Below are 72,089 nucleotides of genomic sequence, written 5' to 3'. Positions count from 1 at the left end.
ATTAGGTGGCCATGGTGATGCCTACGCGTGGCTCTTGCCCGATGGTACGCGGCCCTTTCCCGACCATGTAACATGGCTAATATTTGGAAGGGATAAGAACCTCCCCCTGTGGGCCCTATGGTGTGTCGAAAAAAAAAGAAAAAAAAAGAGAGCATGCTGATGAGTTGGGGAACACAATATCCTTGCAATAAAGGGAACCAAGAGGAATTAGAGTTGTCTAATTTCCTAAATTCACTCTCTAGGAATATTGACTACAAATTTTATCCAAGAGGAATTAGAGTTGTCTAATTTCCTAAATATTTAGAGAGTCAATATTTAGGTCACATTATCTCTAAAGATGGCACCCATATGGATCCAACAGTTACAGATAATAAAAGGATGGCCTAATCCAAGGAATCTATAGAAAGTATGAAGCTGCATAGGTATGTGTGCATACTTTAGATGCTTCATAGAAAAAATTCTCGCTAATAGCAGGCCCATTACATGACTTAACAAAAAAAAAAGAACGTTAAGTATTCATGGACTGCAAAAGTGCAAGAAGCTCTTGAGAAGATTATCTCTCAACGTGTGCTCACATCACTAGATCTCTCAAAGCCATTTGAGGTCCAATGTGATACTTGTGGTGATTTCCTTGGAGCTATTTTGCTTCAAGAAGGGGCATGCCATAGCATATGAGAGTCAAATACTCAACTTCGATAAGTGAGTATTAGACAAATACGAAAAGAGCTACTAGCTATTCTATATGTCCTAAACATGTGGAAACACTATCTCTTGGGGACTCCATTCATCCTACAAATGGATCACAAAACTTCACGACACAAACCAAGCTCTCCGACAAACAAATGAGGTGGGCAAATTTTCTTTTTCAATTTAAAGTTCATATTGCTCACATGGCTAACAAGCACAATCAAGTGATCAATGCACTTTCACAACAACCAAGGCTAAATGTGCTGTGTATAGAAACTCACAATGATCTATCTTTTATGATAGATGAGTATGCTAGTGACTAAAACTTTAAGTACGTAATTACAGCCTTTGCAATAGGGAAGAAAAAATAGAACCATCCACCTTGAAGGATGGTGATCTTCCAAACGGAAATATGCTATGTGTTATTCACCCTTACAATAAGAAAATCATGTATGATTCCCATACTTCTCCTTATGCGGGGCAAAGAGGGAATCCATAATCTACTCTTCAAGGAGTAGAAATGTATTTCTATTGGTCTACCATGAAAAGTAAATATACGAGAGTATGTTTCAAAATGCGGGATATACCAAAAGTTGAAATTTGATCAAGGGAAGCAACTTGGATTGTTTCAGTCGAAAAGCTTACCAAGAAAACACACTCTATGCCTGTCAAAAAGACTATTAAGGCACATCAAATGGCAACCCTCTTCAGATCTCAAATTTTCAAGCATCATGGCTTTCCAACACCCATAGTGTCGGACAAAGATCTTAGAATGACCAATAAGTTCTTGAAGGGTGTCTTCAAGAATCTAAGAAGTAGATTAAATTTCTCTTTCGGCCTATCATCCACAAACGGATGACCAAAGTGAAATAAATAATCTAACGATTCTTGATATACTAAAAGCATATGTCATGGAAGTAGATCAATGTTCTTGATGATAGAAGTACCTACCTCTTATAAAGTATGCGTACAATGATATTGTACATACTTTTATGGGGAAAGTACCTTTTGAGGTTAAAGAAGGAATATCCAAAAGTCCCTTACTACTTAAAGTACATGGGAAGATCTTCACTGCTGATGAATATAGCCGAGACCTACAGGAATCTGTTCCAAAGATTAAAGGGGTTATATCCATCCCACAAGAAAGGAAAAAGGGGCTGCTGCTAATAAGCACAGAAGAGCCTTAGCCTTTAAGGAAAATGATTGGGTCTTGCTAAAGTTTCTCAAGGCTCATTTGAGGCATACTACGGACAAGAGTCCTATGGACCACCAAGAGTATGATGCTAAACTAGTAAAAAGATACTATGGTCCTTAAAATTATTAAGCCAGTCAATGAGATGGCTTATCAAATGAAGTTGCCCAACCATTGGCTCATGCACAATGTTTTCCATGAGAACCTACATAAGCCTTACAAAGGAGCACCATCAAAAGAAGCAATAGTTGCAGACCCTCCAAAAATCAAAGATCAAGAAGAAGTACTTCAATCTAAGTCCATCCTATGACATGAAGACAAGCTATTAGGAAACGGTAAGATACGATATCTTATTAAGTTAAAGAATTATCGTTTTAAAGATGCTAAATGGATGCAAGGAACCTAGCTTAAGGATAATATGAACCTTGTCAATGCTTATAATGCTGCACTAGAGTAAGCATATAAAAATGCATTTTAAATGAAAAATGTTTTTGTCTTAGAAGACTAGGTCTCTTTTTATTATGCACAAATTTAAATAGTATGCATGCTTAGAATCATGTTTGTGGTGACGACGTCTCCCAAACACCAAGTAAAACTTGTCACTCTAGTTTGGAAGTATGATATGGACTAAAGAGCAGACATGCTTACGGTAGCTACGTCTCCCAAGCACCAAATGGACTAGTCATCCATCTTGGAATGATATCGTAGGGTAAAAAGGGATCCTCTACCCGCTAAGAAACATGGACTAATGACTAGACTTTATCTTCTCTACCTCATAGTCGAGGACAACTATGATTTCAAGAGAGAGGTATTGTCATAAAATATAATATCTAGCTTTACCAAATGATTTTCTCATATTAAACTGATCATTTAATATGGGAGAATGAACGGCAACAAGAGTTAGTATAGAGACATGTGCTTCTATACCTATCTCAACACGGGACCAAAAGGAGAAGCTTCCTATGCATAAAAGTCCCAAAGTCATGGGAGTCTTTGACTTAACCTTCCACTCACCCAAAGGGCACCCCTTTTCTCAAAGGGCACATGGGACACATGTCAGAGTCTCCCTATGCTTAACCACATGGTGTGCTTGAATGCTATTGGTTGGTCTAAAGAGGGGTCCAATGAGCTTCTAGCTCCATCCAACAAATATCTAGATATTTTCAAGGTCTTTATCTCTCTAAGGGGTAAGGAGGACACTTGTCCAAAGACTACCCATGTACTTGAATGCATGCTGCATGTGATTGGCTAGGGGAGAGACGGGTCCAATGAGCTTGAAATATGTGTAAAAGCTACAACTCGCCCCAAGCAAGCAAGGCGGGTGCTGGGGGGATACACACACACACACACACACACACACACACACACACACACACACACACACACACACACTCATTTTAGGATTCATTCTCACTTGCTGAAAGTTGAGGAACTCCACCTCCTCCAAGCTTGTGAGAAGTGAGATCTTACACCAACACTCTTGGCTATGGAATGCAAATCCAGCCAAGAGCCGTGCTTCAATGCTTAAGCTTGCCACCTTCTCCATCTTTGTTACTATGCTATTATGTATGCTAGCAAGAAGAGTGATGATAAGTGAGGAACTATTTATTTTTCCTATGGAATGTTTCTTCTTCCTCTTCCCTACCCTCATTCCCCGCTAGCTCTCTCCACCTTCGAAGGTGTTTAAGGCCTTGGGACTAAGGCTTGGGATAGTTAATGCTTTCTATAAAGTTTATGTTATGTTTGTGATGCATGAAGCTTTCCATCTTCATTGCATCACCTAGGTCACAAGGAACACAAAGATTGTATTGTACCAAGTCTCTCTTGATGGGAGAAACTATAATACAAATGCCTATCAGAGAGGGGACCGGCTCCGTATGAATTCGGTCCTCAGCTATTGTGTCTAAACTCTCTCTCTTGCAAAAGTATTGTTCATGCCAAGTTAACTAAGTACCATGTTTATGTTGCTACCATCAATTTAGTTCACCCGCTATGCTCACAAAGTAATCTCATAAAAGTGCTTTGTAAGAACTAGGGAACTAGGCTTTGAGATCCTCCTCCCAACCTCCCTTTATATAGGCGGGCTCCTAGTCCCTTGCCCTAGACGGATCCCCTGTCCACACTGCCTAGCTCGGCCCTTGGCCGTAGTCCGTGACTAACCTAGTTCTTAGGGTACACTACCCTTGTCCTGACATTACTTCCCCCTTAAGGAAGAGTTTTCATCCTCAAAAACACAAGTAGTATTATAGTTTTAAGGATACCGATGTTTTCTTTATTGACGTCCCATAAGTGAGCCAGTTGTCTGTAGGACCGATAGTTGGTGCACTAAGGAGGTTCAATGAAACCAAGAGCAACATCTTGATTTTCAACATTGTTGTCCGGTTGCAACCATTTGGGTCGGAATGGTAACTCCATTTATAACTCACTTGAGTACTATAAAGGAGTAGCCACAACTAAGAGTCACTGGGGTCTAATTGGTAACTCCATTTATAACTCACTTGAATAATGTAAAGGAGAAACCGTAACGAAGAGTTTCCGAAAGGCATAACCATGTTCAGATCTTCTGAAGGTACTGGAATAATTCAAGGAAACCTTGGCGCAACTGTCCCTGAAGCTGAGAGCCAGATTTCCTACTCGCGTGAGTATCTTAAAATCCTTCATAGCTACGAAGAAGTATAGTAGGGTGTGTCCTTATGGCATACTTTTGAACATATTGGAACACATAGAACTACAGGTTCTTCCCTAATGAAGGTTACCTGCTAACATACTTTGTCAGCACCTGTGGTAAGTCCTTCACGTATGAAATTATTGACACAATCTCCAACCCCACCACAAGAGGTGTTCGAAGTCGAAAATCGTCCTTAAGAAAATTCTAGAATAGGGAGAAAATCATCTATTTAGAAATGCATTGTGTTAACGTATGCTCTTAGAAGATCCTTTAGCACAAGATTACTCTTTGTAATCTGTCTATCCCCTTGGATAACTGACAGTACGGAGGTGTGTTTGCCTCACGGTTTACAGACAGTCGTCCCAGATGACTGGTAAACGGGAAATCACTGTAGTGTACAACCATCGTGGTTAACTTGAGAAAATCTGCAAATGCCCAAGCCGAGCCATGACCTCTGTTGGTGATTAGTAAACCCAAAATTTATCTCATAGAGATAGTGCACATGAAGTGCAGAATGCTTCATAAGAAACAACCTTAGGAATATGCATGCCGTTCGAAATCAGCCTTTGCTAAACAGTAGTAACACCTAGTGTGCATGCATTTAACAAAAACTAACCCGAACCTGTATATCCATACTAGTCCTTGCCAATACTTATGGCCAAAAGGTGATGCGCCTAGCACACATTAAAAGGAACTAGTGTGACCGGAGGCCTTCGGCCGCCACTCTCTCTTTCTCTCTCCCCCCCTGCGTGCGCACTGTCCTCACTGTAGCCGGATAAAGGAAATTGCGACACGTGGCACTGGAAACCAGTCTCCTTAATATATAGTATAGATGTAAATAGTTCTGAAAAGAAACTAAATACTTTTAGTTGCAATCTTTTGGAAGCCTTGCTGAAACATTGTCGTGCTGTGACACGTACATAGTGGGAACGCATGCTACAAGAGTTATCTTGTAACTTTTTAGATACATAGTTATATTTTCTATAATGTACATATGCATATTTAAGTATAATAATATTCTTTCTATCTCATCCTATTATTTATCTCAAGTGTAACCTATTCTTACTTTACCATCAGAAAATACTATGGAAAAAGCGTCAATAGCTCTGCCTCTTTGACTTGGGGCAAAAGCATTGATTCTTTATTTCTACTATCTCATTATCATCTCACACCCTAGCTAGATCCTATATCTAGGGTAAAATCCAATATATATATATATTCTATGTATTTTTCATATTTTTCTTTTTAAATAGCTACTAGGAGGGAATCAAATCCTAGTGGGACACTAGGTGGCATGATTTCAAAGATACACTTATTTTAATGCATTATTGCAATCATGATTACAAAACTTTGTCAATGAGCAATGTCATGCTTTCATATGGCATGAGGTGTCCTTTGGAATCAAATGAAAGTCTAGGCTAAGGGGACCACAGGAAGACTTTTGCTGCCAGAAATGGACCCTATTTTGATGATTTTTTAACACAAGGTTCCAATCCGAATTGGAAAATGATTTTAAAATGAAAATCGTAGCTAATGAGCTGAATGTTTTGCCCATATTTTTACTTTTTTATTTGGAGCCATGGTTGAGGATATATGATCAAAATACTGGACCCCAGTTTGCCCACATCATGCAGGGACAACTCATTTCCAACTTTTCCAGTTTCTATTCACAGTGGCTCTTCTCTTCTTGTGTAAACCCTTGGGGGTTCCCTTCACCTATAAAAGGAGACCTCTTCTTCCTTGAAAAGAACTTAAGCATTTAAGCCATTGATGAGAGGAATTCATGAGGGAGTGAGTAGTAATGCCATAGCCATTAGCAGAAGCCTAAGCCTATACTTTCTCCTGGAAGAAGACTAGCCATTCTTGCAACAAGCTAACCTTGGAAGATCAACTCTAATCAAAGAAGGTCTTGCACTTTGTGTATCAATCAAAGTGGAAATATCCACTCTTCTTCTCTCTCCCATCAATAATGGTGCCGAAGGGTTTGTCAAGTAAGATGTGTTCTACATTGATGTTTTCTTGATTTCTTGTTGTTTTCATTTTCATCTCTAATCCAACATATATATATATATATATATGTATATGTATCTAATCTCATCTCCTTAACCAAACCTATCTCTCTCATTCTTAGTAATTCATCCTCTCTATAAATTTTAGGTTCTCTTTGCTACAGGTACATCTCTCCCCGCAGTATCCTTATTGCCTACGAGCAAGAATAGGGCTTGGGAGGGAAACTTCTCATCTCTTCACTTCTCTCATATCTACATTTCTCACATACTATCCTAGATGAATAATCCACATGATGATAATTTCTATCGCTTTCACTCTGTACGATCTATTAAAATTAACGTATGGATTAGCCATAAAATACACTTTCAACAACGTATAGTGTTTCTCTTTGGCCTAGAAAGGCTCAATGAAATACTTCTATCACCGGATCCCATCATACTACCTCTCATAGACTATATTTTTTCTTTTGATGTACGCGTAGTTATCTTGCTATGAACCAAGAGGATTTGTACACACAATTAATCCCAATCACTAGAAAAAATATATATATTATGGTAAGCACAAAACTACAATTCCAAAGAACAATTCGTAGCCTATTTGGTCAGACAAGATTGAATGCCATTAAATCATCTATTAACCCTTTCATACTACCCATGATACAATATGACCATAGCCTTGATGTTTTCATCTTTGTGTTGTTTTGACACTCTCTTTGTGTTCTTTCTTTGTGTGTGTGAGTGCAAGAGAGAAAGAGTGGGGCTTCTTTGATTGCACTTCCTTCCAAACCCTAGTATTCATAGCATCTATGGTTTAACTCCTTCATATAGTTTTTGTTGAGTTCTCTCACAAACTCTCACAGCCATAAGCCCGATGCTTTTCCGACAAGACTGTAAATTTCTCGACAACGTCTGAATCACAGTAGAAGGTGAAACATTGATCACTTCTAGTTACAGACAATGAAACTTTTTCATTAAAAACTTATAGCTTTGCTATATGTATAAACAAACATCTGTAATGTTGTTTAGTAGTACTTGTACCTTAACAAGTCATTATAAGTATCCGACAATTTCTGGCCACGAAATTGCTCCTGATACGTCGTGCTAAAAATGGTCTAGAAAACAGATGTGACCAGCACTGAGGGAGGATGTCGCAACACATAATTGAAATAATGGCACTAGTGTCAGTCCAGAGACTCATAATCTCCACATGTGTAATATGTCTCATATAAGGATGTGTGAAAAGGACCATCCTTCAAGTACAAGACGTACTTGTGTGGAGAGGTAACTGTAAACACTCGACGACGGGAGTGAGAGGGACCCTCATTAGTCTTGCTTCACTGGCTAAACCGAACTCCTTGAGTTCCTAGACCATGTTGTATCCCATGTGACAACATGTGTCAAATTGAACCCTACAAGTAGGTTCGTAACTACATAAGGCAGAAAGACAGCTTGGACACTTGGCCCAAAATACTTTGTGCCGACATGCCCTTGGCATGGGTCTGTAATATTCAAGCGTACTTAGACGTCTTGAAACACCAAGCAAAGCATAGTAAACATGCAATTGACACCAAGTCAGTACACTTACCTGTATGCAAATGCAATAATATACTGTACACTTACATGTATGCAAAATGCAATAACATAATGTACACTTACCTGGATGCAATTGGAAAGGAGCATGTCCCCTACCTAAAAATCAAACAGTATTGCACTGGGAACCCTGGTTGTTGCCTTTACAACCCAAGCCCTTGAATTAGAATCTACGTAGTCAATCCCTTGATAAGACTTCTTTGTAGAAACTGCTCAACTAGGAGGTAACGGTAACTAACATAGTTAACCGTTGTGAGCGGGATGAAAACACACACAGCGCCTCTATAAGGACCCAACACACACTCTTGGGAAGATACACACACACACTATGGGGCACCACTCGGCTTACACAACACACCTGGCCGAGACAGGGAACACACCTCTGGAGTGAGAGGAAAGAGACTATCCACTTGCCCACTCCACACAGACACACACACACACACACACACACACACACACACACCCAAAAAACTCAGCTCAAAAGAGGATAATTTCTGATGTTTAGATACAAATGAGCTTGGGCCAACACCAATGGGGCAAACAACTCACACAATATGGGTAAAAGATACCAGATACAATCACAAACTAGAGCAGAAACTTCACTCATAGGAGAAAATTACACAGAAAAACAGTAGGAAAAGAGTGAGGAATTTGGCAAAATGGACAGCGCCATCGTGTCCGGAACGGCCCAAAACCCTAGTCTACAATGTCAAAGTGCTCAAATCCGACCTCGGATGAGCAGTTTACGGCCAAAACAGGCTCCAAAAACCCAAAAAACACACCTACGGCTGTTCCTCCTCTCTTCTCCATGTTTTTTCTGGTCTTCTCTCATTTTTTTCAGTTCCCACACTTAGCTTTATTACTTGGGCACCCTTGGCCTTTTAGATGACCTCAAACGGACCCCGAACAGGCCAAAAACTGACCTCGCAGTGCATAGTTGTCACCTTTTTGCATCATTCGCACACCTGGCACTCAGCTTTTTTCCAATAATGCATCTCGCCACCACGTGAGGTGGCCCCAAAAAGTGGTCCTAATAATGACCTTTCTGCGTAACTCTCACAAGAAAACACCCACGTTGTGTCCGTACTCATCCACGTGCAAGTATTGACCCCGTTCGGCCTCGTGACGCCACTAGATGCCATCGGACGCACCTGCTTACCTCATGTCGTCGGCCCGCGGATAGATTCCTCGAGAAGTTTTAAGTGCTACCAACTCCTCATTATTGTAGAAAAAACACACTAGTACTGGTAATAGTGAAAATCGATGCACTATGTACATGGTGTCCTACCTGTACACATGTGGGCCCCACGCAACCACCTGGCTCTGGAAAATGGGCAATCCTTTATTCGATGCACCATGCATGTGTATGTACATATGCGCAATCCCTTGCTCCAAAAAACTCCTGACATAATTTGCCCACCCCCTAGCCTGCTAGAGCATTCATGCTCAGCAGTAGCAGCACTAGTAGATGCTCATTCCACCTGGATCAAAAGGCCAAAGGCATATTCACAAGAAGCATCATAACACCACACCTACATTTGTCAACAATCAACCAAAATGCACCATAGGCATATCCATCTAACACATCCGCCTTGTCTGGAGTTCCAAAAGCATAAATATTGCATGCCACATTCAACCCAACCGATAGAGACAACTCAAGTGACTCATCACCTGGCATCTTGGCTTCACTAGCCATAGCAACAACCTGCAAATCATGCACCCAAGTAGCTAAAATCATTGTGTGAAGGTAAATTTGTTGGTATCCAAAGCACAAAAGTATCCCCGCAGCACACATATCCCTAGCATAGGCATCCACATAGCTGAGATTGGACTCATATATGCCAAGCCCCTTCTCATCATCATAAGCATACACATCATCACACATAACTTTATCCTCATCATAATCATGGCTAGCACCACTATCCATAGGTTCTAGCATGGGTTCATCAGTGTCCAAGAATACAGATCCCTGCTCTAAACCACAATCATGCTCACAAATCGGTTCAATCACTGCACGTACATCAAAATATGGCTTCAAAACACGCTCCACATCCCACAAAACAAAATGGCTCTCAAGCTTGCCCTCTTCCCTAATTTCCAAGGAACTAGTATCCAAAGATACGTGCTCATCATCAATAACCTCAACCTCACACTCACACCCAGAATCACAAGGTACACAAGTAGCCAATGCATCCTCTTCAAGACTTTTCAATCCTGTATCCAAAGCGTTACTCACCTCTTTAGGCTCTTCCATAAACCTGTCAACCTGCAAGACCTCTTTACGCTTCACAATAGACCTTGGGAAGAAACGAGAAACATCATAGGATAGGCTACTTTTCACCTGCTTAGGCTTAACTTCATCTTCCATGCCAAATCCATCTTGCACATGCATACTTGTACTAATACCATGTTCCTCAAGACGTTTAAACCTCCATTCCTTGTGCTTTGCAATGCATACCGCATCTTCAAAAGACTCGGGCGTCTTCAACTCAACCTCGAACCGCAACCAAGGTGACAAACCATCAAGAAAAAAACTTTTCTTCAATGAATAAGGGGGGGTCTCATCCTTAAGAGAAACACACCAACGAGTCCATAAATCTGTAAAACCTTGTACATAGGCATCAACACCTTGACAAGAGCCTTGCTTAAGAGCATTGAGTTCATTCCATATTGCATTTGCATCTTCCACAACCTGGAAATGCTCTAAAAAAGCTTCTATAAACTTGTCAAGACTCAAACCATAAGAAGAAGCCACTGCTTCTTTAGCTTCCAAATCCATGAACCAAACACGGGCCTCATCTTTCAAAAGCAATCCAAATAGCCTCAAAATCTTGTCCTCATCACACATATTGTTGCTTATGCATGCCACCTCTACTTGCTCCAGAAAGTCTTCCGCATCTTCACCACTTCTTCCATGAAATTCCGGATAAGAGAAAGCCATGGCTACCCAAGTTACAATGCTTTGAGAACCCCTTCGAACACAGGTGCAAGAACCCAAGACTTTTGACTAACTCAATTCTCAGAAACTTCAATGAAGCTCAACTTTAGATAAGGACAAACACATGCACATCAAATGAGTTTTCATAGTTGATCATCGGAATTACAACAGGCAAAGGACATTCCAATATCTCCCTTAATCTTCTTGGCCCGAACATGAAGACTATGCGCTGCTGGAAAAAAATCTTCCTAGACACATGAACATTTATCTGGATTCTTTGAGTTAAATGAAATGGAGTGAATTGACGGCCATTTTGATCATCCATTAAAGCCAACCATGCAGCTCCCAAGAAAGCACACCTGTCTTATCCTCTGATTTTGCCAAAATTTCAGCAGCATAACAGCATAAATAGCTCAAAAGACCAAAAAACCAGCCATCATAACTTGGAAAAATTTTGACAGAGTTTCCCCAGGAATAGAGCAGTGTGAACCCAAAATATAGACCATATATGTATGCATAAACTATCAACAATAGAACCCGAGCATCAAATAGGAATCGCTAGTACATAGCCTATGGTGAGGTCACGAAAAGGGTGCTCCAGCTACCTGTATCACCGAAAGGATCTCTACATTTGAGAATCCCCCAGCTCAATAAAAACCTCACGCTATCGACCCTCACACGAAGGCTAATGGAAATCGCGTATAGTCAAGTCTCAGAAATGACTATCTTCCAGACCAAGTTTCAGAAATGGCTGGGACTGCTAAATAAAACCATATATGGCTCCACAAAGGTGTACCATGGCAGTTTCCACAAGTAACGTACAATCCAACAGAAAATGCGCTCAAACAGGCGCCAAGTGATACATACCCACAACAACTGCAAGTGACATCACTGCTAGTATATCACTGTACTCTAGCTACCTGTACCTGTGTGAATCACCTGTACCTGTATCTGTCCCTGTCCTTGTAAACTTTAACCTATAACCTGTAACCTGTAATCTGCAACCTGCAACCTATAATCCCGAAGCTCGAAGCTCGAAGCTTGAAGCAGAAGGTACTCGAAGAAGATCCTCCGTGGGGGCGCCAAAAGAATGTGAGCGGGATGAAAACACACACAGCGCCTCTATAAGGACCCGACACATACTCTTGGGAAGATACACACCCACACTATGGGGCACCACTCGGCTTACACAACACACCTGGCCGAGACAGGAAACACACCTCTGGAGTGAGAGGAAAGAGACTATCCACTTGCCCACTCCACACACACACACACACACACACACACACACACACACACACACCCAAAAAACTCAGCTCAAAAGAGGAGAATTTCTGATGTTTAGATACAAATGAGCTTGGGCCAACACCAATGGGGCAAACAACTCACACAATATGGGTAAAAGATACCAAATACAATCACAAACTAGAGCAGAAACTTCGCTCATAGGAGAAACTTACATAGAAAAAAAGCAGGAAAAGAGTGAGGAATTTGGCAAAATGGACAGCGCCATCGTGTCCGGAACGTCCCAAAACCCTAGTCTACAATGTCAAAGTGCTCAAATCCGACCTCGGATGAGCAGTTTACGGCCAAAACAGGCTCCAAAAACCCAAAAAACACACCTGCGGCTGTTCCTCCTCTCTTCTCCACGTTTTTTCTGGTCTTCTCTGAGTTTTTTCAGTTCCCACACTTAGCTTTATTACTTGGGCACCCTTGGCCTTTCAGATGACCTCAAACGGACCCCGAACAGGCCAAAAACTGACCTCGCAGTGCATAGTTGTCACCTTTTTGCATCATTCGCACACCTGGCACTCAGCTTTTTTCCAATAATGCATTTTGCCACCACGTGAAGTGGCCCCAAAAATTGGTCCTAATGATGACCTTTCTGCGTAACTCTCACAAGAAAACACCCACGTTGTGTCCGTACTCATCCACGTGCAAGTATTGACCCCGTTCGGCCTCGTGACGCCACTAGATGCCATCTGACGCACCTGCTTACCTCATGTCGTCGGCCCGCGGATAGCTTCCTCAATAAGTTTTAAGTGCTACCAACTCCTCGTTATTGTAGAAAAAACACACTAGTACCTGGCTCTGGAAAATGGGCAATCCTTTATTCGATGCACCATGCATGTGTATGCACATATGCGCAATCCCTTGCTCCAAAAAACTCCTGACACCGTGTACCGATTGAGTGGAATCAACTTAAAAAGTGTGTGTGTCTGCTACCGCGTGGTAGATTGCGGAATACTTTCGTTGAAAGGAGAACTGGGAGAGATCAACCATGATCCTCAATGAAGATCAAACTGTGATCCTTAATGCCTATAGGGTGATGTAGCAATCATTTGCTGGGTTTTACCTCAAAACCGTATGTCCATAGACACTGCGTAGTGCTATAGAGAGAGCATGAGACCCACACCAGTGAACTACCGATCCCTTACAACCATGTTGTCACCCCTGATTGCTGCGTTAAGATTGGCAAAAAACGCACATGAGCGTTTGTACTGAAAACATGTAGTGCAAAAATGACACCCCAAATATGCGTAATGACATCTGTAATGACAAGACGCTTGCTTTTCAATAAACATCAATGTGTACTCCACCGGGTAGAACTGTTCGATCTTGAGAACAATCATCCAAGGAATACCAACAAGTGGATATTATCCTAGATTTAGCAATGGCCGTAGCCAGCGTGCGTGGCTCCTAGCCCGTATGGCAATGAGTGTTCAATCGGTAAACCGATGAAAATAAATGTGAATGGCACCTTGCCCAATTTGTAGTTGAGAATTGTAGAGCATCTTGGCTCTGGAGGACTCAGTAGTCAAATATGAAACAAACTTCGTAAAATTTTTTCATTTGGTTCGTTTAGAGAAAGAGATCAAGAACGAACAGAAGAGCATGCTAGGCTGAGGAAATTTCCTTTATTGCTAGTGTGTGTGTGCCCATAATGTGTGCTCTTAGACATCTTATGCCTGACTGCCAGCTTATCGTATAAGCATGCAACCATCTGACTGTATGGTGTTCGCATCGCGAGAGGGAGCACAAGTCACAGCGTGACCATCTACCGTGTATGGGTTGTGAATCCATTAGAAGTTTTCAGGTTGTTTTGTGTGCTCTTAGACATCTTATGCCTGACTGCCAGCTTATCGCATAAGCATGCAACCATCTGACTGTATGGTGTTCGCATCGCGAGAGGGAACACAAGTCACAGCGTGACCATCTACCGTGTATGGGTTGTGAATCCATTAGAAGTTTTCAGGTTGTTTTGTGTGCCTTGATAGCAACCAAAAATTATGGGAAATGCATAACTAATAGTGTCCTTGACAGAGTGATTTGTGAGAGCGTATTTTATACCATCTGGGTAGCATGCCTTGCATACAAAAATGGAAGCCCGTGGCTACAGTGACAATCGTTGAAGTCAACACCCTAAGTGCCTTGCACCGGTTAGATTGGTAGGGATTTGATGAGATGATATCCTGAATAATGTAGGTGCCCCAAACTTGGTTGCCAACTTCTCTTGTGGCCGAGGTAATCGGAGTAGGAATTAGAAGCCTTGTGTCATGTGAAATGGGCCAAGCATTTGGCTTTTCATAATACTGTCCAAAGTAAATGCAAAATGTAAGTTCTAGGACACGTGTATCATATACACCCTTATTCAGTGATCTTGCATGCATCTCAGAATGTTTTCGGCAGATCGTATAGCCGAGATGATGTGACTGGTCGTACAAAAAATGACTATGGCAGAAAAAACAATTGTGCGTAACAGTACCCAATTCAAAAAAACGTACAATACGCTGAAAATCCATATTGAAGTATGAGAGAAATGGCTAAGATAACATGTTGAAAAGCCATATAACTACTGTGCCATGCACCAAAACTGGAGTTTATGTCAAATCGAGAACTCATGCATCACGCATAAGTTGTCCGACATGCGAGCACTGCTTTTTTTGATGTGTTCCTAAGCAAATAAAGCATAATTTTTGACTTTTGGCACATTGAAAGTCGGATGGTGATAGGAGCTTCTTGACCACGTTGGTCGTGCCCCGATTTGTTCCGACACCCGACTTATTTTGGACATGTTGGACCTCTTTGGTCATAACTGGTAAATTGGCAACCCCTTGGGTTGCTGGCAAGTGAAGAGCCAATTCTGGTAGCATTTTGTAAATTAGTTGTGTAAGATTTTCGACTTGTGTAACCAAGATTTGAACCCTGATAGCGAGCTTGCGAAATCGGGCATCAAAAGTTTTCTATGCGCTGGTTCTTAGAGGGGATTGAGCCCGGTTGCACCATTTTGCTGTACTTACTACTTTATTGATTGGGATAGGCTATACATTGCATTGCCTACAATCACATAGGTGGTTGGCTGGTGGTGATGTTCTCTGTCCAATTGCGAAATGATTTAGTATGGTTTGAGGTGTTGGACCCTATTGTGTACCATTGCAGGACTTGGTCTGTACTATATTCAGTTAGGATGTATTCACTGGGACGGATGATGCTCCGTTTATAAGCTTTGAGTGTTGAGGTGAAACTAACACTGTAAAGCATGACATATATTTTTTACAAAAACTTCATGGTTTGTCTCATAAACCTGGCTTTTTATCAGGGTTCCTTGTTACTTGGCTGGCTAAAAAGAGAAATATGATTTAAGTGATAGTGGAATGATTCAGAGTCCACTTTACCATAATGGACGTTTGACCTGAAAATCAATTTTAATATGAGCTTGTTACTCTATTAGAACTTTAAATGGAATTTTTGGAGAAAAACTTCTTATATAAACTTCATTTGATTGGGTTTTTTAGGAATTTATAAAACTGATGAATTTCTTAAAAAAAGGGGGGAATTTTGACACTTGGATTAGAAGGGGTGATGGCCTTCTAGTCCAAATGATATTCTTTTTACTTTAAACTCTGTGATTTTTTAAGAAAAAGAAAAGTGATAACATCTTTACTTAAATTCTATGAACTAAGCTTGTATAGGTTTTAGAAAACGTTTGTAAGATGGACTTGGATAACAACTGGTAGTATAGTCCATTGATACCTTGTTAAACACATCCAAGGCTAATTGAATTGTTTTCTTGTTTGGATGGATGCAGGTAAGGACTCTATCTTATCTTGGAAGGTTTTTTTGACTTTGGAAAGCTGTCCTACACTGGATTACACACTCACTTACTATTGGGAAGTTCATCTGTTACTTGTGTATTGGAATGAGACCTCATTCTTACAAACATTGTGCAAAAAATAATTCTAAGACTGAGTTGTTTTTGTACTTATCTTTTTGTGTTTCTAAAGCCAGTTGTATTTTGAATGTAAAAAGTTCAATTATATCATATTATTTATGGTAAATCAGCCCCCCCCCCCCCACACACACACACAAAATAAATCACACTGCAAAGAAGAACCAAGATACAAATTTAATTACACACAAACATTAATGACAAAGGCAATGGAGGTAATTTTTTTGGAAATGTGACCTTGTAGGTTCAAAATAATAGTGTCCACAATGGAGCTCAATATATTAACTTTGTTCTATGTATTGAGTTAATTTTACAAATAATGAATAAACTCCATTTCCATGCAAGAAGCAAGGAAATGAAGTTTCTTTGCAATGGCAGAAAAGAAAGAGACAAGGTGATAGTCTTCTTCATGAAAAAAGAAGTCTTTTGAGTGCAATACAAGCCAAGTACACTTAGTATGGGAATCAACCATGTTTTTCTTGAATTGAACACCATTGATTAATCTGAATACTTGACGATTTTCATGCCAAGAAAAATCCATATCATAAGCCCAACTCATCAGCATGTAGCACCAATAAGTATAAGCTATGTGTGGCCATAACAATAATGACAAAGGCCTCCAAAAATTTCTGTATAGGACAATCATAAACATCCAAATGAGTAGATGTAGACAAGTTTACATTCATTTTAATCAAACAATAAATGACTTTATTCTTACCAAAGTTGTGCCAAGATTTCCAATATGGATTTGCTTGCATGCCAACCTATACAATTGCAATCAATCACAAATGAGACAGGCGGGTGGTATCTCTTCTATACTAGCAAAATTATAGGAAACTATGCTTCAAATCTTGACCATAACAAGGCTATAAAATATCAATATCTCAAAAACTAAATATCTTGACAATCACAAGCTAATATATATGAACAGACTCATACTTCTCTTCCAAAATCACATCTAGTTTCTTTACAAGACATCACTTTACCAAAAATTAACCAGGTATCTCTTCAAGTTTCTTGTTTTGATTGACTTCATTGTCTTTTATCTCTTTTTAGATGATCTATTTGCAAGTATGGTTGTACTTCTAGATTTAGAAGTGTTTTTTCTCTTAAAAAGTAAATTATCCAATAAGTTTGAAGCCACTCAAATATTTTCATATGGATGAGATGGATGACCATGCAAGTCCATTTACCATAAATGTCTGTTGAATATGGAGAAATCTTTTCTTGAGTGAATGCTGGGTTTGAGCAGATGCACATGCAAATTAAAATTTAAGAATTCTTTAGCACTAGATGTTCATATGCATCCCCTATGTTGATTTGCATGTTCATATGACTTCTTCGCTCCATGTCTCAAACCTACCTAACAAGCTTCAAGATTTGAAAAATAGAGAGAGTTTGTAGGTTTTTTGGAAAGATTTTGGCAAACTTTGATGTAGTTGTGATATAGTTATATGAATTTTTGTACATATATCTGCCAATAATCAATAATTTTATGAATTTTAAGCCACCAAAACTTGTTGTGTCAAGATCGAATGGTTCTCTTTGGATATTAAATTGACAATAAATCATTGAACAATGCTAGGAGAGATTCATTTTAGGCCTATATCAATTTCATTTTGAACTTTTCACATTTTTGTGCATTTTGAACTTTTTTTCTACAATTTTTTCCTATAAAGACTTCATTAGATAAGGCTTGATATCATATGTTTTGAACAAGCTTCTTTTTCTTGATTGAATCTTAGTAGCAAAATCCTTTGTGAAATGTATCAACTTGAAAAAAACTATGTATTTTTAAGCCCTCTAAATCCAAACTTAAAGTCAAAACGAGGAATACTTGTTGATTTCCTTATAGCAAATTAGTGTGTCTAAGCTTTGTTTCTTTTGTATGCAAAAATCACAATTGTGAGTAGATTATATTAACACAACCAAAAAAATTACAATTTCGTGCCATGCTCGAGATCATCCATGACACCTATACCGAGACATAGCTAGATCAACTGACAAGGGAGCCACCCCAAAGAAAGGAAGGAGTCCACCTCTTCACCCAAGCATGTTAGTCAAGGTCTTCTTCCATTCATAAAAACTCGTTTGCTTCCCAATGGCGAGATGATCGCCCCCCTGCTTTCTTGGATTATCTTTGCGAATTTAGCTGTTATAATGATGTTCTCAAAGATGCGGCAGTTTCTTGCCTTCCATACATTTCTAAAGTAGCAAAATCTCACTACTGGTTTTATAATAAGAAGCGCTTGACTTTTATATACTTTCCCTCCCAAGAAGAGATCATTCTCTTAGAAACCAATTTTCCAGGTTTTTGAACCCATTTGCAGATTTTTCCTGTGAGGCCACTAACTATTGGGCATTCCTTGAAAAGATGAGCGAGGTCTTCCCAAGCCAATCTGTATTGCGGGCAACGATCCGGAATAATGCCCCTTGTGAGAACCTTCACGCCAATAGGTAAGGCTCCCCACAATACCTTCCAAAAAAATACCGTCATCCTATGCGGCCAATGCAATTGCTCTCTTCAAAACTGTTTCCCATCTTGATTCTGACCATTGCTTGTCCCATAATTTTTTGAGTGGAAAGAACTAGTCCTTGGAATACATAAGTGAGAAGTATACTCCCTTGGTTTGTAATTTTAAAAAGTGTCTATTCTTTGGCCACTGCCAGGCTTTCCACTCAAGTATGAAATCACAATCTGACATATACCACTTGTTTAGTTGTTCTAGGGCTTTGCTAATTAGCAAGTCTTCAGTCCCGTTTAGGTTAAACTGACTATCTAGTTGGTATGTACTTTTCCAGTAAAAATGATTGTAGTCCCAAAGCTGGCCAATATGCTTTATACCTTTATTATTGATTTGTCTGGAAATTTCCCTCCAGAAAGGGTCATAGAAATGCTTACAATCCTAGAGAGCGAAGATGACCAATGAGTCATGGATTTGTGGAAGTATCTTGCTAGCTCTCCCCATCCCAAAAACTCCTTTTCATTGTTGCATTTTTGAAAGAGCTTGCTTTGTCAATCCTCCAAGTTTAAGGATGGCCCAATGAGGGAAGAAAAGCATATCATGTACCTCCAACCCTTTCCACATGCCACCTTTTATGATTTAGAGTTTCCATCATAGACTTTGCCATATTGGCCTAGGCCTGCTGGTCTTGCTTTGTTAATGTTACCACCAACTTAGCACATTGGGCCTTCGCATGGATGCTAGGGTTGAAAATGCCTAGACCACCTTGCTCTACTGGTCTTGCAACTGTCTCCCAACTATCCCATTGCCAACACGTAGAGTCTTTCGTATTGGTTTTCCATAGAAATCTCTTTACAGGTTTCAAGAATTCTTTCCAATTGCATTTGGCAGGCTTAAGAAGCGGACTGTTGAAGGTCATATACGGGAGAATAAAAGATTTGATGACTTTAATTCTACTCGAGAAGGAGAGAAGCACAAATTCCCACCTTCGCATCTTGGTCCCCACTTTCTTCATAAATCATAGGAATCTTTGATTGTGGGTGATATCCACCCCTAAAGGGGCTCCCAAGTGCCGAAAGATCTCACCTTTTGATACAATCTCCTCGGTCCACAAAGATGGATCAAATGCATCGTTCTCAGAGAGAGAGATCAATCTTGACTTTTCGATGTTACACTTGGACCCTGAGGCAAGGGCGTATGTTTGCACAATTTCCAATGCCTTCATGATGACTTGAGGGCACGCTTTGAGGAAAAGTAGGGGGTCATCTGCAAAAAGCTTAGCCAGCAGTTGGTCAGTAGGAAGAGTCAGTCCTTGAATCTCCCCTTTAGTAGCACTATCTTTGAGTAGTGTTACCAGAGGATGTTAATCAATGTCAAATAATAGAGGGGCAAGAGGGAAGCTGCTTAATGGATCTTTTAACCTCAAAGTAATTCTATGAAACCATAGACTAGAAGAGAGTTTCCCAGTGACATATACTCTTTGCCACATGTTTTAAGCTATTTTGGTCTTTAATTGTACTTACCTAAAGGCCCCCCCAGTGGGTTGAGCCAATTCCTCTTTCGTGGGGGAGTGCCGTATATCATCATACAAGATTTTTGTAAGCGCCAAGGAACTTGAGGCATCTTGGGGGGTTCACTAAAAATTATGTACAATAGCACGTGAGTTCAACACAAATTATAGACAATACACATACATAAGCGTGTTTTCAATTAAAAAGCGAGAATTTTGGTACATAAGGGGTCTTTTTATTAAGAGAAGTGGCACATAAGGGGTCTCTATATACATCAAAAAATGTAAAATAGGGGTTTTTATAAATGTCTCTTGAGCACACATACCATTCAAGATCTGTATATAGTGACCCCCCCCCCCCCCGTCCCTTCCTTTTGGCGCGAGGGAGGCATGCTTATCTCCTTCTAGCCATCTCCTCATATATGCCCATAATCCTGTCTTAGGAGCCCCCGCACATAGGCCATGTGCCACCCTTGGTCCTACAACTACCCTCTCTTCTTCCTCTGAAGGAGATTTTTCATCCTCAAAAACATCAATGAGACAATTGTTGATAAGAATATCAATGTTTTAATATTCTAGCCCACATCAAGTCAATTGATCCACTTGGATTAAAATCGAATTTGGTACTCATATGTGGAATTGTTTGTTTGTAGTAGAAACTCGATTGAATTATTAAATCAAACATCCTCGTAAGAAACTGATCCTCTGGCCAAATGAAACCTTTGCTTGGAACAATAAAGCCTTCCTCAAGTGTGGGAGATGCTCTAGTTGCAAAAAACTTATTTCTCTCTCTTCTCAAAAAGCAATTCCTTTCAAAAACTGAAATGCTTACTAATGTAGATCAATTTAGAATTGTAACTTATCTATGATACATAACAAAAAGTTGGTGCCTTGTGTCTATGTCCATGGTGCATTTAATCTCCACATGTGGAGTGAATCTCAAAATGGTGTTGTTCTTAATAAAAGAAGAGGAAGTTGATCTTACATCCCTTCGCTTAAAACTTGGTGCCTTTACAACTGCATGTTTCCTCTAGTCAGAGTAATTAAACATGATGGTATATATGATCAAAGCTAACTTCAACCTACACACTTGTAGTGTCATGTTATAGTGATGCTAGTAAAATAACTCAAAATTAGCCACAAAATGTATACTTATTGATAGCCTCATATATATCAAAATATTCTAAAAGAGAAGAAATAATGCAAAACAATGAACTAAAAACACATTTACTAGACACTCTTAGTATCTTCATATTGAACTTTCACACTTGGTAGATGTCATAGAGCATCCTTGATGTTGCACTCACTACAACATAACATCAAGATATCGACGCAGTATATATCGACTGTCGTACCTTTCCACGCGGATATCGACGTACTTTCATCCCGTCGATATATGCAACGGAATATTCGTCGATATGCGCGTGAAAATACGCGTGGCAAGACATACTTTTCCACACGTATATCGATAGATATTACCACGAGTATATCGACGCACATTTCGACACAAAAAAATTGGGGGGAAAAAAAGGGAAACCCGCACGCAGGGGCCATTTTCTCCTGTGACGCGCGCGTTCATATCTTGGCCGAAACCTGCTGCACAGATATTATGAAACCCCCCCCCCCCCCCCCCCCCCCCCCCCCAAAACCCCCCTCTCTCTCTCTCTCTCTCTCTCGCTACATCGTGTGTGTGTGTGTGTGGGAAAGAGATAGAGAGAGAGAGAGAGAGAGAGAGAGAGAGAGAGAGAGAGAGAGAGAAGTGTGTGTGTGTGTGTGTGTAGGAAAGAGCGTGAGAGAGAGAAATGTGTGTGTGTGTAGGTAATCAAAGAGAGAGAGAGAAACGTGTGTGTGTGTGTAAGAAACTAAAGAAAGAGAGAGAGAGAGAGAAATGTGTGTGTGTGTGTGTGTAGAAAATCAAAGAGAGAAAGAGAGAGAGAAATGTGTGTGTGTGTAAATAAGAAATTAAAAAGCTAGAGAGAGAGAGAGAGAGAGAGAGAGAGAGAGAGAGAGAGAGAGAGAGAGAGAGAGAGAGAGAGAATTAATGTATGCGTAGGAAATTAAAATTAAAGAGAGAAATGAAATGAAATGTTATATTAATGTCTTCAAAAGGCCAAAGTGACCTATGAGACCAGAAAGTTACAATGTGGTGGATCTGATACAAAGTCAGAGTAACAAGATGACAAAATAAAATATTATGGAATCCTAAACTGCTGGGTGTGGACTAGGCAGCTAAAACAGCTAGCTGGGATAGGTAGATCATAGGAGATCCACCATCGGTCTCGCTGGCGGATCTCATCAATCTCCTCCATGGTCAGTAGTCTGACCGGGCATTGTGCATGTCGAGCCAAAGTGACTTGGATCCTCTGATGCAGCCTTTGTCGATGTTGTGTAGTCCTCCGCAGTCGTAGGCGTCTGGATCTCCCTAGCTCAGTCGCTCGTTCGATCAGTAGAGAGATAGGAAAGTAGAGAGAGAGAGAGAGAGAGAGAGAGAGAGAGAGAGAGAGAGAGAGAGAGAGAGAGAGAGAGGAAAATAGAAGGAGAGAAAGAGATAGGGAATAGAGAGAGAGAGAGAGAGAGAGAGAGAGAGTGATATATATATATATATATATATATATATATATATATATATATATATATATATATATATATATATATATATAGAGAGAGAGAGAGAGAGAGAGAGAGAGAGAGAGAGAGAGAGAGCGAGAGAGAGATAGGGAAGTGGAGATCGAGACAGAGAGAGAGATAGGGAAATAGGAAAATAGAGAGAGAAAGAGAGATAGCGAGAGCGAGATCGAGAGAGAAAGAACGAGAGATAGGGTACGTAGACAGAGAGAGAGAGAGAGAGTGATATATATATATATATATATATATATATATATATATATATATATATATATATATATATATATATAGAGAGAGAGAGAGAGAGAGAGAGAGAGAGAGAGAGAGAGTAGATAGAGAAAGAGAGAGAAAGAGTTAGGTTGGCTGACCAATTGTGTGAAAGGGATAGAAACTCTCTCTATCTCTCTCTCTCCCTCTAGAAGAAACTATGGAACTAAAAGAGGCAAAGGGGTTTTGCCCACTACATGCATTGCTATGTATACCTGGGAGTGCACGTATGTGTACCCATATAGGATTTGACCAATAAAGACGATATTTTGACCCGGTGGTCCTGATCTCCGTACACCTCTAGACCAAGGTGTACGGAGATTGGGCAAGACTAGAGAATGCGAGGTAGTTTACATTGTGATGAGTATATATATTAAAACAACATTCATAATCATTGTAGATGGCAACGTCATCAACTAACATGGAGGAAAAGATTGCATGCTCGTGCACGCTCTTCAAGTATCAAATCCTGCGCAAGCGTAGGATATGTAATGAGCATGTTCACAAGTACGGAGAGTTTGCTAGAGAAACCGTACAGAATCTATGATACGACTCCTATGGAATGGGCATTGATTTTCGCGACATAGCACCTACATCTGAGAGAGAGAAAAAGGATTATGCGTGAAGGTCCAACCAATATAGGCCAAGGATGGAAGCAAAAAAGGGCTTACAGACTAAAGACAACGGCATGGAGGAGATGCTGGATGCCTTCTTCCAGACAAGCGAGGAGAACGCTAACGAAGCAACACCAGAAGCCGTGCGCCTATCTCCTGAAGACATGTTGAGAAAATTGGCACGTCAACCAATCTATGAAGGCGCCAAAATATCTGTGCTTCGTACTTGTGTGGCGTTTTTGAATCTTCGGTCAGTGTACGGGTGGTCAGATGCAAGCGCCACTGCTTTGTTTAGGTACACAATTTACAAAAGAGATTTTCCGATTGCAACGGTGATGTGCTTGGAGAGGCTTTTAATTTAATGTGGCTTAAACAGGTTGTTGCGGGAGCAACTTCTCCCGGCTGGCAATGAAATGCCCCCCTCCAGGCCAAACGCAAAGCAACTATTGACCTCAGTTGGCTTGGACTACAACAAGATTCATGCATGTCCAAATGATTGCATTCTTTTTCGCAATAAATTCGTAGATTGTCTTTCGTGTCCTAAGTGCGGAGCAATGCGCTACAAACAAGATGCGGTTGGCGAGACAGTGCCAGCCAAAGTGTTGCAGCATTTCCCTATTATTCCTAGGATAAAAAGCATGTTTCGTTGTGGTTCCATTGCAAAGTTGATGCGGTGGCATTCTACGAATAGATCCACTGACGCAACATTTAGGGTGCCCGCTGATTCAAAGGCTTGGAAGCACATTGAAGATACCTGGCCACATTTTAAGAGTGAACCACGCAATTTGCGTTTGGGCATGACAATGGATGGAGTCAATCCATTTGGCTCGAGAAGCTCGTCATGGAGAACTTGGCCTGTGTGCCTTATCAATTACAACCTCTCGCCATGGCTTGCCAGCAAGAAGGGTCATTTGATATTAAGATTGATTGTACCTGGTAAGTTCAAGGCAAAAAACATGGATGTTTATCTAGCTCCACTAGTTGACGAGCTCCAGGAGTTATGGCATGGAATCGACATAGCAGATGCGGTTGAACCAGTAGGACAACAACATGCAAGGATCCATGGACTTCTTATGTGGAATATGCATGATTGGATAGGATACGAAGAAGCTTCTGATTTACTAAATTCTCGCTATTCACAAGCACTTTGCTTTGGCCTGATTCATGCTTTAATATATGCAGGGCTAACAATCTCGGGATACAATGCATGTCCAATTTGCTGGTAGTCTTTGGATGTGCGCTATTCTGCCTCTCTTCGAAAGACAATTTATCAAGGCCACCACCATTATCTTCCAGATGGCCATCACTTGCGCGAAGGTCAGCTTGGTCGCGTCGAATGTCGTCCTATGCATGTACAAGAGTGGCGACGCCGATGGGAGCAACATGAGGAGAAACCTGTTCCAGGAATGAAACGTGTTAGGAAATAAGACGTAGCTAAATAGATAATTGAGTAGATTAATTAATGGAGAGAGATGAAGTTACATACACGAGATTATAGAGTATAGAGAGAGAGAGAGTACACACGATATACATGGTTCACCCAATGTGAGCTACGTCCACGGGAAAACAACGACTCAATGGCTTTAGTACTTCAAAACAAGAAGTAGTTTACAAAGGGATTATACCCTTAATGGAGATCCTGCCTTGCTTCACTCTCACCACCTCACACTCACCTTGTTGCATCAACTTCACACTATGAAATGTGTGTAGAAATGGCCTCCTTTTATAGGCCAAAAGGGCTGCCCTCTCTCATGAGAGGCAGCCATGTGTAGCCGCCCTTGTGTAGCTAAGTCCAAACCGGACCCTCCAATCCACCCATGTGTGGCCGCCCTTGAAAAGACAAGTCCGCTTTTGAATTCGGCCACCGGCCATTGACTTCCGACCACCATCCACCTGCCCATTGGCCAACCGACGATTGTTTTCCGACCACTTTCTGGCCACCGTCCGGCCATAATATTTCGGCGAGGGAAAAAAAAGGTCTCGGGGGCTTCCGTCCCCGAGGTTCCTAAAGTTGCCCTTGATTTTTGGCCGTGAAAATTTTGGTTTCCGACGAGTGATTTTCCTTCATGCACGATGGCTTCTCCTCATAATGGGGGCCTTACAAATGTGAGCTTTTACCACAGAAAATTACAAAGGTAAATCAGGCTCCATACTTAACAATTTCCCACTTGGAGACTGATCTCCAAACCAAACCTGTGTGACTGCTTTCCATTCTGGCTTCTTATCCTTGAATGCCGATTGAAGATGAGCAAAAGCTCAACTTCTCCTTATTGACCACCTTTGTAAACATGTCTGCAGGATTTTCACTTGTATGTACCTTTCCTAGCTTTAGCTGTCCCTCTTCCAAAAGAGTGCGTATGAAGTGATATCTCACCTCAATGTGCTTTGTCCTTGAATGAAAGGCTGAGTTCTTCGCAAGATGGATAGCACTTTGGCTATCACTGTACAAGACACAATTGTCTTGTTTGAATCCAAGCTCTTCTAAGAATCTGTGAAGCCACAGAATTTGTTTGCTTGCCTCCGTCATTGATACATACTTTGCTTCCGTCGTAGAAAGTGAAACCACTTTCTGCAGCTTTGAAGCCCAGCTTATTTCTGTGCCTCCAACCGTGAATACATAGTCAGTAGTGCTCCTTCGAGTATCTTTGTCACCTGCCATATCTGCATCAGCATACCCTTCTAGAAAAATATCAGTTCCTCCAAAATACAAAGCATTTGTTGTTGTCCCTTTTAGATACCTAAGTATCCACTTCACAGCTTGCCAATGCTCTTTACCTGGGTTGTCCATGAACCTACTCACAACTCCCACTGCATGTGCAATGTATGGCCTTGTCCAGACCATAGCATACATTAGAGAACCTACCGCTGCAGCATATGAAACTTTAGACATATAGGCTATCTCCTCTTGTGTCTTTGGACACATATCCTTCGTTAGTTTAAAATGACCAGCCAAAGGTGTAGAAACTGGTTTTGCATTTTGCATTGCAAACCTTTCTAGTACTTTCTTGATGTAATCTTCTTGAGATAGCTTTATTGTGTTATTCGTCCTGTCCCTTGATATTTTCATACCAAGTATCCTCTTTGCAGCACCTAAATATTTCATTGAAAAAGATTTAGACAGCTCATCTTTTAGGTCTTTGATGTCCTGCATGTTAGCACTTGCAATCAACATGTCATCAACATACAACATTAGGATGATGAATTTCCCATCTCCCAAATTCTTCGTGTAGACGCAGTGATCCGAGTTGCATCTTGTGAATCCATGATCCAATATCCATCGATCAAACTTCAAGTACCATTGTCTTGATGCTTGCTTTAAACCATACAAGCTCTTCTTTAATCTGCAAACCATTTTCTCCTTACCTTTTAATTCATACCCCTTTGGTTGAAGCATGTAGATTTCCTCCTCTAAGTCATCGTGAGGGAATGCCGTATTTACATCCATTTGCTCGAGATTTACATCATGAGCAGCCACAAGGCTTAAGACAAGCCTAATTGAGTTCATTTTTACAACAGGAGAAAATATTTCATTGAAGTCAATACCTTTCTTTTGAGAAAACCCTTTTACCACAAGCCTAAACTTGTACCTTTTCTTCCCACCTTCTTCTTCCTTTAGCTTGTACACCCATTTGTTTTGAAGTACCGACTTACCTTTAGGCAACTCAACCAACTCCCATGTTTGGTTGCAATGTAGTGAGTCCATCTCCACTTGCATGCTCTTCGTCCATTATTCTTTGGATTCATGTTGCATAGCTTCTTCGTATGATTCTGGCTCTCCAGAATCTGAGATCAAGAGATGGTTGAAGGAAGGAACAAACCTTTCTGGAGGTCTACTTGCTCTTGTAGATCTTCGGAGAATAGGTTGAGGCTCGTCATTTGGTTGACGTTGTTGCACATTGTCACCGTTTGCAGTCCTTGAGTCTTCACCGTCCTCAAGCTCCATGTACTCATCACCTGTTTCTTTTGTTTGTTTTCTTTCCAAGTAATCTTTGTACATATTTTGTTCGTTAAAAATTACATCCCTACTCCTTAAGAGTTTACCATCTTCAGGATTCCATATGCGATACCCAAAGTCACCTTCTCCATAGCCAATGAAGAAACACTTTTTGGACTTTGCATCTAGCTTTGATCTTAGGCTTCTATCTATGTGCATGAAAGCCTCACACCCAAACACTTTGAGAAATGCATAATTCACCGGTTTACCTGTCCATGTATCTTTTGGAACTCCCCCATCCAATTCCGTTGAGGGTGACCGATTGATTCAGTACACAAACGTACTTACAGCTTCCGCCCAAAACTCAAGCGGTAGGCCTGCATGTAGCTGCATGCTTCGTGCTCGCTCCATGATTGTCCTATTCATCCTTTTTGAAATCCCATTTTGTTGAGGTATCCTTGGGGTTGTCCTTTGTCTCTGAATGCCATTGCTAGCACAAAAGCTTTCAAAAGCTTGGTTGCAATATTCACATCCATTGTTGGATCTGAGGCATTTAACCAGCTTGGTACCTGTTTCATTCTCGACAAAGGCTTTCCACCTTTGAAATATGGAAAATACATCGGATTTATTCTTCATGACATAAACCCATGTTTTTCTAGTCGCATCGTCTATGAATGTTACATAGTACAATGAGCCACCAAGTGATGGTGGACTTGCAGGACCCCAAACATCAGAATTAACCAACTCAAGTTTTTTATTTTTTCTTTCATTTCCTGATTTTTAAAATTTTACCCTCTTTTGTTTACCATAAACACAATCTTCACAGAACTCTAAGTCCACTTCTTTCAAACCTGGTAGAAGCTTCTTTGTTTGAAGGATTTGCATTCCTTTGGCACTCATATGCCCCAGCCGATAGTGCCACACCACACTGTCAACTTCTGTAGTTGCTGCACAAGCTGAAGGTTGTGTGCTCATAGTACACAAGTAAAATGTACCGACCTTTTCTCCCTTGGAAACCACCAAAGATCCCTTTGAGATCTTCCACAGTTTGTTTCCGAATGCAATGTTGTGACCTTCATCGTCCCATTGTCCTGTAGAGATCAAATTTTTCCGAAGAGAAGGAACATGCCTAACATCTTTAAGCTTCCATTCATTTCCGTTAGTAGTTTTGACAGAAACTGTATCTTTGCCGACAATCTCACAAGATTCATCATCTCCCAAGTATACATATTCAAAATTACCTTTGGTGTAGTCTTGGAAATATTGCTTGTGTGGTGTTGCATGGAATGAAGCCCCGGAATCTACTATCCAAGAATTAGACACATTGCCTAATGAGAGAATTAGAGCATCTTGCTCTACTTTACCTGTCACATTGGCCTCCGATGTTGGCTTGTTGTCTTGAGACTCAATCTCCTTCTTCTTCTTGGACCAACAATCCTTCTTGACGTGGCCCTTTTTGACGCAGTTCCAACATTCAAGAACTGACTTTGTGCGTGACTTGCTCCGCCTTGAGCGATCACGACCCTTTTGGTTTTTGAACCTCTCCTTAGGCCTTCCTCTTGTTTCCACTGACAGTGCAGCACTTGATGATTCTCCTATGCTTCTCCTTCACATTTCCTCGCTTAGGAGAACACCCACAACATCATCAAACTTAAGAGTATTTGTGCCAGAAATAGAATTACTTACAGCCATCACAAGGCTGTCCCAGCTATCCGGTAGAGATGATAGTATAAGGAGAGCTCGCACTTCAGCATCGAAATTGATTTTCACCAATCGAAGTTGACTTATGTTTGTGTTAAAGTCATTTAGGTGTTCTGCAACTGAACCATTCTCTGCCATCTTTAGATTGAACAAGCCCTTCATAAGAAATACCTTATTGGATGCCGATGGTTTCTCGTAGAAGTCGTCAAGTGACTTTATCAAGTCCTCCGTGGTCTTCATCTCCAAAACATTGAAGGCCACCGTTGATGCCAAGCTTAACCGGATTGTTCCTAGGGCCTTTTGATCAAGGACAATCCATGCTTCATCTTCCATCGTTGCGGGCTTCTTTGCAAGACCGCTAGTGGCAAATAGAGGTCCTTCTGGTAGAGATAGTCTTCAATCTGCATCTTCCAATGTTGGTAGTTTTTGCCATTGAACTTCTCAATCTTGAGCTTCCCTTCCTCCGCCATAACTCCCACTCAATTCAAGGAATCCTTTCCTTGAGATAATTTAGCTACGAGAAAACCTTGCTCTGATACCAGTTGTTAGGAAATAGGACGTAGCTAAATAGATAATTGAGTAGATTACTTAATGGAGAGTGACAAAGTTACATACACGAGATTATAGAGTAGAGAGAGAGAGAGAGAGAGAGAGAGAGAGAGAGAGAGAGAGAGAGAGAGAGAGAGAGAGAGTACACACGATATACGTGGTTCACCCAATGTGGGCTACGTCCACGGGAAAGCAGCCACTCAATGGCTTTAGTACTTCAAAACAAGAAGTAGTTTACAAGGGATTATACCCTTAATGGAGCTCCCGCCTTGCTTCACTCTCACCACCTCACACTCACCTTGTTGCATCAACTTCACACTATGAAATGTGTGTAGAAATGGCCTCCTTTTATAGGCCAAAAGGGTTTCCCTCTCTCATGAGAGGCACCCATGTGTAGCCGCCCTTGTGTAGATAAGTCCAAATCGAACCCTCCAATCCGCCCATGTGTGGCCGCCCTTGAGAAGACAAGTCCGCTTTTGAATTCAGCCATCGGCCACCGGCCATTGACTTCCAACCACCGGGTGACCGACGATTGTTTTCCGACCACTTTCTGGCCGCCGTCCGGCCATAATATTCCGACGAGGGAAAAAATTTGCCCATGATTTTCGGCCGTGAAAATTTTGGTTTCCGACAAGTGATTTTCCTTCACGCACGATGGCTTCTCCTCATAATGGGGGCCTTACAAATGTGCGCTTTTACCACATAAAATTACAAAGGTAAATCAGGCTCCATACTTAACAAAACGTTTGTCCATTCTCCATACATTGTCGTACTGGGGTGATCTACTAATTAACCATTTGCTGGATCCAATGCATATATTCAAGAATGTGAGAGAGCTCCTCTGGAAGACAATCATGGGAATGAAAGACAATCGAGCTTCACGAGATGATTTGCAGCCAGTTAGAAAGATGCCAGAGCTGTGGCCTTTCACCAATGCAGCTGGCCAAACAAAACTTCCGAGAGCGCCATGGGTATTGCTAAAAAGCGAAGAGCGACAAGTTAAAAGGGTGATTTCAGAGTTCAGGACACCAACAGGATATATGCGATGTCTCAAGACAGCATTCACCCGTGACGATCAATTGTCAAGACTGAAATCGCACGACTGGCATAAGTTCTTGCAATTTATTCTTCCAATTGCGATCAAGGGGTGTTTAACGGAGGAAGTGCGGACCTGCATATACAAGATTTCAGAGCTAGTGCGATGGATCTCTTCCAAGGAGATACAGGAGGAATCTATTGCAGTCGCAAGGGCTAACTCCATTGAAGAAGTTTGCATGATTGAGAAGTATCTACCTACGAGCTGCCTAACTATCCAAATGCACTTACTCGTCCATGTAGTAGATGAGGTTGCAGTGGCAGGTACAGTCCACAGCCGTTGGATGTTCTTTCTATAGCGGTTCATGAAAACACTTAAGGGTTTTGTTTGCCAAAAAGCGCGTCCAAAGGGGAGCATGACAGAAGGATGGATGGTGCAAGAGTCTCTTGTTTTGATGACCGAATTTCTATCCGTTTCTGACCCATAAATGCCTTGACTGTAGAGTGATGAGGAGGATGCAAGACTGGTGGGAGAGGACCCGCAAGGGCAAGGAGTGCCAAAGAAAATGAACAACGCCATGCGAGAAAAGATCATGAAGTTATGTATACTAAATTCAGAGCTGATGCAAAAATGGCTTGAAAGGTACGAAGAAGAGAAAGAGAGACGCAATAGGGAGCGACACGATTTCAGGCGAAGCCGAATGACTAGAAGCTTATCCTTACCAGACTATCTTGCTCCTCTACCTGAATTCCCTACAATGGCATGGTTGGACAAGACAGTGAGAGCAGCTCGACAGATCGAAAAACCCATATCTCTAGAAGAGGAAGAGCTGGCTATTAGATGTGACTGGAAGGATCATACATACATGGCACTGTGGTCGCATGGAAAGCATTTCAGAACACAACAAATTGATAGCAGAAGAAACATGTTTGACAGTGGGGTAATGGTTAGTTTCATGCAAAAGAGCAGGGCCAGTGCCAGAGACACGAATGAGAGCACTAGTAACCAAGATTACTGTGGTCTGGTGTCAGATATCCTGAAAGTCAGCTTCAGGCGGTTTGAGATGTTTTTGTTGGATGTGAAGTGGTTCAAGGTGATTACTTCTGGTCGCAATGCAATGGTACGCAGAGATGGAAACAAGCTTGTGCAAATAGATTCTACAAAGGTTTGGACAGATGCGAGCGACACATTTGCTCTCCCCGAACATTGCGAGCAAGTGGTCTTTGTACCGGACCCTCGAGATAGACAATGGTGGTTTGTGGTTCAGGTTGTCCAAGAAATAAACAAGTATTTGAAGGGCAAGAGCTCCTAGAGGAAAGTCGATCAGACGACACAGATACTACTGTGACATTAGATCAGATGGATGAAGGTATGGCAGAGGAAGCTGACAGATATACGAGGGATGACGCAGACGAGGCAGAATTGATTCTTGCAGGCGAAGATGCAATGGATGAAGACAATCTTCCAGAACGAGTTGGGGCAAAGTTATGTCTGCAATTAGAGATAGACGATGATACGGTGCAAGATCTTATCGATCATGGCTCACTCGTCAAGGCCTAGGCCTGTAAGTGTTTGTGTGAAGACGTTGATTTAAAATTAAGCTTAAAGTTAATTTAAACAAAGGTGTTCTGACGCTTTATTTTACTTTCTTTGCGCAGGACTTTAGTATGGCATACCAATTTCCAGATCCCGCTTCTATGAGTGCAGATGCATTTATGGGCTTCGTCACACAGATGACGCCTAGTCAGATGACAGAGGCGTCTCACTACTGGGTAGCCAGAGGCACGAGTACTACGCCTCCGAGCTTCACATCCGAGGGTCCGACGCCTATGGGGGGGGGGGACGCCTACGGGTACGACGCCTGCGAGGTCTCCCATCACGACCGCTTTGACACGAGCTAGGGGTGCGGCAAAGTCGGGTACGTCCTCATCTCCGCAGCACAGACGCACTCGCCAATCTCGACGATCGTCAGGTGGAGGTGGTGGTTACTGTGGAGGACGGTGCACTGATGCTTCGACCCCTCCTCGCTCACGACCCCCGTCCTACCCAGGCACACCTCTTGGCACACCTCAAACACCTTCGGGGGCATACGATCCTAGTGCCTCCAAGCTCTATATTGTACGGGCAGATGGTTTTGTTGACATGGATAGAGTCGGGACGGAGATGAGACAGTGGATTCTCCAGCTCACGGAGCTGTAGTTTTCGACCAACATTTTGACGCCTTGGCCTGACCGGGATGAGGACAAAATCAGTTATATAGTGGAGACCATCATGAGAGAGTCTCAGCCTGCTTCGGGTTCAAAGGCTGTTCCGAGGAGCTGGATCAAGGGTGTTGCACGGGACACCGTGAAACATCGACAAGATGCAGCTCGGCAGGCTTTCAGGATCGGCTCGCCGAAGCCTTCGGACATCCCACACGAGACGTGGCAGCAAATCAGGGAGGATAAGCGAACAGTGGACACGCGATTCAGACAGCAGCGTCAGGTTGCGCAGATACGACAGATGACCAGGGGGACATCTCATCTTGGCAGCGGAGGCTTCGACACCTTCCGCTATGAGTTTGTGAGTTTCCAATCCAATCCTGGCTATGGCATTTTTTAAACGTGATGAATCATGTATTCTTATTACTTTGATTTTTGTATAAACGCAGAATCTTGCGATGCATTGAGCCTCGACACTCCAGGAAGAGACAGATGAATATCGCAGTGGTATCTATGAAGTACTGAATGATCTTGATGCTTCAGGAGAGCCTGTAGACTGGGAGGCCTTAGAGTTTCGCTGATCGATTGAAGTGAGACGTTAATATGTGTGAGTTGTTTTAATTAAATAAGTATATGTGAAGTAATATCAATTAATTTTGTGACTTGTCGTATGTGCAGGTTGTGACGCCTAGTCATCAATGGATATCATATATATGCTTTGTGAGACACAAACACGCTTCTGTGTCTATTTTTTGTATAGACATATATGGTTATAGTTATTGTTAAGACATGGTTATGGTTATTTTTTTTCTTATGGTTATGGTTATTGTCATTGTATAGACATGGTTATTTCTCATATTCTTGTATAGTCATGGTTATGGTTATTGTTTTGTTTATGGTTATGTTTAACTTTCTGGTTATGCTTATGGTTATTGTTTTGTTTATGTTTATAGTTATGATTATTTGCATTATGGTTTTGATCAATATGGTTATGGTCGGTTATGGTTTTAATTTGGTTATGGTTTTGCACAAATTAAGTTCGTTATGGTTATGGTTTTAAGTTGGTTCTGATTTTGCACAAAGTTCATTTCATTTCTTTCATTGGCCTTAAATCTCATGTGAGATCCTACATGGATAGCATGTAGGAGGCGTATACATGATATGGTTTTTTTTGAAAAGTTTATGTTAAAAAGAAGGGAACTCTGTCGAAATTTCTGCGGGAGCACGGTTGATTTTAGTGCTGCTCGCTTTCTTGGGCAGAGGACACACAGTCTGGCTGTGGGCTATGTCCATCTTTTCACTGGGCACATGCCAGGCTACCTGTCCTCTGTCCAAGATTTTTTTTTTCTGTTATGGTCGTCGCAATCTGCGTCGCTAAGCCCATCGAAATATGCGTCGAAAATAGTACCTTTCGATGGATAAATCGACACATATAGCGACATTTTTGTAGGGACGCATATATCGACAGTTTTTTCGACGGGGTGCGTCGAAACCTATGTCGAAGGCCCCCTTTTTTGTTGTAGTGACTTAGAGAACAATTGGATAAGTTGACCATCACTCTCAATCTTTTGACTTTCTTAGACCAGTTTAGTCCATAACTGCTACAAAATCAAACAAAATAAATGCCAACTTGATTGGCCCACTATGATCCATTCGCAAGGATTCATAACATAAATGAGTCATTGCTCGTTAATAGGGGCAAAATAAATTCCTTGAAGGAAACATCCATATTCAAAACATGACTAAAATATGTATAGGCAAAATAAATGCCAATCAAAAACCTTGTGTGCACCCTTACGGATAATTACATAAGCTCGTGTAGAAAGTCATAACTAAAACCTGCATACTTATGGAGCGTTATGCAACCTTGACATATTAATTATAATTGACTTTGTCAATTATCTAACAAATAAGTGGTTGCCATCTGATTGATGATGTTCTTGACAATGTGTCCTACGCTGTAATAAAAGCATAAAAGAAGCCCTCTTGAGTGGGGTCATTTCACCATATTGTCACACGGTGCATGAGATTTCCATGCCTGACTTTGCTCTAAGGCCTTGAAAATAGATGCCTGATAGGCCATCATTATTAGTGGTACTCATAAAGTAGTTGGTCACTTTTCTTGAAAGTGACTGAACGACATTTTCTCAACAAACATTTTCTAGTAACTTACACTTATCAAACCTTTTGACAAAGCAACTTCAACCTCTCCACCTACTGGTGGATAAGATCCTGGAAGTGTATAAAAATTATTCTACATTGGTCCAAAATGGGTAGAGTAGGTCCCCTGTGTTGTATTGCTTCTTGATTGGTTATGCACATAGTATATTTGTAAGTATTTATGTCCATAACATATCTTCAAGTATGAATGCGTATACCATGTAAACATTGTGCACAAATATCTTGACATATAGCCTTGCTAGATCATTGAATCACAAACCTCGTCTTACTTGCCATTATAGCCCACAAATCAGGTTGTTTACCAAGTTATGATTCTCTAAAAAATAAAGGCAAAAGATGCATTGAAAGAAGAACTTTACAATTTCCAAAAGTTTGTCATCCTTTAGCATCCTTCTTTGCCAAATTTTCCAAAAGCTTGAAGCAAATGAACAAGTATGCCAAGCAACAATGCACTAGTCAAAGATATTGTGTATGCTCATATGCTCCCTGATGGTCCTTGACTTGATCGTATGATTATTGCAAAAACAATGCTAAAATTATGATTCGTTACCAATCAAGATCTTTGCATCTTCCAATTTTGCAAAGCCATTTGATCAAAGCTATAGCACTGTCACTAGCCTTGTATGCCTTCTTGTAAGTGGAAAAAGACCCCTCATAAGGGGTCGCCACTTTGCTCACCCAACAACAATCCTAAGTTGGGAGCCCATCGTATGGAAAGGGGAAAAATTCCATGTCTATGGCATTAAAGCTTTGCTGAGAGTTACAGTAGAGAAGAAGGAACTAACACTACCTATATATTGTGGTCGTCTTTGGAGTGTGAGCCAATGGCAAGATGTCTAAGCAGATCAAGGTGCACACTTTTGGTGCTATATGTAGTGAAAACATGCCAGGTCCCATGGGCCCTCCCTCTCATGCGAGCAGTTGATTCCTCGAGCTCTTCGAGCTTGCCATGGAAGGTGGTTACTCCACCACCCTTCTTTCCCCAAATTGAACTTGCTAAGATACCAATATAAGAACCAAGGAATTGAGGCATGTTCATCTCCACCCAACCATCTCCTCTTATAGACTCGTAGCCCATGTTTAGGAGGCCTTGAAGTACTCATGCTTAGCCGGTCGTGCAAGGGCCATACCCACCCTTGGGTCCTACGCTTTTGCTTACAATTTTTATTCAAAAGACCCATATGACCACAAAAATGATAGCACGGAACAATAATGCAAGCCAATCAATGCTATATTTCTCCTAAGGAGAGGGAATCATTGGAGTGATAAAAGGTAAAGGCACAAGAAGTAGATATGATATGATGCCTCAAAGGACTCAAAATCACAATCATAAAATTGAGTCAATCTGATGGCACAAGCCTTACCATCAGATTATAAGCCTGGCCACTTTGATTGTAGATTTGCAATGTCAACATGCTATACTTTTGTTTGAAGAAGCACTAGCTATTGTCAAAATCTCATAGCAAAGGGGTTCATGGTATCAAACTTTTGAATCAAAAACCTCGATTGAGTCATTCTTTATAACTGAATACAATACTGAGCAAAAAAAATTCACTTACCCAAAAGCAATTATGAGTAGTACCCAAGCAATTATGGCAGATGTGCTGCTTCCCGTAGCATTCTCACGACTCTTGCCTCTAACCAAACTAAGTGCAATAATAATGGAAGCTACCCCGACCGCTCCAGCAATTAGTGAGAATAGCACAAGAGGTTCAGTTGCTGAGTTCCCATCAGTAGCTGCCAAGAAATCATGTGAAGCCTATGTTAGATCTGTTTACCAATAGTGATTTCATCTATTTCATGTTTCTAGAAAGTAAATTTTTCTTATAAAGCTTCCAATGCCAAATAATTAAAGATGTGTATATGCTATGGCATTTTAGCATTTCACTTACACAAGAAGTTTTGGACAAATTCTCACAATAATTCCCACATTGTGACTTACCTCAACATCATGAACTTCTGTGAGGGAGGCACTGCATACCTAGCTAGGTATGCGGTGCCTCTCGAGGAGAACCTCATGATGTTATTCATTACAAGATAAACAATGGAAAAGACTCCGTTTTCCTACGTGAGAAAATTTCTAAATCTTCTTGTGCATGTTAAGGATGTGAGAAACTATTATACACAATGGAATAAACTATTTCATGTATGTCTACCGCCGTCTACCTCAGAAAAAGAAATGATAACCTTAAGGGTTGGGCTGGCTCCACCATACGGGGGGGAGGGGGAGAAATGCTTACGTCGACCATCGATGAAACTGTCGAGAGCCCAGCCGGATATTCCTAGCACCACCATGAAGAGGGCGAAATTCAGAATGAGAAGCGGAATGAGAAGGTCCGGAAACCTCCCGCGAGCCATGGCGCTGTCGTCGATCTTAATTGGCCGCAACGCAACAACGTACAGATTATATACTGTAACTTGCTGGTCTCGCGTTGCGTGTGGTGATGGTGGTGGTGGTGCTCATAATCCTGAGCTATAAGCCGTATATCATTAGCTTGTCGTTGGCCGGCATGCACTTCGTAGGCTACCTCGGCCTCACCAGCTTTGCTGTCTGCCGGCAACGCGTGTTCCCATCTCTTTTTTTATTATTGTTGAATTTGTACTCATACTTACGATAAAGTAGGGAGGGCCAACCATTTTATGGAAAGAATCTTGAGAAGATGCGGGCTAAGGAAAGTGAGAGAGGGGGGAGCAGGCAGCACTGAGCAGGCTACCAATTTGGGATGTCTCCCTCTCGCGCACCGAATCAATCTCTCTCTCTCTCTCTCTCTCTCTCTCTCTCTCTCTCTCTCTCCAGTCACAAACTAGAGGTGCAGGACCACAGGTGACTGGTGTTGCCTGAAAGGGTGGGCCCATGGCAAAGACATTATCCACTGTGGTAGGCACAATCAAACATGCCACAAAGATTCTCAAAGCCACGGCTAGCCCGCGCAAGTAGGACTCATCACATAGTCGACTGTGACGTCTCTCAAGAGCTGCGCACATGCAGCTAAAAGACAACCGCCGGAGCGGGAGGGGAACCTGACGTGGCAAGCCGCTGCGGCAAATGCATAATAGTAGGGCTTTGCACATAGTTGGACGCTACGGTTCGAGTTTTAAGGGGGAAGCTTGAGGCTGGGAGAGCGATTACCTCGCAGAGAGGAAGCTGTGTGCGCAAAGAGGCCCGGGCGGCAGCTTCCTTATTTTCAGGTGGCACTGCACTCAGAGTACATGTGCGCACCCTCTCAAGCAGAAAGTGACCGCTCTCTCACTGCTTCTCCCTGTGCAAAACACCAACATCGGTGAACCCCATACTTCTCGGAATCACTGTCTTCTTCACTTTTCGCATTGCATGTGCGTAGGCTTTGAGAGCGATGCTTTTACACACATTCAAAAGAAGAGAGAGAAAGAGACTTATTTATTGTCGGAGAGAGAGAGAGACAGAGAGATTTTGTTGGCAATCAGTTGATTGAGAGGAGTTTCTCTCCAGGATTCTACCTTTTACACATAGACGTACCATAGGGTGTCTTCACCCTAGGGAAGCTGCGTCATGTATGAAAAGGCCACAAGGGACTAATTACTGGAGAACTCTCTAGGGACACTACTCTTTTCTATGCTAAAGAACAACAACATTTTTGCACTCCCAAGGGTCACATAAGAAAGGATTCTCCTTTGAATGAACAAATAAAGAGCGTTTCTACTATGCTACCTGCAATGAACAAATAAAGAGTGATTCCACTATATGAGCTCCATCTAACTCAGCCCTTAGACTTGACACTATGAAAGTGTCTTAAATCATGTATCTCATTGATTCATGACCAAATATCCTCCAAGATTAGGAATATTAACTTGAGTGATTCCACCTACAAATTTTGGCACACCGTACCCATCTTCTGATCTTGTTAGTTTCAAATTTGATTAGACAAGGTTTCTCTCAAAAAATTATTGCTTGGAGGAAAGCTACTTCGATAAGTGGACCATGCAGATATCGGATATTATGTTTTGTAAGAGACTTTTAATGCTTCTGCTTCAAATAACAAGAAGCCCAAAGTAACAATTATCAACATCTACTTAGGAACCTTTGCACACACACATATATATTTGTAGAAGAGTCCATTGTTTAGCCTTCATGTTAAACCATATGCATATTTCATGTAATGCACGAGTCCCAACCAAAATGCATGCTTAAGCATTCAATACCCAAGGTGTTAAATGAAACATACACTTGCTGACAACATATCTTAAATATTTATGTCATCCTAATAGCAAGTATTCAATAACTTTTAATGCAAAACGTACTAGTTTTTTTTGCAATGTTGTCTACATTTGCACATTTACTCATACCAACAATTTGAGAAACCACGGAAAGCATCATTTTGTTCAAGACTTTTAATGAAGGCAATGTATCACTATAAGAGGAAAAGTCCAGAACCGCCAACATTGCCACGCATTAACAAAGTAAAATAGAAAGAGAAAAAATCACTATAAGAGGAAAATTGTAGAACCGGTAGCATTGCTGTGGATTAACAAAGGAAAATAGAAAGAGAAAATATTGCGTTGATAGATCGCTTTTGGTGTGTACAAAGTAGCATTTATATGCATGGTCATATGTACAAAAAGATGTAAATACATGCATTTGGGATTTTTATAAAGTGGTTTCAAGTTCAAAAAAGGATGCAACGTGTACACATTGTGAATAGTCAGGTTCGCGCGCTAGCAGTCGGACACATGTACATGCCCAGATAGGGTATCGGGGCCTTGGATATGGTTCTAGGTGGCTTATTTTGGCTCTAGAGAATGTGTGTGAGCTTTCTAGAATGTAAATAATGCAAGCAACAAGTGTGGGTACTTTCATCCCGCTCAAGAAGTTTGGGACATGCAAGAACTGTCTATTTACGGTGCCTGATCTGCGATGATGTGTGCACCGCCCTAGAAGTTGTCAAGAATAGAGTGTGAGGCTGTTGCAAAGTTCTTTGGGTATGGAGGATCAAGAGTATAAAATTTGGTGAATTTTGGAGTCCATTTTGGGTTTTTCCCGCAAAAAATGCCCGTTGGAGGTCAAAATTGACCAAAATTGGGCAAAAAAGGGTCAAAAAATGGTCAAAAAAGGTATGAAATGGCTTCAAATTGCCACAACACTCATTGTGCCGTGATGGTCCAGGCTGAGGGAGGACTTCTCAAGAGCAATATCAACACTTTCACCCCTCTCTGTGTGGGAGGGAGCAGGGTTCCTACAAGTGGTCTAGTGCAGTCCCGTCGCGTTCGCGTCCTGTTTTCGAGTGTGTGGAGGAGTGAATGAGATCTTTCTCTCTTCAATTTTGCACTTGGGAGAGTCTATGGAAGTTCTGAGGTTTCCATGGATGTGTGTGTGCAAGGAATTGAGGGAAGAAGGTACGGATTTCTGCAAGACTATGTGACCCTGTATCGGTGCCATTAGGGTTGGCGCTACTCCAAAGAGTCCAACAGAGTGGAGTTTGGTGAAGGCTTTTCCATGGTTTGAGAGTGGACTTTTGTGGCTGGAGTTTTTTGGGTTTTTGATGGTTTTTCTTGTATATTTTGGTCACCATCAAGCGTGATTTCAAGTGTTGATCACCTCGACTCACCTTGTAGTGTCTACGGGCAAGCAAGGGCTTGTAGGTCTAGGCGTTTGGAGTTTGAATTGAGCTTGTGGGTAGGATTTTCAGGGAGATTTTGAGTGGTGGTGAGTGAGGTGAGGAATTTAAGTAGATTACTTGTGTTGCGTTCAGTTGTCTGGGTGTGTGAGTGTGCGTACGGCATTCTTTGGCGATCCTGATGGGGACGCGAAAATTTGCCGGTTGTGGAGCCAGGCGAAGCGGTTTTTCTGTGAATTTTGAGCTTCATTGAAGAAAAGTAGTGGTTTGTTTGAGGTGCAAGAATTCAACTTTTGTGGAGTTACTCACGCAAGGGAGAAGAGACTCTGAAGAGATGGCTTACAGTCGGCCAGTGTTCACAGGGAAGGAGGATGTGAAGGATTGGATTGCGGACTTTGAGTGGCATACGCTTGGTATGCACATTGTGAATGACCATGCAAAGCTTCATGTATTTCCTCTTGTGCTCAAAGGAAAAGCTTGCGAGTGGTTTGAAGGTTTAGAGGAAGACAAAAAGCAAACATGGGAGCGGGTGAAGCTGGGAATTTTTGATAGGTTTGGAAAGAAACTAACCACAACAGAAGCGACAACAAAATTGAGAGGTTTGCAGTAAGATGTTCATGCTAACTTTAAAGAGTTTTTGCAACACTTCAAAGGACTTTGGGTTAAATTAGAGGCGGCATCCCAAGTACCTCCATGGGATTTTTTTAAAGTGCGTCAGTTTATGGATTGTCTCCATCCAAGTGTAAGGGAGAAGGTCGATCAAGATGAGCTTGCTACATTTGAAAGAGCTGTGGAAATTGCTGAGGCCAAGAGCAAGAATATCAAGAGAAGGTGGGAGCAAGGCATGACACACATTGAGCCAGTTGTGGTGCAACCAATGGTCCCTGTGACAACGGATGATAGAGTGGAGCAAGTGGTTCAAGGTCCAGATCCCGTTACGGCCCGCGTTTTCCATGATCTTGCTGGTGAGTTGCAAGAATTAAGAATTAACATAATGAATAGGAACCAAAGAGAGGAGCGGCCAGCTGGGAGAGGTAGGGGACGAAGGCTACAAGGAAGATGCTACAATTGTGACGAAGAAGGTCACTACGCCCCTGATTGTCCTGAACCGCCAAGAGAGAGAGAGGAGGAATATACCCCCTATATGGACATGGTCGAGGAATAATAGAAGAAAATCATCAAGAGCGGGCACTAGAAGCACCACCGATGCAACAATAACCACAACCGTTGCCTGGAAATGGAGAAGGCAGAGCTATTAACATCATTACCCTTGAGCATCAAGTTGTGGATGTTTTGGCCAATAAGAGAGCTAGTCATGATAGGGAGAAAGAGACAGAAGAAGAGAGGGAAACAAGAGCAAGGAAAGGAAAGGCTAAGGTAGAAGACAAACCAGAAAGTAGCAAGAGGCGACGAAGAAGGAAATTGGTCCAAAGGACTACCTCCTTGGCCAAGGTGTTGAAGACTATGATATCGTCGATGACATAGGAAATCAAAAGGAAAATATATCTTTTGGTCAGTTGGTGGCTTTGAACGCTAAATTGAAGAGGCAGTGGACCGAGTGTGTGAGTACGCGAATTCCTTCCAAGAAGGAAAAGCATCAAAGCACAGTGTCATCCTTGAGGGTTGGTCACCCAGTGGATATGTTGCCAATAGTTGAAAATATGCTGGGAAAGAAGACGGAAGTGCAAGCATCTGTGGATGGTGGTGCCCAGGTGTGTGTCATGACCGAGGCTATCATGAAGGAAGCAGGCGTTAAGATGTCAATGAATGCTTCGATCCATATGAGGATGGCCAACCACAAAAAGGCAAGGTGTCTTGGAATAGCTGAAGATGTGAAGATAAAAGTCTTGGGGATTGAGTGCTTGGTTATTTGCTACGTGATGCAAGCGGGTGAGAATGTGTATCCAATCATTTTAGGGAGGCCATGGCTTATAACCCTTGGTGCTAAGCAGGATTGGGGCACGGGTTTTGTCACCATCCCTGACAAAGAGAAAGGAAGAACCATTGTCTATAACATGAAGACACAGGAGAGCCGTACACAGCCCCTATTGGAGATGCAAGATACGGATTCGACAGAAACCACGTCATACGATAGTGATGCTTCATCTACATCATCAGAAGAAAGTGTAGAGGAAGGCTTGATGCAATTATGTCCTGATCTTTTTGGGATAAGTATTGAAAAGGAAGCATTGGTGCATGATGTGAAGGTCAAGGAGGAGAAGGATAGTCCAAAAGCAGTTGAAGAGCCTGCCAAAGTAAATGTAAGGAGCATGCTAAGAGAGGACTTAACAGAGAAAGAAAAAAAGGAGTATGAAGACATGTTCAAGGAATTTCCAAATCTATTCGCTAGTGAATATACAGAGTTGCAAGGAGCTAAAGGACTCGAGCATAGAATCAATCTAGAAGGAGGTGCCAAGCCAAAGGTTCAAAAGCTTAGGAGGTTGGGAGTTATTCATGAGAAGGCACTTCATGAAGAGGTGACGAAGCTTTTGGAAGCAGATTTCATCTTTCGAGTGGAGGAGTCCGAATGGGTCTTTCCAGTTGTTATTGTACCCAAGAAGAACGGAAGATTTAGGATATGTGTTGATTTCAAACCTTTGAATGCTGCCACAAAAAGAAATCATTATCCACTACCCTTCCTAGATGAAATCCTGAATTAGGTTGCAGGTCATGAACGTTACTCAATCATGGATGGATTTTCTAGCTACTTTCAGATCTTGATAGCGATTGAAGACGACCTTCATTACTCCTTGGGGTTGTTTTGCCTACAAAAGAATGCCTTTTGGGTTGGTTAATGCATATGCTACCTTCCAAGGATGGATGAATAGAGTGTTTGGTCCCTACTTGGGTAAGTTCATTCGTGTTTTCATGGATGACATTGGGTGTTATAGCTCAAGGGTCACACATTTGGAGAAGCCGAGGTTGAGTTTTGAAAGGCTTCAACAAGAGGGTGGGCAACTCAACCCAAAGAAGTGTAAGTTTGCTCATGCCAGAGTCCATTTGCTAGGACATGTGGTTTTCCAAAATGGAATAGAAGTTGACCCAGAGAAATTGAAGGCTTTATTGCTTATGGATCCGCCCAGCAACACAAAGGATTTGGCATCATTTGTGCATAAGCTTAGGTACTTGTCACGTTTTTTTTGGATGCTATGTCAGTATGTGAATCCTCTCCAGAAATTGAGTCAAAGAGTCCAAGGGTTTGAGTGGAATGAAGACATGCAATAGGCTTTTGATGGTATCAAGGAGGTATTGTGTGCTTTACCAACAGTGAGTCCTCCCGACTTGCAATTGATTTTCTATGTATCTATTAGTGTGGGGTCAGTAGCTTTTCGGTCGGTTCTCTTACAAAAGTAGGGAAGGAACTTCAAGCTAGTCTATTTTGAGAGTAAAATGAAGAATGTCAGTGAGTTCTCCTACACGGAAATGGAACAGTGGGTATTCGCCTTGGTTCTTGCTTGTCGAAGGTTCAAGACCTATCTATTGCCCCAAAAGTTCTATGTGCTCACCACATCGAATCTTTTGCCTGATGTAGTACAACATTTGAAGCCTAGCAAGTGCATCTTAACACTAGAATGGTAACAGGACACTTTTATGTCCTTGGACACTTTTGTGTCCTGTTAAGTGACCATTTTGCTTGAATTATTTGAAGAGTATGAAAATGAATTTCTAGGTGCTATTGAGGCGGTCCGGGGCGGGCAACAAGAGAGGCGACCTCTAAACACCCCTCAAGGCTCCCGTGCTGCTCAATTGGGGCTGGGGCAACCACAAGCACAACACAACAACAAACCCACAGCCAAACCAAAACAAGATAGGGGCACCACCTAGTTATGGTATGCGAACTAGGACGCAAGAGAGATTTTTGGCACAATCAAGAAGATGCACCACACAACACACACAAACAACCTCACACCAAGACACCCATGAAATGGACCAGAGAGAGCTACAGCAAAGGGAAGAGAGAGAGGAAAGGATCTTGCGTAATACCTTATTTGTGACTTGCAAATGGAGATGGTTCGTTATGATGCTATCGTAGAACATGTACAAAACTCACTCAATGCTTAGTGATTGCTAATCATTGCCAAAACACACACACACTGTCTTAGGGTGTGGGAGACCTCTCACCACAATACCCTCTTACAATGGACACAAAACTGGCAATGAAAAACACACTAAAACACTTTCTAAAATCAAGATCAACCGATAAAAACTCAAATACACAAGTCACCTTGAATTCACCAAACCGTATTGCACAAATGGAAGGACGAAGATTTGAACGTCGAATCACGCCTTTGATGCACCAAACCTCAATTTATTGATGATGAAGGAGCATATACAATAGTGGTTTTGAGATTTGTGGAACTCACGCTCTCTCACTTGCAATGTGTAGCTTGAAGGCTTCTCTCACACCGAGAGTGAAGCTCACAAGTGGTTGCTACACCTAAGTCTCTCCTCACGCATAGAGTGTTGGGGTGCTATGTGAGATGTTGGAGGTTGTTTTACAAGAAGGAGAGGGGCCTATTTATAGGTTGGAGACCCCTCATTAAGATTATTAGAAATCCTAATTTACAAGCTAACAAATCAAGATTATGATTTTTTTGAATATCAAAACATTGCGGGCCTTCTTTGTCTGCTTGAATCATGGGTGTGGGCTCAAAAGAGAGCATTATTGATGGTAGATAAGGTGAAAGTAAGTAAGGAGAGAGAGAGAGAGAGAGAGAGAGAGAGAGAGAGAGAGAGAGAGAGAGAGAGAGAGAGTTACTATACACATGTCTTGAGGTGAGGTGTCTTTTATGGTTAGGTCAATGGCTATTTTGTGTTAGTATGTTAGTGGTTAGTGTTAGTAATCACTAGAAAGTTAATGTTACATTTACAATGGGTAGAATGAGGTGGATGGTTGAAGTAAGATGGTTGAATGAAGTGAGAAAATCCTTGTGATGGTGAAGCTTGAAGAAGTTTTGGACTTACTTGTGTAGGTTCTCAAAATGACTATCGACCTTCTTCTTCGTCTTCCCTTCTTTACGCCACCGCCACCAAGGTTGATTATCGCGATGAAAATGGTAATTCCGTTGATGATATCTCTTGATTTGCAGAGGTTAATCATGGTACACATGCTGAATTTATGTATATATATAAGGGGTAAGATGGAATTGTACTTTGGAAGTAATAGAGAGGGGCATAGAGATGGTGTATGTACATGGAGAGCTCATATGAGAGCTATGGAAGTAAGTGGGGAGGTTAATGGTGAAGAAGGTGAGAGAAACCATTGAAGGTGCAGGTTTGAGTGAGGGATTGAGAGAAATGTGTGTGTGTGTGTGTGTGTAGAAGTGTGGAAAGAGGTGAGAGAAGACTATTGGCTACTTGTGAAAAAAGTGGGCAGACTGGGGTCCACTCAAAAAATCATAGCTCACCGCTGGTAGCTCCAAAAATCATGAAAAAAGTTGAGGTGATTATTCAGAGCGTGGGCTACATTTTCTCTTTTGACCACTGCTCCAAATTCGGAGTGGAGATAGGTACCAAAATTCTCACCAAAAAACCTATTTTTATGCTTGCAAAAGTCTTTTAGTGGACCCCTCCTTTGTTGAATTTGTACAATGCATCCAAGAGTGAGCCCCTCCTTTGTCATATCATAATACAAAGCATCCAAGTTGCCCTTGACACATGCATGGAGGAGGATTATTGGTGAATAAAGAAATATATACATGGTGGGACTAGTGTATGGACTATTCATGGACTTTAGCTCAATGAGCACATGGTGTTAGAATAATGAGTAAAAATAATAATAAAAATATGGAGGAGTTATGGATATGGAAAGATATTGGAATCATATGATATGGTCCCTCTTTGAATTATTTTGGGTGAAAGAGGAAAAGGTATGCAAGTAAATAATATAATAAACTTGACCAATGAGTAGAAATCAATTTTTTGTTTTCACGAGGGTGAGGGTGAAAATGTGGGAGTGATTTGTATAAAGGAAAAATATGAGGTTAGAGTATGTACATATTGGCAAAAAATATAATTATGGTGTAAGAGGATGAAAGAAGGTGTACATAGGTTTAATAAAACACACACCTAAGTAGAAATATTTAAATAAAATACCAAAATAATTATAAAAAATCCCTATATTTAGGCCATATATACAATGAAATATTTACACACAAAGAGGCCATAATATAATTTTATTTTTTTATTTTTTTTATTTTTATTTTTTTTGGCTCACCTAGCCCAGTGACTAGCTAGCTGAGGGTTTTTTAGAAGATATGGGAAAAGCCCCGTGACTCACGCACGCCTATATACAGTGAAATGGTAGGGATAGCCACAGTGTTTGGGTGATTTTGGTAGGGTGAGGTAACTCACTGTGGCAATTACAAAGAGCCGAAAAACGGCTATCATTAGCCCTCCCCCTGGATGATGGTATATTCATGTACCATCATAGAGCATCTTTTCCAAAGAGAGTGCTTTAGAGTCCTTGACGAGATCTTCATTGTTTGGCCCCTCAGAATTTTGGCTGGGGTTACGCTCATGCTTCATGTAACAATACTTACATGAGACAGCGGCCTTTGGACAGATCTTTGGTAGATCCTTTGGTAGAAGGCGACTCAAATAGGGCTTCAAGCGATACCCGTTTACCTTCCTGGAGAGCTCTTTACCATTCAAGTCCATAAGCTGATAGTAGCTAGAATTGAAAGCCTTCTTGACTATGTATGGCCCTTGCCATCTAGTTTCAAACTTGGCATCAAAACGATTGTCAAGTCGATTGTCATACCTTAGCACAAGCTCTCCTTCCTTGATGCCTTTGTCCTTCAGTTTCTTGTCGTGCGTTTCTTTCGCTTGTGTGGCTTTCCTCTTGTAGCACTCGTATGCTGCTTCTCTTTTCCACTCAAGCTCCACTAACGTAAGAAGTCGATCCATCCATACCTCTTGATCATCTTGTGCTGATTTGCCATGAAGTCGCATTGTTGGAATGTTTAGCTCAATTGGCTGTAAAGCCTCTTGACCATAGACCAAGTGAAATGGTGTGAACTCCGTGGCTTCCCTATATGTGGTTCGATACGCCCACAAGGCACCATCCAAGAAGTCATCCCATAATTTTGTCTTGTTTTGCACCATCTTTCTAATGATTCCTGCAATGACACCATTAGCCTTCTCCACCAAACCATTTGACTGTGGGTAGTATGGTGTGCTATGACGATGTAGAATGTGAAGCTCTTCACAAACTTCTGTGAGAAATCCTTTTCTAAACCCTGGACCATTATCAGAAACAATCTCCAAAGGTGTGCCAAATCTACAACAAATGTGAGTGTAGACGAATTTGCTTACTGTCTTCTCATTTACCTTTGCCACACTTTGTGCTTCCACCCACCTAGTCATATAGTCTACAGCCACTAGAATGTAGAGTTTACCATTTTTTGTCCTAGGCAGAGGACCCATAGCATCGATGCCCCACTTTTCAAAGGGTCCATTTGCAAGCACTATTTGCCTCGGGCCATGCACCAACCTTCTATTTCCATTTATCTGACAAGTGTGACAGCTTTTACACCAATGTTGAACATCCACATGCAAACTTGGCCAAACATACCTCGAAAGCAAAATCTTCTTCACAGCTAATTCTTGGGCAAAATGACCACCACATGCCTCTTTATGCAAACCTTTTAGAATGGCTGGAATTTCCTTAATAGTTGGTACTCGTCTGCACACTTGATCCTTCCCTCTTTGATAGAGGGAGCCTTCTAGGAAGAGATATACGCTTGCCTTCTTCATCAGTCTCCTCTTCTGAGCTTTTGTGAAGTCTGGTGGAAACTCACCCTCCAAAATGTAGCCAATGATGGGAGCCAATGACTCCAATCCCTGGTACCTCGGTTGCTTCACAGCAGCCGCCACCATGATGACCTGCACTTCTTTCTTTACACATGCAACGGCTTGTTGTGCAAGTAAATCAGCATCTTCATTCTGTTTCCTAGGAATATGATATAGTTGCACTTCTTCAAATTGATTAAACAATCTACGAATGGCATGAACTTTTGTCCATAAGCTCTCATTCTTGCATGCCCAAATGCCTAAAATCTGTTTAACAATGAGAAGTGAATCTCCCTTTACCATGAGGCGTTGTATCCCTTGGCCAATGCACATCTTCAAACCTTGAAGTAGAGTGTCATATTCTGCTTCATTGTTGCTAGCTGAACTTGGTAGATTGAACTTCTCTTTCATGACCACCTCTCCACTTGGGTTGAGCAACACTAGCCCTCCCCCTGCTTTTCCTGTGGCTCGACGAAAAGCTCCATCAAAGAACAAGGTAAAAGCATTGGGAATACTTTTTGGTGGTGGCAATGGTAGGGTCTTTACTTGAGGCACCTTAATTTCCTTCTCATGTACCCTATAAGTGAGAATCCCTGCCAATTGTGCACGCACACTATCTTCTACCTTGAAAGAGTATTGGAACTCTTGCAACTCCATAATCCACTTTGAGATCCTAGTACTAAGATTCATTTGAGATGACACCCAAGGGAACAAATTTTCTGCAGTGAGAATTACAAAAGGTTTTGGTAGTAGGTAGGATCTAAACTTTCTCACCGCAAACATGAGAGAAAGCATCATGAGTTCTGCTTCTGTGTAGTCTCTCTCCAAAGCATTCATGACCCTACTAGCAAAGTAGATGGGTCGCATCCTTGTACTGTGGGGATCTTGTTGTAGCAACACAGCACCAATTGTTTCCCTTCCAACACTAGAGCTAACAAAGAATGTGTACTCCCAACAAGGAGGCATGAGTGTTGGTAGCTCTGACAAAATGACTTTAATGTTACAAAAATACTCTTCAAGCTCATCAGACCATGCAAATTCTACTTGTTGTGTCAACTTTTGCAAAGGATGAAGAAACTCCGAGGCTAAGTGAATGAAGCGTGACATATACTTCACCTTATGAATGAAAGAGATGACCTCCTTAAGACTCTTCGGTGATGGGAGCTCAATAAGAGCCTTTGCCTTTGAAGGATCCACCTCAATGCCTTTATAGGAAACCTTGTGACCGAGCAAGATCACTTCATCCTCACCTATGTGGCACTTGTCGGGGTTGAGTTGACCTCCCATGTCGTAGAGCTTCTTTAAACCTTCTTCTACCCTTTGTAGATGCAATGATTCTGAGCTATAAATGCAAAAATCATCAATGAACACCCTAATTGACTTTCCAAAGAATGCTTGAAACACCATGTTCATGAAACGTTGGAATGTTGCAGGAGCATTTGTCAGACCAAATGGCATGACTCTAAAAGCATAACAACCCCAAGGAGTGATAAAGGTTGTTTTCAATTGATCTTCCAATGCGATACCTATTTGAAAGTAACCTGAGTAACCATCGCACACAGTGTACTTCTCATGACCAGCTACCTCATTTAGTATCTCATCCTGGAATGGGAGGGGAAAGTGATCTCTCTTTGTTGCCTCATTGAGTGGACGGTAATCCACACACACCCTCCACTTTCCGTTCTTCTTAGGAGTGACAACAACAGGAGAGACCCACTCTGAATTCTCCACTGGATAAATGAACCCTGCTGCTAGAAGCTTTCTTACCTCCTTGAGTAAAGCCTGCTCCTTGATGACTCCTAGCCTTCGTAGCTTCTGAGCCTTAGGTGTGGCCTCTGGCTTCAACTCAATTTTGTGTTGAACAGCATCTACTCCACGCACATCGGTGTAGTCTTTAGCAAAAAGCCTAGGAAACTTCCTTAGCACACATTTGAACTCCTCTCTTTCATCCTGTGTAAGTGTTGTTGATAGCATACCTTCCAGCATTCCTTCATCTTGATATTCACCTTCGTTCTCTTGAGGACCTACCTCCTCCAAGCCTTGACAAGAGGTCTCTTGGTTGCTTGGCTTAAACCTTAGCCCCATGACTTCGATGGAAGACTCCTCTTCAGTAATGCTGCCGCTACTTTCTTCTTCTCAAGTGCTATCGGTGCAACCTTCTTCCGTCTCACTTTGAGATGATTCTTCATGGAGCTCCTCTTGGCGTTGCTCCTTCATGTCAAAGACAACCTTCTTATGATTGTCATTCCTGCAAATTAATTTCCCACTCTCCCAATCCTGCAAAGCTCGCATTTTCATTAGCCATGGTCTTCCTAGGATAAATGGATAACCACTTCCCTTGGTCGACATAACATAAAAATCCACTGCCTTCTTAATGCCAAAGGCCTCCACAAAAACGTTTTTACAAATTCCTACGCACCTAGCCTTGCTATTGTTTGCCATTTTCACTTTGATTTCAGGTGTCTCATGGATGTGCATGCCTAGTCTTTGCATGAGTCCCTCTGTCATGATGCAAATTTGTGCACCCCCATCCACTAGACCTTTCCTAACCAATCTTCCTTTGATGTAACAGTCTAGCACCGGTGTAATCTCCTCATTCATTTCAGCTTGTGCAATTTTTACAACAGGCACACTCTCTTTTACCTTTCTCCTAGTGCTAACTGCCCTTGTTAAATCCCTCCTAACTTGTGGACATAATGCAAGAAATTGAGGCCATGAAATATCAGGACCCTTACCTCTCATGTCTTCCAACAAGTTGTACGGAGCCATACCAAGTCCAAGAGGGAAGTCTTGGAGGTTGATACGACGTCGAGTCCTCTTGGTTTCCTTGGTTTCCTTTGCCTTCTTGCCTTGTCCATGGTCACTCTGTGATGTGACTCCTTCTTTCTCTTTACCTTTTCGTCGGCCACGCTTAATGCCATTGGCTTCCATGTCAACCTCATTTGAATTTGTCACCTCTACCACATGCACATTTGGATCTGGCAAAGGTGGAACTCCTTCTACCCCTTGTGGAGGTGGTCTTGGTCCATTTGGCCTTTGTAGAAGCCTTGGTTGTTGACTAGCTCCTTCTCCTGCATTTATCACTGGGTAATTCAAGTTAGGTCTCCCTGGCTCTCCACGGGGCCAAGGACAATTATACATCCCATGTCCAGACTCTCCGCAATTCCAACATTGCAAGACTCTCCTAGGTCGTGGGTCTCGCTCTTCAGACTTCTTTGCTTGTCCCTTTGGACCTACGGCTTGTGCAAGGTGAATTGACAGGCTGCTTAAAGATTCGTTTAACTTCTCAATTACTTCCGCCGTTACCTCAGGAATCTCCCTCGATGTTGATGCTTGTGACTTACCTTTGGGTCTAAGACCTTCTATTGGAACCTCTCCCCTTAAGCACTTGAGTTTCCTATACTTCTCAGCAGCCCTAGTTTCAGCTGCATCAAAAGTAGCAGGTGCACCCGCCTCAACTTTTACCTTAAGGTCAGGAAAGAGTCCGGCTATGAACCTCTCCTTCTTTAAAAATTCTGCACCATCACCAGGGTTAGTAACATTTCGTATCCATAGAGCCCAAAGACGTAGAAACTCTTGCTTGTACAAGTAGTAGTCATCTAAGTCTTTTTGCTTATGAGAAACAATGTCTTGCCATAGTTTTTGAGTGTTTTGGGGATCAAAGAAGTATCTCTTAAAACGATTCAAAACTTCTGTGTAATTCCCCTTAACTTCCTCAGGCAAAGAGTCAAACCAAGTACTAGCATCTTTCCTAAGGACCACCTCAAACATTTCTACACGTTCTTGATCAGTTACTATCCTCTTGATACGGCAAGACATCTTGAAATTCGCTAGAAATAATTCTGCATCCTCTCCAGGCTCTCCAAAGAAAAGAGGATATCCAGACATTTGGCGTTGGCTCTCCATTGAATTAATTTCAAAGTGACGCGTTTTTGTTTTTTCTTTCTTTAAAAGATTTACACAATAATATTTTCTAAATTGCAATCTATTCTACAACAAAATAAAAATATTCACATCAAATGACCTATGATAATCAATAAGAGGTAGAATGACAAGGTTTGGTGATGCGAGAATTTCTCCTACTCTTTGGGCACCAAACATGAATACCATACGTTGTTGAAAATGGATTTTTCTACTAATTGCAATGTTTATTCTAATGTGTGGAGTGAAATGAAAGGGGAAAACCTCTATTCTTGGGCCATTATCCATTGTCTATGCATGACCTTATGCTTAAAACAAAACAAAAATATAGACGTCCAAACTAAGGTCGTACCTAATGAGAGGCAAAATAAAAGGATTTACTGATGCGTTTATCTCTGCCAACCTAAGAGGACCTAAAATTCTACGAATTACACGTTGAAATTGCAACTTAGTACTAACAATTATGTGTACCTTTTGCCTTGCAATGGGAATGAAGGGATCATACAAATTCTCGTGATTCATGCAAGCTACTTGATTATGCTAAAGGTTGAGCCTACACAAAACATACACAAGCCTGTCCTCAGTGGGGGCACCAAAATTGAGGCGGTCCGGGGCGGGCAACAAGAGAGGCGACCTCTAAACACCCCTCAAGGCTCCCGTGCTGCTCAATTGGGGCTGGGGCAACCACAAGCACAACACAACAACAAACCCACAGCCAAACCAAAACAAGATAGGGGCACCACCTAGTTATGGTATGCGAACTAGGACGCAAGAGAGATTTTGGCACAACCAAGAAGATGCACCACACAACACACACAAACAACCTCACACCAAGACACCCATGAAATGGACCAGAGAGAGCTAGAGCAAAGGGAAGAGAGAGAGGGAAGGATCTTGCGTAATACCTTGTTTGTGACTTGCAAATGGAGATGGTTCGTTATGATGCTATTGTAGAACTTGTACAAAACTCACTCAATGCTTAGTGATTGCTAATCATTGCCAAAACACACACACACTGTCTTAGGGTGTGGGAGACCTCTCACCACAATACCCTCTTACAATGGACACAAAACTGGCAATGAAAAACACACTAAAACACTTTCTAAAATCAAGATCAACCGATAAAAACTCAAATACACAAGTCACCTTGAATTCACCAAACCGTATTGCACAAATGGAAGGACGAAGATTTGAACGTCGAATCACGCCTTTGATGCACCAAACCTCAATTTATTGATGATGAAGGAGCATATACAATAGTGGTTTTGAGATTTGTGGAACTCACGCTCTCTCACTTGCAATGTGTAGCTTGAAGGCTTCTCTCACACCGAGAGTGAAGCTCACAAGTGGTTGCTACACCTAAGTCTCTCCTCACGCATAGAGTGTTGGGGTGCTATGTGAGATGTTGGAGGTTGTTTTACAAGAAGGAGAGGGGCCTATTTATAGGTTGGAGACCCCTCATTAAGATTATTAGAAATCCTAATTTACAAGCTAACAAATCAAGATTATGATTTTTTTGAATATCAAAACATTGCGGGCCTTCTTTGTCTGCTTGAATCATGGGTGTGGGCTCAAAAGAGAGCATTATTGATGGTAGATAAGGTGAAAGTAAGTAAGGAGAGAGAGAGAGAGAGAGAGAGAGAGAGAGAGAGAGAGAGAGAGAGAGTTACTATACACATGTCTTGAGGTGAGGTGTCTTTTATGGTTAGGGCAATGGCTATTTTGTGTTAGTATGTTAGTGGTTAGTGTTAGTAATCACTAGAAAGTTAATGTTACATTTATAATGGGTAGAATGAGGTGGATGGTTGAAGTAAGATGGTTGAATGAAGTGAGAAAATCCTTGTGATGGTGAAGCTTGAAGAAGTTTTGGACTTACTTGTGTAGGTTCTCAAAATGACTATCGACCTTCTTCTTCGTCTTCCCTTCTTTACGCCACCGCCACCAAGGTTGATTATCGCGATGAAAATGGTAATTCCGTTGATGATATCTCTTGATTTGCAGAGGTTAATCATGGTACACATGCTGAATTTATGTATATATATAAGGGGTAAGATGGAATTGTACTTTGGAAGTAATAGAGAGGGGCATAGAGATGGTGTATGTACATGGAGAGCTCATATGAGAGCTATGGAAGTAAGTGGGGAGGTTAATGGTGAAGAAGGTGAGAGAAACCATTGAAGGTGCAGGTTTGAGTGAGGGATTGAGAGAAATGTGTGTGTGTGTGTGTGTGTAGAAGTGTGGAAAGAGGTGAGAGAAGACTATGGGCTACTTGTGAAAAAAGTGGGCAGACTGGGGTCCACTCAAAAAATCATAGCTCACCTCTGGTAGCTCCAAAAATCATGAAAAACTTTGAGGTGATTATTCAAAGCGTGGGCTACATTTTCTCTTTTGACCACTGCTCCAAATTCGGAGTGGAGATAGGTGCCAAAATTCTCACCAAAAAACCTGTTTTTATGCTTGCAAAAGTCTTTTAGTGGACCCCTCCTTTGTTGAATTTGTACAATGCATCCAAGAGTGAGCCCCTCCTTTGTCATATCATAATACAAAGCATCCAAGTTGCCCTTGACACATGCATGGAGGAGGATTATTGGTGAATAAAGAAATATATACATGGTGGGACTAGTGTATGGACTATTCATGGACTTTAGCTCAATGAGCACATGGTGTTAGAATAATGAGTAAAAATAATAATAAAAATATGGAGGAGTTATGGATATGGAAAGATATTGGAATCATATGATATGGTCCCTCTTTGAATTATTTTGGGTGAAAGAGGAAAAGGTATGCAAGTAAATAATATAATAAACTTGACCAATGAGTAGAAATCAATTTTTTGTTTTCACGAGGGTGAGGGTGAAAATGTGGGAGTGATTTGTATAAAGGAAAAATATGAGGTTAGAGTATGTACATATTGGCAAAAAATATAATTATGGTGTAAGAGGATGAAAGAAGGTGTACATAGGTTTAATAAAACACACACCTAAGTAGAAATATTTAAATAAAATACCAAAATAATTATAAAAAATCCCTATATTTAGGCCATATATACAATGAAATATTTACACACAAAGAGGCCATAATATACTTTTATTTTTTTATTTTTTTTATTTTTATTTTTTTTGGCTCACCTAGCCCAGTGACTAGCTAGCTGAGGGTTTTTTAGAAGATATGGGAAAAGCCCCGTGACTCACGCACGCCTATATACAGTGAAATGGTAGGGATAGCCACAGTGTTTGGGTGATTTTGGTAGGGTGAGGTAACTCACTGTGGCAATTACAAAGAGCCGAAAAACGGCTATCACTATATATCCACAAAGTTGCCTTATGAGCTGAAAAAAACTTAGCATTTTTTTTTGAGTATCGATCTCACCATTAACCTTACTCTTGCATAACATTTTTGAACCTAAACTGCGTGAAAAACGAGTCCTGTTTTTGGCCTTTTTTCAATTTTTGGCAACTATACCACTCTAAACTTCATGTTTGTGAGGTTTAGATGGCTAGAGGTTAGGCCTTCATAGTTCTCAACATGTTTTGATGCTTGTAGGGAAAGCTAAGTGTTAAAATTGAAAGTTATGACCAATTTATAAGAATTGCATAATCCTGTTTTTTGGCCAAAATTAGCACTTTTATGATTTTTTGGTGGCTTTCTTGATATCCAAATTCAATTTTGATTGTGTAAGTGTAATGTATGACATAAAGCTAATATTCCTTGAGTTTTGGGGGACCTAATATGCTATATAGCATAGTATATGATGATGGTTGAGTTTTTTGATTGCTGAAGAATACGATACATTTTAGAGTAGCAAGTATAACTTTCTCAATATTGCTAGTTTCTTAGGCTAATTGTGTGTATTTTGTAGGTAGTAACCATATCTAATCATAGACTACAAACTTGGCTAGATATTGAGTGGTTTTTATGGGTTTCTAGAGGTCATAATGCTAAACCTAGTTTTTTCATGTTTGCTGTATTTAGCACTTTATCACTGCAACCAAGGTTCCAATTGTAAGAGATCAATTATCCTTTTGACATGCTCCATGGCACCTTTTGAATCCAAAGGCCCAAAGGAAACTAAGAAAACATGTATATAGTATCTGTATTGAGCGTGACTATAAAAACTTTGATGATAGGATTGAAGAGGGTCATTGCAAAAGGGGATGCGTTGCTAGTCATGAATCAGTTGCTTGGTTTGTGGAATGTTAAGAAAGACAAATTGAAGAAGTGGTTTTATGGAATCAAGAAGCTTTTGCATGAGTTTGAGAAGATACAGTTTAAGCATGTTCCTCGTGAGAAAAATAAAGAAGCTGATGGGTTGGCCATGGAGAAGTTGGATGCCTTGGTAGCTCCTTTAAAGGTCAAGGAAGCCTTGTATGCCGGAAGGGAATCATTGCAAGATGTAGAAGTATTTCTTGGTAAAGGGAAATGTCCAGAGGGCATGTCAAAGGTTCAGCGTAAAAGAATAGTTGCAAAAGTAAGAAACTACACATTGGTAGGTGAGGATCTCATGCTTTATGGACAAGGATAGCATTTTGAGAAAAGTGTCGTACAAAGAAGAGATAGGCTTGATTTTGGAGCACTTCCATGAAGAAACATGCCATCAAGGCAAGGATCGGGTTGTCTTTCGTGTTTTGAGAGTAGGTTACTATTGGCCCTCTATGATGAGAGATGCTTATTTTTGGTGTAAGTCATGCCATGAATGCCAAGTGTTTGCAAATCGGAAGCTTTTGGCTGAGCCTCAGAAAGCTATAATATCTTTTGATGCATTTGCGAAATGGGGAGTAGATGTTGTAGGTCCAATGCCAAGAACCAACAATGGAAAAAGGTATATCCTTGTGGCTGTGGACTATTTGACAAAATGGGTGGAGGCAAGAGCAGTAAAAGATGTAACAGCAAGAAGAGTGGCCTCTTTTTTATATGAACAGTTGTGTTGCAGGTTTGGATCTCCTATGGTTATCATTTCTGATCGTGGACCAGGGTTTAGAGGAAAACTTGTTGCTGCTCTCATGGAGAAATTGAAAATTCACCATAGGCATTCTTCTCCCTACTACCCACAATGCAATGGATTGGTTGAGAACTGCAATGGTCAAATTGTGAAGATGTTATCAAAGTATGCTAGAGAGCATCCTAAAGAGTGGGACTTGGACTTGGAAAAGTGTTTGTGGGCTTATAGAATTGTGTATAGACTTTCAACACAGTTTACACCATATGAGCTTGTTTATGGAAAAGAAGCTCTTATGCCCATACAAGTGCAGTTGGTTGCCTTGAAGTTGTTGTGCAGAATGCAAGGTGAGCATAATGACAAGCTGCAAGAAAGAATTCTTTCTCTAGAGTTGTTGCGAATGAATAGAGAGAAAGCCAGCGATTATTATCTTCAACAAGCAGAGACAAGGATGGAGAAAATGAATAAGAGGCTTCCAGAGAAAAAGATCAAAGAGGGAGATCTGGTGATGAAGTATGATTCTCTCTTGGATTTCACTTTTCAAAAGAAGTTGAGGGACAAATGGTTGGGTCCATACAGAGTGAAGCATGTATTTCCTAATGGCACATATGAGTTGGAAAAATTGTCTGGTGAACGTTTGCGCTACCGAGTAAATGGTTATAGATTGAAGAAATATTTTGCGAGGGATGTGGTTCTGAATGAAAATAGTATCCTGGTTGAGCATAAATGCTCTACCTAGAGGGTGGGCAATGATGATAGACCGCTTTTGGTGTGTACAAAGTAGCATTTCTATGCATGGTCATATGTACAAAAAGATGTAAATACATGCATTTGGGATCTTTACAAAGTGGTTTCAAGTTCAAAAAAAGATGCAACGTGTATACATTGTGGATAGTCAGGTTCGCGTGATAGCAATCGGACACATGTACATGCCTGGATAGGGTATCGGGGCCTTGGATATGGTTCTAGGTGGCTTATTTTGGCTCTAGAGAATGTGTTTGAGCTTTCTAGAATGTAAATAATGCAAGAGACAAGTGTGGGTACTCTCATCCTGCTCAAGAAGTTTGGCTCTAGAGAATGTGTTTGAGCTTTCTAGAATGTGTTTGAGCTTTCTAGAATGTAAATAATGCAAGAGACAAGTGTGGGTACTCTCATCCCGCTCAAGAAGTTTGCATTAAGAAAAGTTTGGACTCAAAAATAGGCCTTGTAAGAATTGTTGATGTGGCATAGCTTTCAAAAAGTGGGGATCGGTAATTTTTTTGCAAATAAGATCCAAACTTGACAGAGGTTGGATATTTAGAATTTACTCTTCAAATGCTATATATTGATATATAGCATGCATGTATCAGACATTGCCTTCATGTAGATCTAGAAAAAGGTGATTTTAGATTATCGTAACGGTAACAAAACCTGGCTGATTGAAAAAAAATGGCATAAATTTCATAGAAATCATCCAAACTTTTCAGACCTTGGCTCTTTAGAATCCATTTTTCAAGAACTTTCCAATGATAGGTCATATCATGGGGTTCTAAGCAATATTTAGAGGGGTCTACCGGGTTGCTTTTGTACAACTTTGATGATGTGGCACTCTTAAAAGGCCCAAAAATGAGTTCAAAATTTTCCTAATGGGGACATGCAGTAACAGTCTATTTACGGTGCCTGATCTGCGGTGATGTGTGCACCTCCGTAGAAGTGGTCAAAAATAGAATGTGGGGATGTGGCAAAGTTCTTTGGGTATCGAGGATCAAGCGTACAAAATTTGGTGAATTTTGGAGTCCGTTTGGGGTTTTTCCCGCAAAAAATGCCCGCTGGGGGTCAAAATTGACCAAAACTGGGCCAAAAAGGGTCAAAAAAGGATAAAAAAAGGTGTGAAATGGCTTCAAATTGCCACATCACTCACCGTTCCGTGATGGTCCAGGCTGAGGGAGGACTTCTCAAGAGCAATATCAACACTTTCACCTCTCTGTGTGTGGGAGGAAACAGGGTTCCTACAGGTGGTCTAGTGCAGTCCCGTCGCATTCGCGTCCTGTTTTCGACTGTGTGGAGGAGTGAATGAGAGCTTTCTCTCTTCAATTTTTCACTTGGGAGAGTCTATGGAAGTTCTGAGGTTTCCATGGATGTGTGTGTGCAAGGAATTGAGGGAAGAAGATACGGCTTTCTGTAAGACTATGTGACCCTATATCGGTGCCATTAGGGTTGGCGCTACTCCAAAGAGTCCAATAGAGTGGAGTTTGGTGAAGGCTTTGCCATGGTTTGAGAGTGGACTTTTGTGGCTGGAGTTTTTTGGGTTTTTTATGGTTTTTCTTGTATATTTTGGTCACCAATCAAGCGTGATTTCAAGTGGTGATCACCTTGACTCACCTTGTAGTGTCTACGGGCAGGCAAGGGCTTGTAGGTCCAAGCGTTTGGAGTTTGAATTGAGCTTGTGGGTAGGATTTTCAGGGAGCTTTTGAGTGGTGGTGAGTGAGGTGAGGAATTTAAGTAAATTACTTGTAGTTGTCTAGGTGTGTGAGTGTGCGCACGACATCTTTTGCTCCATCAGCGTGTGCAGCAATAGCAACGGCCAAGGACGTGGTAGTGGTTTAACATCAATATATGTGATAATAGGTGTGGTAATATAGTCACGATTATTACCTTAAATATTATCGTGACTATTATTGCGCATATTACTGTGCATATTACCTCCTATATTACAACGCATATTACCTCGTATATTACCGTGTAAATTACCACATACAGATTTTCAAAAATAAAGATGCTCATTTGGTCCATCCAATTTGGTCCAAATGAGCACCTTTATTGTTGACCTATATAAAGGCATGTGTTCTATGAGTGTCTTCTTCAAGCACATGCATAGGTAACATAACACTATATCAGTGAATTTGGGAATTTCTCAATTCCCACATTCAAAAGCTTAAGATTTGACCTTATGGTCAAGCTGTCTTAGCCAAATTTTTGAGAGCATGGCTCAAAAGAGCTTTTCAAGTACTGCCTCGTGGAAGTGTTTGGCCTCAAAAAATATAAGATTTGTCCATATGGCCAAATCTTCAACAGATTGGTGATTCCCAAATTGGCTCTAAAGTCTCAAACTCTCTAATATGGTGTTACATCAGCAAAATATTGGTCCCTTCTTCTTAATACTCTTCTCTCACAAGGGAGCTCTATTTATGTCAAGGGGTTTGACACTTTGTAGCAATGTCATTTTTGCGATGTTTGTGCCAATTTCTCATACAAGCTCATTTTCTCCTCAGTACATGCATGCATTTCAACATGTTTGGTCTCAGACAAGTTTGAACACATGTGGCTGCTCCTTGCCTCCAAGCTGCCTAGGGAAAAGAACACTTTGAATGAAAGAATACTTGCACCTGCTCTTGAGCTCCAAAAAAGACTCCAAGACTTTTTTACCTATATGCTCTGACCTCTTGGTAGAATTAAAGGTCCTCTTTATTTGTTGATGTACATTAAATATTTTTGGATATCCCCTTTGGTGGATTGCATATGAGACCTACTTCTCTACCTCGGTGGGATATTTTCTCTATGTGTGCTAGTCTCCATTTGGCATTCTCAATGATTATGCATTGTGCTCATTATGACATCTATGATAGGTAGATATAGATAGACAAATAGATTGAATTATCATCCACAAATGTAAGATATGACTTATGGAACAAAAACAAAACATTACAAAGTTTCTTCTGAATAAAAGGGTTATTGGATACATCTCAATTATGAAGTAAGGGTATAGCGAGGTGTGATAAAGGAAAAATAAGATGAAATGAAAAAAACCTAAGAAGGGGTAGGTGAGGGGGGAGCCGATTTGGGAGAAACTTCTGTATTATGGCTTTACGTTCTCGATAAACTAACCATTTCCCACTTGTGTGCGGAGTCTCACACCTTTTGGAGTTCTTCCTTATTCTGTTTGAGTTAGGCAGGTGTTAGATATTCTGCAAACCAAAATTTGGTGTCCTTGAGAAGCCTCAATTGCTTAAGAATTTTGATTTGATCTGCCTCGATCTTGAAAGTGAGGATTGCATGGTTGGTATGATGCTCGTGGGATATAAGAGAGGTGATTGTGGCTGACCCCATTGTACTATATGGACTATCCTTTGGATGTGAGCAAAGGAATCGTGGAACATTAAAGGCAATATCCTCTTGGCATTTTTGTTCACATAGCATGGACACTACATGATCTTCAACCTTACCAAAGATGATATTTTGCACTTGGGTTTTGACCTCCTTTGTGAGGGTCGTATCTTCTTCCACCTTTGTGTTATTGAGCTTGAGGTCCCCCTTCCCTTTCTAGTTTCTTGGAAGCTTGCAAATGCGAACATTGAGGGCCATATCCTCTTAGCATTGTCGTTCACATAGAGTGGACACTACACAGTCTTCAACGTTACGATTAAAGTTGATATCCTAAAATTGGGTTTTGGCCTCCTTTGTGAAGGTGGTCTATTGAGCTTGATTTCCATATGTTCCATCTCTTCCTTTTTGCGGTTCTCCACTGTGGTGAGTCGAGCCTTGATGGCGACGAGTCTTTACTTCAGCTCTATCCCTTGAGATGAGGCTTGAGTGGCCATGATAGGCACAAGCTTCTTATGAAGAGACTCAAAGAGTCACTGGTAGAGAGTCACGGGTAGCTTGAATAGAGTCAAAGATAGTGCTCAAGACAATTCTGAGAGTTGAGGGCAACTTCGGTAGAGTCGAGGTCGGGCTAGTCAAACAAAGTCACGTTTGTGGGTAGCTCGAACAAAGCAAAAATTGTGGGAATGATTAGATGTGTGGGCAAGGCGATGCTGGTTGGGAGGGCAAGGCTGTGTTAATGCTCTCCCACAAGGTAGCCCCTCGCCTAGGGGCAGGCTGAGGACGATGCAAGAAATAAAAGTTTAGGGTTGCAATGTTGTAGAGAGGGAGAGAGAGAGAGAGAAAGAGGGCGTAGAGTGAGAGATAGATATAGCCATCCATCTACCTCTCTTTCTACACTAATCTCTACCTAATCTACACACCTAGATAGAGAGGGTGTAGAGAGAGGAGATATATAGAGAGAGGTAGATAGAGAGGCTGTATCTACACTTACTTCCTCTATCTACACTCTCTATTTTTACTCTCTATGTCTCCTCCCTCTCTATCTAATGTCTACACCCTCTCTATCTACTCTATCCATACCTCTTTCTACAACCCAATCACTTCCTAAATCCTAACCTTATATGCTGGGTTGCATTTATACGCCCGTACCAAAAAATATATACATATAAAACACGATTATACGCCAAAATCCTGTATAATCATTGTATTTCCGTTTCTCTTTTGATCAAAATATTTCTTATATAAGAAACCATCATTGGCTTCGATCGAAAGCAGTTCTAGAGCTTGAGCCAATTTCAATCAAAAGCAGTGCCAGATTGAGGAGGATATTGGAGCAGACAGAGCTTGAAGTAAAATTTTCAAGTTCTCTGCTCTTTTCTAACTTGTTTTGTGTGTTGTGCCATAATCATGTGGTGCAATTGTTTTACTCTCACCACAAAGTTGGCTTGAAGGTTATAGGCCACTTCGTGGTATGTAGCCATCCGACTCACTCCAAAAGTGTGTAGAAATTAGTCACCTTTCTCGTGTTGTGCAACCACTTGGTTCAATGCAGAGAAGGGTTTTAGGACATACTTAGATTCTCATTCGTATGGTGTAGTTATCTATCTCTCACCGCAGGACTGATTTTAGGATTTAGTGGTGGTTGACTCGTGGTGTGCAGTAGGCATGATGCTACACCTCTCACTTCAGAGTGACCTATAGGCTACTCAATTTTAGATCAGCTCAAATTATGGTTTGTTTCACGTACACACAAGAGTTCTATTCGTCCAAACAGATAGTGGAGAGATGCATAGTTTATGCCCTCTTCATCTTTGTTTGACGCACTAGTTACTCTTGTGTTTTAAACTCCAAAGACATGTCATTGTTCATCACTAGATGACTTGGTGTTGTCTTGGATGTAGATACATACGATATTTGGACTACATCTGAGATTGTAAGTTATCCGTTGGTGTTTGTGTTGTGAGTTCCACACACTTCATTAGGGATTGGACAAAGTCACATTATTATTCTTACTACATAGAAATATGAGGGATATGTTTGTCTACCTAAGAGTGGAGAGATGCATACCTATGCCCTCTTCATCTTAGCATGACATGCCTTGTACTTTTTGACCCGTAGATGTCACTCATCAGTAGATGACTTGGTGTTGTCTTGGAGGTAAATATGTATGATGTTTGACCACAATCCGAGATTTTTAATTGTCCGTTGTTGATTGTGTTGTGCGTTCTACACACTTCATCAGGAATTAGATTGATTAAACTATCAATCAACATTACAACAACCTCCAGGACTTTTGTTGAGCGTACCTCACACCAGCTGGGTTGTTCACATTCATGCTCCGATCATTTACATGTATTATGTAACGCACATAACAGGGTCTAGTTCTTGTAATGAGCGTACCTCACACTCCTCGCCTGTTCACCTCTCTCCATCTCTCTCTTTGTGTATTCTCCTGTTTATTGTACAATGTATGTATTGCAATCATAATATATGGTCGTTTTCTATGAATTAAGTCAAATTGTGTATGGAATATGGATTAACAAATATGACATGAATTTGATAGTTTACCCTATTCTCTAACAACACTTATGTTATAAAATTATATCTTGCAGATATGGCAGATCTTAAGCTGGCAAAACATCAAGGAAAATTCATCTTCAAAGTGATAATACGTTACTTTCATCACATGTCAAAGCTTGACCTTCGTTGTTGCCTAAACCCCTCTTCTCGGGAACAGTATTACCAGTTCACAAAGGCCTTAGTTTTAGTGAAGTCTATCTTTGAGCAGCTTCAACACGCATTTACGCCCGCTGCTTTTGACATATCTCTAATGAATTTAGGTTCATTATTGAGCATGGTCAAGTAGTCTATTAGACAAATTGCGAAGATTTTTTAGGATCTAAAATATAATGAAATTATTAGTTTGCCAGGTGTAGCTACTCGCATACAACTTATGCAACAATTGTATACTGAGTTTAAGAGCAAGGGAAAGATGGAAAGAGCAGCAAAGTGCACAAGAGTAGAAGTCAACTCTTCCGATGCTTCTACAGAGTTAGAGACTACGGTTAGAATAGAGTCTCCTGCTAGTGCCAGTCTCGCTCTTGATCAGTCTCATCTCCCCCCTGTTTTATAGCTTTTGCCAAAAATTGCAGTCTTCAACATACAGGCTCCACAGCTGGGAGAATGGGAGTGGGGTATAGTGAAGCATATAGGTGTCACACACCCTGCATTTAAAGAGCCACTATATGCGGCTAAAATATTCAAAGTCCACTTGCATGGACGTACAATGGATTAGCAGGTCAAGGAGGAAGACAACAGCTTTGGACATCGCTCATCGTGGCATAATTTATCCACTTGCCATGGTCCACCACATAGAGTGTCCAATGCTCATTTCATGTTTTTGGAATGGGGGCCATGTAGAGCAGTGGATAAGAGAGTGCAGTGCAGATGGCAGTCAACCTACCATTCGCGATTATGTAACCATAGAAGGAACAATAGAGTTATTCCAAAATAATATTTTGTAGATAATAAACGCTCTTCTTCAGACCTTGAAGTGTCTAAATGTGCAGGACTATCTCCACTATGATCTTCACTCCCGAAACATGATGCTTCACTTTGGACAGAAGGGGGCCTATGGAGGCATTGTGGTTTGGGGGTCCTGTACAAAGACCAAGAAGGACGGCATGCTTTTCTCCTCTTTGCAACTTACAAATAGAAACTGGAAAGCAGAGTAAGAGAGATTTTCTATGCGTTGCCCCAGAATGCATATCTTCTAATCCCCCTCCCTAGGATAAAGCCATGGATATATATTCCATGTGTCATACTTGTCGACGACTCTTGAAGTGCATGGAAGTTCCACAAGGGAAAAACAAAAGGGATTTCTTAGGCAATGTACTTACCCACCTTGAGAGTGGCAATCAAAACAATCCCTTAGCCCTCCCTATATGATTTGATCTTTCCCTATGTCTAAACGGTGCCCATGAAGTGGGCTATGACATTGTAATGATTTTTGGTCTATGACCAACTGATGATTGAAGTGATGAATTATTTATTATCCTCTTTAGTTACGCTTTTAAATTATATAGTTGATCAAATTATCTTGTCTCTTTTTAACGACATGGTGATAAATATTATGTCTCTTTATTGTTGCAAGATTAAGTTATCATGTCTATTTCTTTGAAGATTTGAAAGTGATAACCGGTTAACTTTACAACAAATCTCTCTCATGATGAAATGCTCACTTGATTGATAGATATGGAAGAATAACTTAACCACGTTGAAGCATAGACCATCTACAAACAAGAGAGAGAGAGTTATGGCCAGGAGAAATATCTTGAAGCTATTGCAAGGATCGAAGAGGACGAGTCCGAGTTGCAAGGCGATCCTCTCATCCTTGAGGAGTGCAGGAAGCTGTGTCCAAGCCACTTTGTACGCCAACATTTATTTTGAATCAGCAGGGAAATGCCAAGAAATCACCTCCTGTAAAGCTATCAAATTTGCAGCACAAAGGACTTGCACGAGTGTTGTTACGAAGATTCATACGTCGAGAGAGAGTTATGCCAAACAACAACCAAATGGCACTCTACTTTATGTAGCAATACGATGTTCACGACATCCTTGAGAGACACATGGATTAGTCAGACCACCCCAAAAACTGTGGCATTGGGCATGGTCGGATTGCAGAGGAAGTGGTTGCAAGTCACACCAATAATCCAATGCCTCCACTCAAACGGCCCATAGTTTTGCTTCTCGAAAAATTAGATACACACGTTGCATTGACCAGCCAAGGGGAAGATCTTGCAAGCCAAGGAGATACAACTGATATTTTGCACGGTAGAACCCTTGAGCTTGAGATAGAGCTATTAGAAGCCCAAGCCTTTCACATAGCATTGAATGGTATACCACATGCCACAGGAGCTTGCGTCCATTTCAAGTGCAGCTCAAGCAACCATTGCTTATCTATCACTTCATGTAACATTTAGCCATTGGATGATGCTTTACTAACTTTAGTTGAGCTAGGATTTGCTGCTACTGATGTTGAAGCATGTCCGCGAAAAGGAATTGATGGGGGAGTGTGATCATTTGCTTCCATAGGCACATGCTCTGTTCTCTCATTGAGAAAAGACATTTCAACATCCATTGCAGCTTGTTTGGCATTAGCACTTTTCTTTTTAGCTCCAAGAATTTTCTCTGCAATGCGAGCGCACTTTGGCAATCTAGCATGGATATCTCATGAGGGCGCCGTACACTCAGACACATTACCAGGGACTTTAAACAAATGCTCTTTGATTCTGGTCGCATTACCACTGAACTCGTGGCCGCATGTCTTGCATTTCAATTGAGATGTATTCTTTCCAGCATGCACTCGTGGACATAACTCCACTCATGTCCTTTCACCATGCTGACAAATAAATTTAAGCTGCAAGATCAACAAATCCACTTGTTAATTTCGAGGTCAAAATTACTTCAAAGCAACAAACTACATAAGAAATGCTCTATTGATCAATATAGTGATTAAAATCTGTCCACATTATCAATTATTCTCGCGCTACATTATCAATTCACAAAAGACAATAATAGTCTTTGCATTCTTCAATAAACTCATGTCAATCAAATCATATTTTAATGCACTAAATAACTTCATCACTTCAAACAAAACGTTTCAATCACATTGCACTATATCGATTCATCTAAAGTGCAAGCTGTTGGCTTTCACACATTACGATAATCAATAATTTTAATCCATTGCGGTATATTGATTTACTTAAAGTGCAAGCATAAAGCTTTCACACATTACGATAATCGATAATATTGATCAAATCTTTGCCGGCTGATAGCCTCATGTGAGAGTACGCTCTGCACACAACGCTAATCTCTAAATTATATCACTAATTCACTTTCACGTGTCAGTAAACCAAGCACGTAGCAAGTGATTCCTAAAAAATAAACATCTTGTATGAGTGAGAGTTTGAGCTTAAACATCTTTTTTAGTCTTAAACATCTTTCGATCAAAAAAACTGAGAAAAAAGTTGTCCGTTTTTGCTAATGTTTCACCATATAATATGGGGTCAGATAAAATACGCCTGTATTATATGTTTTCCGTATAACGTATAATGCAACTTAGCTTATATATCTACTATCTATCTAATCTCTATCTCTATCCTCTCTCTACCCTCTAAACATAGAAAGAGGTAAATCTCTACACTCTCTCTACTCCCTCTATCTCCTCTATCTATCTCTACACTCTACATATCCTCCCTCTCTCTATCTATATCGTCTCTACTCCTATCTACATCCTAACCACTCTTTAATTTTTCTCTATACTCTAATCTCTATCCACATCCCTCTCTATCTATACTCCCTTTATCTATATCCTAATTTATCTCTCTACATCTAATTTCTATATTTTTACTCTCTTTGTATCCTCCCTCTCTACATCCTCTATATCTACTCTATCCACACCTCTCTCTAAACCCTAATCTCTTCCTAAATCCTAACCTTATCTGTCTATCCTATACTTAATCTCTATCTACACTCTCTACGTATCCTCCCTCTCTATCAAATCTACCTAAGCTCTACACCCTCTCTATATGCTCTATCCACACCTCTCCCTACACCCTAATCTCTATATACTCTATCCACACCTCTCTCTATACCATAATATTTTTCTAAATCCTAATCTTATCTATGTAGTCTCTACCTTATATCTATATCTACCCTCTAAACATAGATAGAGCGTTAAATAGAGGTAAATCTCTACACTCTCTTTAGTCCCTCTATCTATCTCTATACTCTATGTATCTCTGTCTCTCTATCTGCTCCCTCTATCTACTCTATCTACACCTCTCTCTAAACCCTAATCTCTTCCTAAGTCCTAACCTTATTTGTCTTTACTTTACCCTACACTCTCTATGTATCCTCCCTTTCTACGTAAACTCTACATTCTCTCTATCTACCCTATCCACACCTCTCTCTACACCCTAATTTCTTTCTAAATCCTAATCTTATCTATCTACTCTCTACCTAATCTCTATATCTACTCTCTCTCTACCCTCTAATCATAGAGAGAGTACTAAATAGAGCTAATTCTCTACACTCTCTCTAATCTACTAATACTCTCTACCTAAGCTACTTAACCACTATACCCTCTCTATTTATTCTATTCCACACCCCTCTCTTTACCCTAATCTTTTTCTAAATCCTAATCTATCTAATCTCTATATCTACCCTCTCTTTAATTATCTCTCCTAATCTCGACTCTCTCTATTTCTACTCTTTATATATTTTCCCTCTACTTAATCTCTACCCCCACTCTATCTATTCTATGTACATCTCTCTACACTCTAATCTCTTTCTAAATTCTAACCTTATCCATCTACTCTCTACCTAATATCTATCTCTACCCTCTCTGTGAGGTCCCCACCCCACCGTATCAACGTCGGATCTAATGGTGAACCTGGTGGCCACTAGATCTATTGTGGAAGCAAACAAAATGGTTCGGGGTTCGACTAGCGGAGGATCTCTCATCACAAAGTGAATCGAATTCGAGCCTACTAGCAGGGAGATCTAGCTCCACCTCGCAGGGGAAGCGTACTTGAGCTATCTAGCGATCCTAAGACCCACCTTCCAAGAGGATAGAAGCCTCGAGTGCCTTTTTCCCCATGTTTCAGAGGAACTTACTCTCGAGATTTCACCGCTCTAGGGGCAATGAGTATTACTAATATCGAAGTAAGCACTATGGGGACAGAGAGTTCCCGACCAATCGGGACGACCCATCTCATAGGCATTGGCAACCTGAGCCAAGCCCCCACTTTCCACCCCCACACTCACACTTCCTTGTGTGACCTAATTACTACCACAATGATTGTTCAACATAAACATTCCTTGATTAATTTCGAATCACATTGTTCGTTAAGACAGCCCTTCAACCAGTATTGCAAGCGGCACCAAGACAGTATTTCAGTTAAAATTCTACTCAAACTTATTCATTAAAATTCCAATGTTCTGGAGGTACAACATCCCCCCTCCAGCGAGAGTTTACTCCTCCCATTGTCGCCTAGCTGCCCATACAACTAGGTATGTCCACCGCATAGAAAGCACGACACGGACATTCCCACCGCTTAACTAGCAGACGTGGGTTCCCACCGCTTAACCAGCAGTCGTGGGTATCCACCGCTTAACCAGCAGTCGTGGATTCAACAGCCCTTAACCAGGAACTCTGCCCCCCGTGATTAGGAGGGGGTTCAGGACCAGTTCAACATTGGAAATACAATGAGTAGGCCGAGCTAAATTTTCCCTAGCAAACATTCTTTCCTATTGCAAACAGTATATCCATCAACCATTCTTTCCTACTTAAACTTTAATATACAATTGAATTTAAATGCCGAGGTTTCCGTCGGATTTCTCCAACATGTTTAGGGGTATATTCATTCTTAGCTAATCATATGCAATGTTAAATTAAACAACTTGAATAAAATTATGACCTACCTCTTCCATTTCTTCGTCAATGGCCCGTGAGATGGCCGGTGCTTGTTCGACCATGGGAGCTTTTCCTTTTCCATTTGTATTGCTCGTTCCCGCCTCGTGGTCGTGGGCACCACCGAAGCGAGTTCTCTTAACTGGGGCCATTTTACTCACTACTTTAAATGATAAACTTAAGGAAAAGAGCTAAAGTCGGAGAGCATCATAACAACCAAATGGCAGATTAGAAATATTAAAGAATCCTCCTTAGGCAAGAGATTAGATTTTTCCTTCGAGACCTAGCAATTTTATGGGTAATTTCTTACTTACCCTATGGGAAATGGCTCTAAGGTTAATTACTTGGATTAGATGATTAAGAAATTCAGAATTTTACTAATTGATTCACGAAAGAGATGAAGTAAGCAAGCTCATTCATTTTCCTAGAGCAATATGAAGATGCAGAATTGCCGCAGGCATGTGTGACATAAAATTCTCTTCTTAATGGCCTAATGACGGATTAATTTTCAACCTTAATCACATTTTAATGTGGGAGAAGATTGAGTCTAATTTAATTACAACACTATTGAGTGGTAAAAGAATGAATTTCATCAAATCTACACTATTACTGGCTGACAATTTAGTAACTATGCTGCGTAGAGAGAGAATCTTTCCTAATCATGCATTAATCCTTGGTTAAGGATGATGAATGGCTGCATAATTTAGCTAATTGAATGATGATTATGTAATGGAGTATAGCTATGGAGATTTAGAGAGCAGCTATAGGGAATTATAGCCAGGATTAAGCACAATAGCTAAGGAATTTGGAGGATAAAGATGAGAATTAAGAAGAGCAATAATTAAACCATGATTACCGTGATTAGGGGCTAAGAATCCTCTGATTTTTTTGATCCAATGAATCCTCAAGATGGGAATTTCGACAGCACCTCCCTCCTTGCTTCTCCTTCAAAAAACTGTGTGTACACCGGTAGAACCTTCCCAAGGTGTGTGTGTGTGTATGTGAGTAGGCCTTTAAATAGGCTCTTACAGGCTGAAAATCGATTTGTGCTGCTATAAGCATCTGAGTGAGCACTCAGTCCTTGCATGGCAAGTTTAGTTGCCTACCCACCAAGTGTCCAGTTGGTTTAGTTAACCGGTTCTCACACTTAGTTGCAAGCTTGGAAACTTCCCAAAGACTCCCACAAGGCAAGAGGGCGCCCCCTAGCTGCTAAAGCTGGTATGGAGTGGCCTGGAACATGTTCCCACACAGCCCCGGGCCCCCGGTGCCTCCCCCGACAATTTTATGAAAAATTGGTTTTAGGCTAAAACGGGTCATACGAGTCGGATTTTGATGCCGTAAATTGGTATACTAAGCTCTAACTAAGGCGTACTGGACCGAGTACCTGCCATATTTAGCAGCTCTCGGGGTCCGAAAATGCATTTTTTTTTTCAATTTCGGGGTACGGGTGCAGATTTTCGAGACGGTCAAAACTAGACGGGTCAGGTGACCAAAAACTTACTTTTTTGGAAATTTTTTACAAAAATTATTTTAATTCACATTTCGAAGCTTAAAAATATTCTAAACATCATGGCACTGACTGAATTTGGAAAACTGCTAAAAATAGTAACTTATTCCATTATATTCATTTCATGGTACGAGGGTGCTCTTTTTGATCGGGGTCAGAGACCTTACAACCTCCCCAACGTGAAAAATTTGAGATGTCCTCATCTCAAGAATACATATGGATAAACTCTATTTTAACTACTTAGGTACATATATCCCTTGTCGAAGTAAAGTCATCCTTTGAGAATAGAATTGTCTTTAGTTTTATGCGTCTTATTCTGCTGAACTTTGACGATATTCTGGTGCTTGATTTATTGCTCACTAGGATTAGCAATTGCATCATACA

At 41.1% G+C, this 72,089-nt stretch overlaps 1 protein-coding gene across 1 annotated transcript; it reads right to left on the bottom strand.

Annotated features, from left to right (window-relative positions):
* Positions 1–16,587: 16,587 nt before the first annotated feature.
* LOC147450740 (membrane protein PM19L-like) lies at positions 16,588–37,891 on the bottom strand. The gene is made up of 4 exons (XM_086520793.1): positions 37,638–37,891; positions 36,957–37,134; positions 17,033–17,078; positions 16,588–16,943 (listed from the first exon to the last, which is right to left on the bottom strand). Exons 1-4 carry the CDS (start codon positions 37,753–37,755, stop codon positions 16,857–16,859), a joined length of 429 nt encoding a protein of 142 aa, XP_086376919.1. The 5' UTR covers positions 37,756–37,891; the 3' UTR covers positions 16,588–16,856.
* Positions 37,892–72,089: the final 34,198 nt, after the last annotated feature.

The sequence above is a fragment of the Adiantum capillus-veneris genome, chromosome 9 (assembly GCF_014529385.1).
Source record: "Adiantum capillus-veneris isolate H3 chromosome 9, ASM1452938v2, whole genome shotgun sequence".
NCBI classification, from domain to species: domain Eukaryota; kingdom Viridiplantae; phylum Streptophyta; class Polypodiopsida; order Polypodiales; family Pteridaceae; genus Adiantum; species Adiantum capillus-veneris.
The sequence above is the reverse complement of the archived record's forward strand: the minus strand, read 5'-3'. Positions and strand labels throughout refer to the sequence as shown.

What these genes read in the sequence shown, in the direction of transcription:
- LOC147450740 (XM_086520793.1), bottom strand. Translation starts at nt 37,755, where the DNA reads ATGGCTCGCGGGAGGTTTCCGGACCTTCTCATTCCGCTTCTCATTCTG. An exon ending in CAGTTTCATCGATGGTCGAC is followed by an intron (nt 37,135 to 37,637) that starts GTAAGCATTTCT and finishes ATTTCTTGGCAG; the next exon opens with CTACTGATGGGAACTCAGCA. An exon ending in CTACTCATAATTGCTTTTGG is followed by an intron (nt 17,079 to 36,956) that starts GTAAGTGAATTT and finishes GCAATTGTATAG; the next exon opens with GTTGGCATGCAAGCAAATCC.